The sequence below is a fragment of the Triticum urartu genome, chromosome 2 (assembly GCF_003073215.2).
Source record: "Triticum urartu cultivar G1812 chromosome 2, Tu2.1, whole genome shotgun sequence".
NCBI lineage: Eukaryota > Viridiplantae > Streptophyta > Magnoliopsida > Poales > Poaceae > Triticum > Triticum urartu.
The window spans coordinates 395,363,298-395,435,386 of record NC_053023.1 but is presented as its reverse complement, the minus strand read 5'-3'; positions in this window follow the sequence as shown (position 1 = coordinate 395,435,386).

The window sequence follows — 72,089 nt, the reverse complement described above, 5'->3', positions numbered from 1 at the left end:
CTGTGTTGTGAGTTCGTCGAGTTCGTCCGCGAGATCTTAGCGAGCTAGAGCATAGATCGGTAGGGGGAAAGACTTCGCGCGCACCCCAGTGTTCGAACCTTAAGGGTTAGCCGGAGCCCCACATCCAACAGGTCTATTGAGTGCGAGTGAAATATGCCTGTGTATGTGTGACCCAGGTAGATGGAGAGTTTGAGAGAGAGACGAAAGATCTCCACGACGACAGAGTGGTGCGTGAGAGAGTTACGGGCAACGAGCCAAGGAATTTGTGTGCGTACGATGAGTGCACCCAAGATATTTAGCTTGGACTAGAGAATCATACATAGTGTGCGAGAGAGACCTATAGATGGAGTATATATGCATGCGAACTAGAAAGACCCCCTCCACATACACACAAAGAGAGAGAGAGAGAGACGGAGAGAGAGGGATAGGGACCAAAAAGGTTTGTGTGTTGGGTGTGTGCAAAAGAATTGAAGATTGTCGGAAAGAGAGAGAGAGAGAGAGAGAGAGAGAGAGAGAGAGAGAGAAGGAGTCCGGAAGAGGGGGAGGTCGCATTTTATGCATCAAAGACTGATATAAACCATGTTTCGGTATATACTTGCATTCAAATATTTAAATTGGAGAACATGTTGTCTGCAATCCACACATGAACGGAGATATGCGTATATCAAACAAGTTCATTAATTTGACTTTCAACATGTTCATGGAGTACTATAATATTGTACAACATGCTACTCGATTGAGGTGTTCAATTTTGGATTTAGTTCATTATTTTGACCTGGTGAACGAGCTATTTCATTGAATCGAGATATTTCATTTTGGGTTTGATTCCTGATTTTGAGTGGGTCAACTATTTGTCATATAGTAAATCGCTAGCAATGAGCATGTAAAAACACATTACTCCCGAGCATCATCTCTCCATCTAAAAAAGAAGTGGCAAGCTAATATTTCAAAATTTGATTCGAATCGACTTGGTAAGGTAGACGTGGATGCTCGTTCTCCCAAAATTTGAACGAACCGTTAAATACCCTCTGCTCGGTGGAATTCACCCGAGCAAATAAATGGGAGATGCGAAATTACCGGCCTATGTGGGACACGCATCAATTGGCCCGTTGTACATTGAGGGTAGGTTCATAATTTCATCCAAGCGTGCCTTCTCCTCGGCCGAAATGACATGTGCCGAATAATTCATAAACCATGGTCGGCAAAACACCCTCTCCTCGCCCGAAATAGCTCACGCCCACTATTTCAAAACATGCTCTCCTCGCCCGAAATCGCTCACGCCCACTATATTTGAAAACACGCCCTCCTCGCCCGAAATCGCTCGCGCCCACTATATTTCAAAACATGCCCTCCTCGCTCAAAATCGCTCGCGCCCACTATTTGGGAGAAGCAAAGTTACTCTACTATCCCCAACCCTCAGTACACATACCCAAGCCGACAAGCCTAAAGGCAGGGGTAGAACTATAACTCCACCCCCCCCACACACACACATTTCAGACAAATGCGTCTGTAAGACATGGTTCCCCCTCCCAATTCCCCATTCATACCTCGTGGGCGCCAAATCACCTTCTCCCCAGAAGCTCCCTTCTCCTAAGCCGCGAAACCTTAGCCCCTCCTCCATGGCGCCCCCCATCGCAGCAAATTCACAGTCGCCCTCCTCTCTAATCCCAGAGACGCTGCCCATTTGTCGTCGTGCACTGGGTTGTGTGCCTCTTACTCTGTGTTACCGGAGCTGCCTCGACGACGGCCGCATGAACTGTACCGGAGCTGATTCACGCCTGCCGTTATTCACAGCGCTGAAGCGGCTCCAACTTTGGACTCGTCCAGAGCCCCGGTGTTGCTTCCCCGTAGCCGTCGACCATCACGACATCTTTGCTTCCCTGCCACCGGTAGCCACCGCAACCGCACCGGCCTCACCGACTAGGCAGCTGGAGCTGCCTACTTCATCGGGCCGCCAGATAGGTTGCACCCTCATCTCAAATCACTTTATTTAGGCATCAGTTGTTTGAATTTTATTCTGGGCCAATCGATTCCCAATGGGAAGCAGCACCCCTTGAGCCGATGGAGCTCCTAGGCTGTCGGTTGGCTAGTGTCTAATGTAAGGGTGCGGGGGCGCAAGTTCGCCGTGGAAGCAGCACTTAGATGGCTATCTTAGAGTTGCGTGGGTTGAAGGTACTTCCACCGTCGGATCTGGATGACGACGAGTCTTTGTGGATTGGCCCGGGGGTGGCACAACCACGGCAGTGCGGTGGGGCGGGGAGCGGGGATTTGGTCGGGGCCACGGACGGCGGAGGCAGACTGCTCTGCCGGTGCTCGCTGGCTCTTCGGGGAAGATTCCAAACAGTGTCAGCCGGGAGGCACAAGACGGCCATCAAGCCATCCGGCATAGATCGGACAGTACCAAAATAAAATAAAATCGTGTGACCCCAATTTAGTCTTCAGTCAACAGACGTGTGACCACTCTCGACCTTGTTGTTGATCTCTTAGGGTATTTCTTCATATCAGAGATATGTGACGTTCTTAACATTATGCGTTTTCTGCATCTTCAGCCACACCGTCTTCCGACTCACCGCAGTTGCTCCAACAAGGGGAGCATACACCAGAAGGGAGCTATAGTCCCCACTCAACAGTTCCTTGCATCGAATGTGCGTGCCCGACATGGACAGCCACAACAACTGTAGGGGCATCGACAATTCAGCACATGATGCTCACTCCTATGGATGGCGGCCAGATAGGTTGACCATCATATTAAGACGTCTATGTTAGAATCTGAAGGGTTACAAACCAGGTCTTTGCAAAAGATCCAAACGCAAAGAGATAATAAACCAACTCCAGTTTTCATAGATACTGCTCCAGCACAGAGAAACCCAACTCCCACTGATAATAAGCAGATTCCAGTGGCCAAAGAACTAGTCCGCTCCAGTCCAGCAAAAATATGTCAACTCCATTCTAAGAAGTGTGTGCGTATCCTCGCATCATGAATTTTTATAGCATTCTGATCATATTTTCTACATGTTTCTTACACATCTCTCTTCTAGAAAATAAGGTTAAATGATAGAAGACTTCCTCCATTGAGATCATATTCGAGGAAAATATCTTGCGGGAATTCTCTGTGCTCCAATGATGTAAGTACCTATTGTATATCACTATATTTGTACATCAGCATGTATTTTGTTAATCTGCATGAACCCAACCTTTATCTGATCTAAAATCAGTTGTAGCAAAATGTTAAAGGTGCCAATGTTTATTTTTGTAAGGAAAACTGCCTGGTAGTTTTGCATACTGAGCTGCATGAGTGTACTATCTCATATCATGCACATTACTGAATTGTAGTGCTGCTCTGGTTGCCCATTCATTCATTTTGTCAATGTTGCTTTCGTATTACCTTACCTGGCTGATGATAGTTCTGCCATATTGTGTTAATTTGGTGTAGGCTAGTTGCCCGAATGTTCGTTGTGTCAATGTTGCTTTCCTATTATCTGACCTGGCCAATGATAGCAATGCTAGTGTGTTAATTTGGTGCATGTTGCTAAAGATAAGAAGACAAACTCTGAAAATAGCAAGGCAACCCCATTGTTTCTTTCCAATAAATCTAGGCTAGGTAATATGGCAATAACTCATGATTAATCTATTCGGTCCCCCTCCTAATTTATGTTATGATGCAGTGGTCGAGACACTCTCCACTATCAATAATACAAGCCTGCCAAAATCGTCATCTGAATTTGTTCAGTTTCTTCTGTCTCGAATGCAATGGAAAATTGTATGTTTGTGAACCAATTAATGGCTGAAGCAATGATGGAAATGGTGGAGGAATCAGAGGTGCACATTTGTGTGCAACAACAACTAGAGACAGTGTAGCAAAGCAGCTAGAACTTGCCCACATGCTTATGGGCGTCATCCGCGCTGAGTTGCAGATTGTGACGTTGTAGATCGTTAGGTTCTGTTCATTTATTTACACTAGCATCAATCTTTGATTGCCAGTGGATGTAATTTCCTGTAATATATGCTGGATGTGCAACATTTTTTCCTATATGATGTAACTTTGCTTGATCGGTTTTGGTCCTACGCATAATTGCTCATTGTAATGGGCTCAAATTATCTAATTGGGCCAAAAGACATGTACGAACTTTAGTGGGCCCATTAAATTAATGGGCCGTTACCAGGCTGAAAGTTAACGGTCGGCCCTCTTACCTCCCGAGTCGTTAACAGGCCGACATCGAAGCGGGCAACAAGTGGGCCCATTTGATTTCACGGGCCATTAACAGGCCGTTACTAAGGTCGGGCTACATATGGCCCAACTATACTGTGGGCCTTTAGCAGGCCAAAAGAGACAGCGGGCTCGTACTGGACCATGAAGAGCATGGGCCGCTAAGAGGCCGAAAATTAGGTCGTACAGTAAATGGCCCAATAGTGTTGTGTGCCTTTAGCGGGCCAAAAGAGAAACCGGGCTGGTATTGGACCATGAAGAGCATGGGCCGTTAATAGGCCAAAACTCAGGTCCGACTACAAACAGCCCAACTCATTTATGGGTCGTCAACAGGCTGAAAGACACACCAGGCCGGGAATTGGCCCAACACTTAAATGGGTCACTAAAAGGCCGAAACTAAGGTCCGACTACAAATGGACCAACTCATTTATGGGCCGTCAACAGGCTAAAAGACACACCGGGACGGAAGTTGGCCCAACACTTAAATGGGTCGCTAAAAGGCCGAAAGATGTACATCCTGAAAATTGGCTGAGGGAGTCCTGGACTAAGGGGTCCTCGGGCGTCCGGCCTGTTAGCCATGGGCCAGACTGATGGGATGTGAAGATACGATGACCGAAGACTGCACCCGTGTCCGGAGGGGACTCTCGTTGGCGTGGAAGGCAACCTTGGCGACCAAATATGTAGATTCCTTTCTTTGTAACCGACCTTGTGTAACCCTAGATCCTCCTGGTGTCTATATAAACCGGAGGACTTAGTCTGGAGGGATATATTCATTACCATAGCCATACAAGCTAGACCTCTAGGGTTTAGGCATTACGATCTCGAGGCGGATCAACTCTTGTAATACTCGTATTCATCAATATCAATCAAGCAGGACGTAGGGTATTACCACCATAGAGAGAGCTCGAACCTGGGTAAACATCGTGTCCCCTGTCTCCTGTTACCATTGACCATAGACGCACAGTTCAGGACCCCCCTACCCGAGATCCACCAGTTTTGACACCGACATTGGTGCTTTCATTGAGAGTTCCACTATGCCGTTGACGAAAGGTTCGATGGCCCCTTCAATCGTCAACAATGACGCTGGCCAGGGAGAAACCTTCCTCCCCGGACAGATCTTCGTGTTCGGTGGCTTCGCACTGTGGGCCAACTCATTTGGCCACCTGGAGCAGATCGAGAGCTACGCCCCTGGCCATCAGGTTAGGTTTGGGAGCTTGAATTATGTTGTGGACACCCCTGGAGATTTGATCTTTGCCGGATTCGAGACCGCGGCGACCGCTCCTGGCCACCTTGACGAACATGACTTAAATCTGTTGTCAGACTGTATCCAGGAGATAGCTCCGGTAACCACTCTGGCCTTAGATCCAGAGCACACTGCGGCATCCAAGGATCGAAGGCTCGACCCCACCACGGAGGCCACAGATTCCCCGGCGTTGGAGCCGCACATGGGCTTAACCCCACACCATATTTGTGTCATCGGAACTCCGGACTCATCTATGGTTATAAGTTTCGAACCATTGAGCCTGTGGATGCCGAACTCGATCGCTTATCGATCTTCGAATTCAGCACCGCAGACATCTTCCAGCACTCGCCTTTGGGCGATATGCTAAACTCATTAAAAAGCTTGTCCTTGGTGGGGGACTCACAGTCGAACTCTGTCCGGTTCGGACTGGGGTCTGATGATCGAGAATTTTTCTTCCCACCCGCCACCCACTTCATAGCCACTATCAAGGACCTAACCGACATGCTTGATTACAACTCCGAAGACATCGACGGTATGGACGGCGATGCTGATGAGGAGCAAGACCAAAATCCGCCATTTACCTGACGCTGGACGGACACTTCTTCGTACGATGTGTACATGGTGGATGCACCAAAGGAGAATAGCGGCGATGACAAAGAAGACCCAGTTGAGGATAAACCACCTGAGATACAATCGAAACGCCGGCGTCAGCGGCGCCGCTCTAAGTCACGCTACAGTAAAGATAGCAACACCGACACAGGAGAAGATAACACTCTGAAAGGTGCCGAAGACAACGAAGACCCCGTTGACGTAGCTACCGAACGGGATGAACGGGAAGATGGGCAGGTTAGCCCTGGTAGACAGGCCACGCACGAGGACTCGGAGGACAGTAATTATCTTCCGCTCTCCGAAGATGAGGCGAGCCTCGGCACCGAGGATTTCATCGTGCCTGAGGAACCTCTTGAGCAGGAGCGCTTCAAGCGCCAGCTAATAGCCACTGCAATGAGCCTGAAAAAGAAGCAACAGCAGCTTCAAGCTGACCAAGATCTGCTCAACGCTAAATGGACCGACGTCCTAGCAGCCGAAGAATATGGCCTCAAGAGACCGGCCAAAAGCTACCCGAAATGCAAATTACTACCTCAGTTCGACGATGAGGCGCCGGAACACATACCACCATCGCGCAATGCGGTTGACCGACCACCACGTGGACAGGACAAAGCGGCAACTCAAGCCGAACACCAGCCCATCCCGCCTCATCGCAAAGGCAGAGGTAAATCGGCTCACGGTCATACATATGACCTTCGACATGACCTAAACAATAAAGCAGGATATACCCGATCGACTTACGGATCGCGAGGACGTTCCTCGACATGTGATGATGGCTACCTATTCAGACGTGACAAACCTAGTCACACCCGAGCCGACAACCGTAGATGGACTCCATCGGAGCTACGTCGCGACGCGGCCCGATATAGAGGCGCTGCACACCCCCTTTGCTTCACCGATGAAGTAATGGATCACGAATTCCCCGAAGGGTTCAAACCCGTTAACATTGAATCATATGACGGAACAACCGACCCCGCGGTATGGATCGAGGATTTTATTCTCCATATCCACATGGCCCGCGGAGATGACCTCCACGCTATCAAATACCTCCCACTAAAGCTCAAAGGGCCAGCTCGGCACTGGTTAAATAGCATGCCTGAAAAGTCTATCGGCAGCTGGGAGGACTTGGAAGAAGCTTTCCTTGACAACTTCCAAGGTACATATGTCCGGCCACCAGACGCCGATGACTTAAGCCACATAGTCCAACAACCTGGAGAGTCAGCCAGGAAATTTTGGACTAGGTTCCTAACCAAAAAGAATCAGATCGTCGACTGTTCGGATGCCGAAGCTCTAGCGGCCTTTAAATGTAGCATCCGTGATGAATGGCTCGCCCGCCACCTCGGCCAAGAAAAGCCGAAATCTATGGAAGCCCGCACGGCACTTATGACCCGCTTTTGTGCGGGTGAGGACAGCTGGCTGGCTCATAGTAAAAATACGGCCAGCGACGCAAACCCCTCTGAGGCCAAAAACAGCAACAGAAAGCTCTGACGTAACAGACACAAGCACCGAAGCAATGGTAATAATACCAACGACACTACAATCAACGCCGGATTCAGCGGCTCCAAGTCCAGCTAGCAGAAGAAACCGTACAAGAGAAACAATCAGGGACCATCCAGCCTAGACCGCATACTCGACCGTCCGTGCCAAATCCATGGCACCCCAAACAAACCAGCCAACCATACCAACAGAGATTGCTGGGTTTTTAAGCAAGCCGGCAAGTTAAATGCCGAGAACAAGGAAAAGGGATAGCAGAGCGAGGACGATGACGAGGAGCCCCTACAGCCAAACACAAGGGGACAAAGGAAGTTTCCCCCTCAGGTCAAAACGGTGAACATGATATATGCTAAACACATCCCCAAGAGGGAGCGCAAGAGCGCACTCAGGGACGTCTACACGATAGAGCCAGTCGCCCCAAAATTCAATCCATGGTCGTCATGCCCGATCACTTTTGATCGCCGGGATCATCCGACCAGCATCCGTCACGGCGATTCAGCCGCACTGGTCCTGGACCCAATAATTGATGGGTTCCACCTAACGCGAGTCCTGATGGACTATGGCAGCAGCCACAACTTGCTCTATCAGGATATAGTGTGCAAAATGGGCATTCATCCATCACGGATCAAACCCACAAAGACTACCTTCAAAGGAGTCATACCGGGCGTAGAGGCCCGCTACATGGGCTCAATCACACTAGAGGTTGTCTTTGGATCTCCGAACAACTTCCGAAGCGAGGAGTTAATCTTCGATATCGCCCCCTTTCGCTGCGGCTATCATGCGTTGGTCGGACGAACCGCATTCGGCCGATTTACACAGTACCACACTATGCTTATCTCAAGCTCAAGGTGCCCGGCCCACGTGGCGTCATAACAGTCAATGGAAATACGGAACACTCCCTCCATACAGAAGAGCACACAGCTGCCTTAGCAGCAGAAGTACAGAGCGGCCTTCTCAAGCAGAACCTTCATTCGGCTGCCGATCCCACGGACACCGTCAAGAGGATCCGGACTACCCTATAGCAGGACAGCTCGGCTCGTCAGGAGCTCTACTAGCAATCCGGCCTCCGTCTCAGTCCCGATCAAGTGGTGGCATTCACACCGCGCGTACATAACTACGCACTCAAAATTCCATGGGCATCGATTGAGGCATAGCTAGCTTGTGATCCACAGTACCGCTTAACCAACACCGGATACAGACATACTTTCACTTTTATTCGTTTCCTTTTCAGGTTTCAATCTCGCAGACCCCATCTGATGGCCTGATCATCGGTACTCTTGAAGGACAAAGACACCAAGGCGGCAAGAAGCACAGGCATATGGGGGACTTCTCTAGGTGGTTTCGTTAACGATCACTCTACCTGTTTTCAGGACCCACGTGCATATCTCCCTTGGTTAAGGCACAGTAACTAGCCTCCTGCTTATTGTATTACTTGTATAAACGCGCTTTAACGCACCAATGAAATTATAATAAGAACAGTTTGCGGCTCAAATTTTACGGCCCTAGCTTATCACTTGTTCTTCTTTTTCTTCCTGTTTTGTCTTTTCTGGTAACTTTATCAGGTAGCACCCGTACACTTTGGTACATTTGATGTTTGCCAGGGGCTTCATAGCACCCCACACAACGGCAACAAAAGTCCGAACACTTTTTATAAGTATAGTTCGGCACCCCGAATTTAGCATTATATGCATTGGCTCCGAATCATATCTTTGGTCAATAGTTGGGTTGCCCGGCTCCTGTGCTTGCTACCTTACGTTCCGCTATATCGGCTAAGGTAGTAAAGGGAGAACTACTGCGATTTTGCCTTGGTTTATCCAAAGGAGCACCTCGGTAGAGAAAGCCGAAAACTGACTGTCATGATGCGGCGAGAGCCAGTCAGCTGTTCGGAGGTTGCAAATCGTTGGAGAGTTCTTCCGCATTACGCGAAGGATCGATACTTCCCGATCAGACGCTTATAGCACTCTAGTTTGGATACTAGGGGCTGCGCCCATGTTTTTATTGTCGAACTCCTATGGCTAAGTGAGGGCGTTAAAGCCGCATAGTCTAGTTGCCTGATTCGTTGCGCTAAACAACTCCTTCAAGGACCATAAAATTGGATCAAGATTGTTTAGATTCCATCCCGAACGCCTCCATACTACCTACGTGGGGGGCAGAAGCCGACGACTGGTTAACCCTCAGATTTCATACAACAAGGCCGCACAAGAGGTAAAATTCAAAAACATAACAAGCATTATATTACAAACCCACTTTGTTCTATCATACAAGGCAGAAGGAACTCGAATATATTCATTCAAAGATCGTGTCTTTCACACATTGATCCGCAACAATGCGGGACCCCTCCAAGACATCGCCAAAGTATCACTCCGGTGTGTGGTGCTCCTTGCCCTCGGGCGGCCCCTCGGTCGCCAACTTGACGGCGTCCATCTTCACCCACCAAACCTTAACATAGGAGAAGGCCAGACGCGCGCCTTCAATGCAGACGGACCTCTTGATGACGCCCAGCCGAGGACAAGCATCAACCAGCCTCTTCACGAGGCCGAAGTAACTGCTGGGTATAGCTTCGGCTGGCCACAGCCAGATTGTTAAATCCTTCATGGCCAGTTCGGCCACCCTATGCAGCTCGACCAGTTGTTTTAGCTGATCGCTGAAGGGCACCGGATGTTCCGGCGCAAGATATTGTGACCAGAACAGCTTCTCCGTGGAGCCCCCTTCTTCGGCTCGGAAGAACTCCGCGGCGTCGGTCACACTGCGTGGCAGATCAACAAAAGCCCCTAGAGAACTCTGAATCCGGGTCGGTAAAAGATATTTCCTCTTCACATCCTTGCTTTGCATATTGAATGCCTTACCCGTTGTGATCTTCCTGGCCTCCTGGATCTCCTGGAGGGCGCCCTGGGCTTCACTCCGGGCCGTCTCCGCACTCTTATGAGCCTTGGCGAGTTCAGCCTCTTGAGCTGACGCATTGTGCTCCAAGGTCTCGCACTTCCTCACCGCGTCCTGGAGCTCCTGTTGGACTTCGTTGACCCAGACCTTGAGCCTCTTACGGGCGGCCTGCTCCTTGACAGCCTTCCCCTCGGCTTCAACCAGCGCCTCGACCTCGGTCGTCGCTTCTGTACATATCATGGCACTTCGGTCAAATGCATGTCATTTTACTTTTTTCGAATACATAACGGGTTATCACATACCTTCTTTTTCTTGGAGCCGCCTCCTCACCTGGTCGAGCTCCTCCTCGGCCTGCTCCAGTCTCCGCTTTAGTTCAGAGACCTCGGCAGTATGTGAGGCTGCGGCCAATAGCGACACCTGCGTATTCATTTCAAACAATTTAGTTAGTTTCCTGCAATAAAGGATTGATCCTCTATCCGGCTTTTCTTTTCAAACACCGGACAGTGTCTCAGGGGCTACTGTCTATATTGGGATTTTCTCTTCTTGCACCGCTTACCTCAAAACCTGTCAGCAAGCTACTGCAGGCTTCGATTAGTCTACTCTTGGTGGACTGAACCTTTCAATTACCATGCCCATAAGAACACGGTGCTCGTCCATATGGAAGCGCCTCGTAGCGCTTCCAGCAGATTATCCGGTGCCCCTGGTTGGACAGGGATCACTGGCGGAATAGACATACCCCCTTCTTTTGAAGGAGGTTGCGTGCCGGATTCTGGAGCCATACCGGTCTCCGGAATGGAGTTCAGCTGAGGGCCGAACTGAATACGGCCCTCCTCACCAGCAGTCTCCGTGGGGATGGGCTCCCGCTGGTGTCCGGTGACGGAGGCATCACCTTCTGGCGCCTCCTGAGCCTCTTCCCAGCCCGGGAAAGTCCTTTGGGACAGCACCTCCGTGTCGTCCTTGGCCTTGGGGGAGTGAGCGGCCGGTGGTGACTCGCTGGCCATCGCCTGTGAATCCAATGAACCTCCTGGCGAGGATCGTTGGGGGCAGTCATGGGCCGGACTGTAATAACGTAACCAATCATGTCAATACAACAAGGAGGAGAGACTTGGTTTATGGGCAGATATGAGTCTTAGCACTTACGATGCAGCCCGAGGCTTAGTGCGGGGGCGTTGCTCCGGACTGCTTTCGACGTCCCATGCGGAGCTGCCCACGAGTGGGCCTTTCGCCTTCTTGGGCACCTCCGCCTCCAGAATTGTGGAGGCCGCCCTCTTCTTCCTCCCCCCATCAGGGGGAGAATCGCTTTCCTCCTCCTCACCGTCGTTGTCTTTGGCGGCGGAGGAGCGGGTCTTGTTTTCGGGCGTCACGTCCGAAGCGCCCTTGTGGCGGGGGCCACTCCGGACCCCCTTGGCCTTCCCCTGGGCCTTCTTCTCTGGTGCCTTATAGGGCGCCGGTTCCAGCATCTTCGCTAAATACGGGATGACTGGTTCTTCAGGCAGCGAAGCTAGACACCGGATCTTCTTCGCCCTCTTCATCCAGTTCTGAAGAAGCAATGATAATAATTGCTTAGATATCATCCTCGAAACAAGCAAGTAGGGGATGTGTTAAAGATAACATACCTCGTTGGGGAGGTGGTTAATGTCGTGCCCGCGGTCCGAATATGTGGCCGGCGGTATCTCGTTTCCCTTGAAGAGCAACTTCCAGGCATCTTCATGAGTTGTTTCGAAGAGCCTCTCCAGGGTATGGTGCTTCTTTGGATTGAACTCCCATAGAGGGCAGCTCCGGCTCTGGCAGGGGAGGATCCGGTGCACCAGCATCACTTGGATTATATCGACGAGCTTGATGTGTTTGTCCACCATGCTTTGGATGCACGTTTGCAGTGCTATCAGCTCGTCTGACGAACACTAGTTCGGGCTCTTCTCGACCGAGGAGGTGAGTCGCATGGGAGCGCCGGAGTTGAATTCGGCAGCCGCGGTCCAGGTGGCATCGCGGGGTTCTGTGATGTAGAACCATTGTTTCTGCCATTCCTTGACAGTCTCCACGAAAGTGCCTTTTGGCCAGGAGACATTGGTCAGCTTGCTCACCATGGCGCCTCCGCACTCCGCGTGCTGGCCATCCACTACCTTTGGATTCACATTGAAGATTTTGAGCCACAGCCCGAAGTGGCGTTGGATGCGGAGGAAGGCCTCACACACGACGATGAACGCCGAGATATTGAGGAAGGAGTTCGGGGATAGGTCGTGGAAGTCTATCCCGTAGTAGAACATCAGCCCTCGGACGAAAGGGTGGAGTGGAAACCCTAGCCCGCGGAGGAAATGGGGGATGAATACTACCCTCTCGCTGGGCTTCGGTGTGGGACGATTTGTCCCTTGGCTGGAAGGCGGTGGGCGATTTCCTTCGCCAGGTACCCGGCCGCCCGAAGCTCGGCAATGTCCTTCTCCCCGACAGAGGAGGCCATCCACTTGCCTTGACCTCCGGATCCGGACATGGTTGAGTGCTTGCTCGAGTGGGAAAAAGATGAGAACTTGGGCACTGGAGCTCAAGAGTGGAAGGGCAGAGGAAGAGAGAAGGCGTGGCAGAAGGAAGGGGATTCTTATCTCCTTATAAGGGCAGTGAATATTGAACGCCTCCCCACTCACCCTAAAGTTCGCCTACTCCCAAGGGCTGTGTAAATGGCACGGTTGGGTTACCCAAGCCCGTATTGATGAGAATCCCGCAATAAGGGGACACGATCTCTGCTTCGACAAGACGTGCCAAGGGAAACCGCGTCTCGAAATGTTGAGCGGCAGGCGAAGACTGGTTCGAAATTATGACCGGGCAGACGTGATGTCATGTTGTAAAAAGTTGTCAGTAGATTGTACTCTAGGATTATTATATTCTCTCTACGGTTGTGTGTGTTGTGTGTGTTATAGGTCCGGACACGTTCAATACGTCCGAAGACTATCTTGGAATTCAGAAGGAGGAACCCGCCTTGCAATGCCGAATACAGATCTACGCGTCGGATATGTTGTCATTGAAGCCAGGTTCAAGGGCTATTGAGGGAGTCCTGGACTAAGGGGTCCTTGGGCGTCCGACCTGTTAGCCATGGGCCGGACTGATGGGCTGTGAAGATACGAAGACCAAAGACTACACCCGTGTCCGGACGGGACTCTCCTTGGCGTGGAAGGCAATCTTGGCGACCAAATATGTAGATTATTTCTTTGTAACCGACCTTGTGTAACCCTAGATCCTCTCGGTGTCTATATAAACTGGAGGACTTAGTCCGGAGGGATATATTCATTACCATAGCCATACAAGCTAGACCTCTAGGGTTTAGCCATTACGATCTCGAGGTAGATCAACTCTTGTAATACTCGTATTCATTAATATCAATCAAGCAGGACGTAGGGTATTACCTCCATAGAGAGGGCCCGAACCTGGGTAAACATCGTGTCCCCTGTCTCCTGTTACCATCGACCTTAGACGCACAGTTCGGGACCCCCTACCCGAGATCGGACGGTTTTGACACCGACATTGGGCCATCCCTTCAATGGGTCGTTAACAGGCCGAAATCACATCGGGCCGATATTGAGCCCAAATATATAGCGGGCTGTTAATGGGCTCGAACTAACAATGGGCTGCAATGGTGTCAAATCTTTAACGGGCCATTGACGGGCCGAATTGGCACATCTCGTATGGGCCGTGGGCTTAAATGGACCTGACACAAGTAGGCCTTATATGGGTCGGCTGGCTAATTTTTACTAGGGCAGCCTTTTTCACCGGAATGGGCCATTGTTGGGCCGTTCCATGTGTCGACCTATCATAGGTGCCTCGTGTCCAATGAGTGGATGACATCTGTCCCAACGGTGAGCCAACACATGTTTCCTCCGGCCAATGAGAATTTTACATGTGAAAAATCCCCATTGGTCCGGGCTGTTAACGGGTTATCGGATCCGAAACCGGACCCGATAGCTTAACGGTGACCCGTTACGGTGGATGCCACGTGTCGGTCACCCTTGACGAAAGCACTTTGATGACGCGCCATTTATCATCATGGAAGTGGACACTTCCGTGATGATAATTTTGGTAATGTCATGAAACACTTCTATGATAGCACAGGTATGACTATCTTGATTCTGTCATAAATTTGTCATGGATGTACATGCATGACAGAAAACGTGACCTACTATGACAAACACGTATCATCACAAAAGTGTATTTTTTTGTAGTGATTCCTGCTCGTCCTCGAGTAGGTAAATGATAAAAAAGATTTTTTTTTGATGTGGAATGCTACCTAGCATAAACTTGATCATATGTCTAGTCATGGCATGTATATTAATACATAAGTGATTCAAAGCAATAGTCTATAATTTGACATAAAGACATCAATACTCAGCCATCCCGACAAACAATCATGTCTTTCAGAATATCAATGCTAAAGAAAGCTATCCCTACAAAATCATATAGTGTTGTCAAGCTCTGTCTTCTTAGCACAAAGTATTTATCATGCACAACCCCGATGACAAGTCGAGCAATTGATTCATACTTTTTAACGCGCTTTAGCTTTTTCAACCCTCACGCAATACATGAGCACAAGCCTGGGATATAGCACTACGGATGGAATAGATTATGATGATGGGGGTGAATATAGAGAGGACAAAAAAGTAAGAAAGCCTCACATCGACGCGGCTAACCAACTGGCTATGGAGATGCCCGTCAATTGATATCAACGTGAGGAGTAGGGATTGTCATGCAACGAATGCACTAAGAGCTATAAGTGTATGAAAGCTCAATATGAAAACTAAGTGGGTGTGCATCTAATCCTATAATGAAAAATTCCCACTAGTATATGAAAGTGACAACATAGGAGACTCTCCATATGAAAAACATGTTGCTACTTTGAAGCACAAGTGTGGAACTAGCATGCCCCATCTCTCTTTATTTTATTTTTATTTCTTTTTTCATATTTTTCTCTCATTGTCTGGAGTCTCATCCCGAATTTTGGGGGAATCATAGTTCTCATCATCCTTTCCTCACTGGGGCAATGCTCTAATAATGAAAATTGATGATCATCACACTTCTATTTACTTACAACTCAATATTACAACTCGATACCTATAACAAAATATGACTCTATATGAATGCCTCTGGCAGTGTACCAGGATGTGCAATGATCTAGCATAACAATGATATCAAAAAACAGACAAGCCATGGAAATATCATGCTAGCTATCTTACGATCATGCAAATCAATATGAAAATGAATGCTCAAGTCATCAAAACGGAAGCGGTGGAAGTTGCATGGCAATATATCTCAGAATGGCTATGGAAAGGCCATAATAGGTAGGTCTGGTGGTTGTTTTGAGGAAGATATAATAAGGCTTATGTGTGATAGAGCGTATCATATCACGGGGTTTGGATGCACCTGCGAAGTTTGCCCCGACTCTTGATGTGAGAAAGGGAAATGCACGGTACCGTAGAGGCTAGAAAATTGCGGAAATGTAAGAGTGCGTATAATCCATGGACTCACATTTGTCATAAAGAAATCATATACTTATTGCAAAATTTTATTAGCCCTTGAAGCAAAGTACTACTACGCATGCCCCTAGGGGGATAGATTAGTAGGAAAAGACCATCGCTCGTCCCCGACCGCCGCTCATAAGGAAGACAATCAATAATAAATCATGCTCCAACATCATAGCATAACGAGAGACTATACGTGCATCCTTCGGGAATCACAAACCTTAACACCAATATTCTTACTAACCACAATCGTTTACTAGTACCTCCCACATATTCCATCTCTATATCGCAAAACTATTGCAATGAATCAAACATATTATATTCGGTGATCCATAAGTTTTATGTAGGATTTTATGACTAACCATGCAATTGACTAATTCCTTTTGACTCTCTAAATAGATATAAGTGAAGCATGAGAGTTTAATTATTTCTACAAAAGACCATGCTCTAATAAATATAAGTGAATCAAAAGATCATTCTTCAAACAACGGTTTTCTATGTGAAGAGAAACAGGCAATCCACACTTCAAATGATATAAGTAAAGCACATGAAGCATTCTATAAAGCCATACTCAAAAGATATAGGCGAAGTGCAATGAGCATTCTACAAATCCACCATGGACTATCTCATACCAGCATGGTTCATAAAATAAAAATCAAAACTAAACACAAAAGACGCTCCAATATTTACACATACCACGTGAATGAAACAAAGAGAAAACATACAGATACTTGTTGAAGAAAGATGGGATGCCTTCTAGGGCATCCCCAAGCTTAGACGTTTGAGTCTACTTGAATATTTACTTGGGGTGCCTTGGTCATCCCCAAGTTTGAGCTCTTGCCTCTCCTCCTTCTCCTCATATCGAGACCTCCTCGATCTTTGATCACTTCTGAAGGAAATATGCCCATAAAGTTAATATTTATATTTCCTTATATCATGATAAATGTTTATTATTCATGCTAGAATTGTATTAACCAGAAACTTAGTACATGTGTGAATACATAGACGACAGAGTGTCCCTAGTATGCCTCTACTTGACTAGCTCGTTAATCAAAGATGGTTAAGTTTCCTGACCATAGACATGTGTTGTCATTTGATGAACGAGATCACATCATTAGAGAATGATGTAATGGACAAGACCCATCCGTTAGCTTAGCACTATGATCGTTTAGTTTATTGCTATTGCTTTCTTCATGACTTATACATGTTCATATGACTATGAGATTATGCAACTCCCGAATACTGGAGGAACACTTAGTGTGCTATCAAACGTCACAACGTAACTGGGTGATTATAAAGATGCTCTATAGGTGTCTCCGATGGTGTTTGTTGAGTTGGCATAGATCGAGATTAGGATTTGTCACTCCGATTGTCGGAGAGGTATCTTTGGGCCCTCTCGGTAATGCACATCACTATAAGCCTTGAAAGCAATGTGACTAATGAGTTAGTTACGGGATGATGCATTACGGAACGAGTAAAGACACTTGCCGATAACGAGATTGAACTAGGTATGATGATACCGATGATCGAATCTCGGGTAAATAACATACCGATGACAAAGGGAATAACGTATGTTGTTATGCGGTTTGACCGATAAAGATCTTCGTACAATATGTAGGAGCCAATATGAGCGTCCAAGTTCCGCTATTGTTTATTGACCGGAGATATGTCTCGGTCATGTCTACATAGTTCTTGAACCCGTAGGGTCCGCACGCTTAATGTTCGATGACGATATGTATTGTGAGTTATGTGATTTGATGACTGAAGTTTGTTCGGAGTCCCAGATGAGATCACGGACATGACGAGGAGTCTCGAAATGGTCGAGACGTAAAGGTTGATATAGTGGAAGGCTATATTCTGACATCGGAAAGGTTCTGAGTGGTTTAGGTATTTTTCGGAGTACCGGAGAGTTACGGGAATTCACCGGGGGGAAGTATTGGGCCTTCATGGGCCTCAGTGGAAAGGAGAGAAGGGCCACAAGGGGAGGCCACGCGCGCCCCCATGGGCTGGTCTGAATTGGACTAGGGAGGGGGCGGCGCCCCCCTGTTTCCTTCGCCCTCTCCTCTCCTCTCCTTCCTTCTTCTCCTACTTGGACTAGGAAAGGGGGAAACCTACTCCTACTAGGAGTAGGAATACCCCCTTTGGGCGCGCCCCTTGTGGCCGGCCCTCCTCCTCCCCTCCTTTATATACGGGGGAGGGGCACCCCATAGACACACAAGTTTATCTTTAGCCGTGTGCGGTGCCCCCCTCCACAGTTTTCCACCTCGGTCATATTGTCGTAGTGCTTAGGCGAAGCCCTGCATCGGTAACTTCATCATCACTGTCACCATGCCGTCGTGCTGACGAAACTCTCCCTCGGCCTCAGCTGGATCTAGAGCTCGAGGGACGTCACCGAGCTGAACATGTGCAGATCACGGAGGTGACGTGCGTTTGGTACTTGATCAGTTGGATCGCGAAGACGTTCAACTACATCAACCGCGTTACTTAACGCTTCCGCTTTCGGTCTACGAGGGTACGTAGACACACTCTCCCCTCTTGTTGCTATGCATCTCCTAGATAGATCTTGCGTGATCGTAGGAACTTTTTTGAAATACTGCATTCCCCAACAGTGGCATCTGAGCCGGTCTATGCGTAGATGTTATATGCCCGAGTAGAACACAAAGGAGTTGTGGGTGTGGGTATATACATATTGCTTGTCGTCACGAGTTGATTCTTGATTCAGCGGTATTGTTGGATGAAGCGGCTCAGACTGACATTACGTGTACGCTTACGCGAGACTGGTTCTACCAACGTGATTCGCACACAGGTGGCTAGTGGGTTTCTGTTTCTCCAACTTTAGTTGAATCGGTTTCAATGAACAGGGTTCTTTCTGAAGATCAAAAAGCAATCACTATACTACGTTGTGGTTTTGATGCGTAGGTAAGAACGGTTCTTGCTAGAAGCCCGTAGCAGCCATGTAAAACTTGCAACAACAAAGTAGAGGACGTCTAACTTGTTTTTGCAGGGCATGTTGTGATGTGATATGGTCAAGATGACTTGACGAGCCTAGCATATGCAGATATGGCCTCGGAACATTGAGACCGAAAGGTCGAGCGTGAATCATATAGTAGGTATGATCAACATAGTGATGTTCACCATTGAAAACTACTCCATCTCACATGATGATCGGACATGGTTTAGTTGATATGGATCACGTGATCACTTAGATGATTAGAGGGATGTCTATCTAAGTGGGAGTTATTAAGTAATATGATTAATTGAACTTTAATTTATCATGAACTTAGTCCTGGTAGTTTTTGCATATCTATGTTGTAGATCAATAGCTCGCGTATAGCTCCCCTATTTTATTTTTGATATGTTCCTAGAGAAAACTATGTTGAAAGATGATAGTAGAAATGATGTGGACTAGGTCCGTAATCTAAGGATTATCCTCATTGCTGCACAGAAGAATTATGTCCTTGATGCACCGCTAGGTGATGGACCTATTGCAGGAGCAGATACAAATGTTATGAATGTTTGTCAAGCTCGGTATGATAACTACTTGATAGTTTAGTACGCCATGCTTTACAACTTAGAACCGGGACTTCAAAAATGTTTTGAACTCCATGGAGCATATAAGATGTTCCAAGAGCTGAAATTGGTATTTCAGACTCATGCCCGAGTCGAGAGGTATGAGACCTCTGACAAGTAACTTTGCCTAAAATATGGAGGAGAATAGCTCAACTAGTGAGCATGTGCTCAGATTGTCTGAGTACTACAATCGCTTGAATCAAGTGGGAGTTAATCTTCTAGATAAAATAGTGATTGACAGAGTTCTCTAGTCACTATCACCAAGTTACTGGAACTTCGTGATGAACTATAATATGCAAGGGATGAAGAAAACGATTCCCAAGCTCTTCGTGATGCTGAAATCGACGAAGGTAGAAATCAAGAAAAGCTCAAATGTTGATGGTTGACAAGACCAGTAGTTTCAAGTAAAAGGGCAAGGAAAAGAAAGGGAACTTCAAGAGGAATGACAAGCAAGTTGCCACTCCCATGAAGAAGCCCAAAGCTAGACCCAAACCTGAAACTGAGTGCTTCTACTGTGAAGGATATGGTCACTAGAAGCGGAACTGCCCCAAATACTTGGCGGATAAGAAGGATGGCAAAGTGAACAAAAGTATATATGATATACATGTTATTGATGTGTGCTTTACTAGTGTTCATAGTAGCCCCTGGATATTTGATACTGGTTCAGTTGCTATGATTAGTAACTCGAAATAGGAGTTACAAAATGAACAAAGACTAGTTGAGGGCAAGGTGACGATGTGTGTTGGAAGTGATTCCAAGGTTGATAAGATCATCATCGCACACTCCCTTTACCTTTGGGATTAGTGTTGAACCTAAAATAAATGTTATTTGGTGTTTGTGTTGAGCATAATATGATTGGATCATGTTTATTGCAAAATGGTTATTCATTTAAGTCAAAGAATAATTGTTATTCTGTTTACATGAATAATACCTTCTAAGGTCATACACCCAAGGTGAATGGTTTGCTTAATCTTGATCGTAGTGATACACATATTCATAATATTGATGCCTAAAAGATGAAAAGTTGATAATGATAGTGCAACATATTTGTGGCACTGCCATTTACGTCATATTGGTGTAAAGCGGATGAAGAAACTCCATGTTGATGGCCTTTTGGAATCACTTGATGCTTGCGAACCATGCTTCATGGGCAAGATGACTAAGACTCCGTTCTCCGGAACAATGGATCGAGCCACTAACTTATTGGAAATAATACATACTGATGTATGCAGTCCGATGAGTGTTGATGCTCGCGGCGGGTATCGTTATTTCCTGACCTTCACAGATGATTTGAGCAGATATAGGTATATCTACTTGATGAAACATAAGTCTAAAACATTTGAAAAGTTCAAAGAATTTCATAGTGAAGTGGAAAATCATCGTAATAAGAAAATAAAGTTTCTATGATCTGATCGTGGAGGTGAATATTCGAGTTATGAGTTTGGTCTTCATTTGAAATAATGCGGAATAGTTTCACAACTCACGCCACCCGGAACACCACAGCGTAATGGTGTGTCCGAATGTCGTAACCGTACTTTATTAGATATGGTGCGATTTATGATGTCTCTTACCGATTTATGATACGTCTCCAACGTATCTATAATTTCTGATTGTTCCATGCTATATTATATCCTGCTTTGGACATTATTGGGCTTTACTATACACTTTTATATTATTTTTGGGACAAACCTATTAACCGGAGGCCCAGCGCAGAATTGTTGTTTTTTGCCTATTTCAGATTTTCGCAGAAAAAGAATATCAAATGGAGTCCAAACGTAATGAAACCATCGGGAACATGATTTCTGAAACGAACATGGTCCATAGGACTTGGACCCTACGTCAAGACATCAACCAGGAAGGCATGAGGTAGGGGGCGCGCCTACCCCCCCCCCAGGCGCGCCCTTGATACGTCCATTTTGCATCATGCTTTTATATCAATATTTATTGCATTATGGGCTGTTATTACACATTATGTCACAATACTTATGCCTATTCTCTCTTATTTTACAAGGTTTACATAAAGAGGGAGAATGCCGGCAGCTGGGATTCTGGCTGGAAAAGGAGCAAATATTAGAGACCTATTCTGCACAGCTCCAGAAGTCCTGAAACTTCACGGATGATGTTTTCCAAATATATAAAAAACATTGAGCGCAAGAACTTCACTAGGGGGCCACACCCTGCCCACGAGGGTGGGGGGCGCGCCCTACCCCCTGGGTGCGCCCCCTACCTCGTGGGCCCCCTGGTGGCCCTCCGGTGACCATCTTCTGCTATATGGACTCTTTCGATGGGAAAAATCATAAGCCATCTTCTCGGACGAAACTCCGCTGCCACGAGGCGGAACCTTGGCGGAACCAATCTAGGGTTCTGGCGGGGCTGTTCTGCCGGGGAAACTTCCCTCCCGGAGGGGGAAATCATCGCCATCGTCATCACCAACGCTCCTCTCATTGGGAGAGGGAAATCTCCATCAGCACCATCTCATCTCAAAACCCTAGTTCATCTCTTGTATCCAGTTCTTGTCTCCAAGTCCGGGATTGGTGCTAGTAGGTTGCTAGTAGTGTTAATTACTCCTTATAGTTGATGCTAGTTGGTTTAATTGGTGGAAGATCATATGTTCAGATCCTATATGCATATTAATACCCCTCTGATTATGAACATGTTTATGCTTTGTGAGTAGTTATTTTTGTTCCTGAGGACATGGGAGAAGTCTTGCTATTAGTAGTCATGTGAATTTGGTATTCGTTCGATATTTTGATGATACGTATGTTGTCTCTCCTCTAGTGGTGTTATGTGAACGTCGACTATATGACACTTCACCATTGTTTAGGCCTAGAGGAAGGCATTGGGAAGTAATAAGTAGATGATGGGTTGCTAGAGTGACAGAAGCTTAAACCCTAGTTTATGCGTTGCTTCGTAAGGGGCTGATTTGGATCCATATGTTTCATGCTATGGTTAGGTTTACCTTAATACTTTTGTTGTATTTGCGGATTCTTGCAATAGAGGTTAATCATAAGTGGGATGTTTGTCCAAGTAAGGGCAGCACCCAAGCACCGGTCCACCCACATACCAAATTATCAAAGTACCGAACGCGAATCATTTGAGCGTGATGAAAACTAGCTTGACGATATTCCCATGTGTCCTCGGGAGCGCTTTACATCATATAAGAGTTTGTCCAGGCCTGTCCTTTGCTACAAAAAGGATTGGGCCACCTTGCTGTATCTTATTTACTTTTGTTACTTGTTGCTCGTTACAAATTATCTTATCACAAAACTATCTGTTACCACTTATTTTAGTACTTGCAGAGAATACCTTGCTGGAAACTGCTTATCATTTCCGTCTGCTCCTCGTTGGGTTCGACACTCTTACTTATCGAAAGGACTATGATAGATCCCCTATACTTGTGGGTCATCAAGACCCTTTTCTGGCGCCGTTGCCGGGGAGTGAAGCGCCTTTGGTAGGTGGAATTTGGTAAGGAAAAATTTATATAGTGTGCTAAAATTTACTGTCAGTTGTTACTATGGAAAGTAATCTTTGAGGGGCTTGTTCGGGGTATCTTCACCCCGACCAGTAGAGCAAAGAGTTGCTCCTCAACCTACTGAACCTACTGAAAATGAAAATGCTTGCTTTGAAATTCCTTTGGGTATGGTAGAAAAACTGCTAGCTAATCCTTTTTTGGGAGATGGAACAAAACATCCCGATGAGCATCTAATATATGTGGATGAAGTTTGTGGATTATTTAAGCTTGTAGGTGTACCCAGAGATGTTGTTAAGAAGAAGGTCTTTCCCTTATCTTTGAGGGGAGATGAATCGACATGGTATAGGCTATGTGATGATATGGAGTCTTGGAACTACAAACGATTGAAATTGGAACTTCATCAAAAGTTTTATCCTATGCATCTTGTTCATCATGATTGCAATTATATATATAATTTTTGGCCTCGTGAAGGAGAAAGCATCGCTCAAGCTTGGGGGAGGCTTAAATCAATGTTATATTCATGCCCCAATCATGAGCTCTCAAGAGAAATGATTATTCAAAAATTTTATGCTCGGCTTTCTGATAACAATCGCACCATGCTTGATACTTCTTGTGCTGGCTCTTTTATGATGAAGACTATTGAATTCAAATGGGATTTATCGGAAAGAATTAAACGCAACTCTGAAGATTGGGACCTCGACAATGGTAAGGAGTCAGGTATGACACCTAGTTTTGATTGTGTTAAATCTTTTATGGATACCGATATTTTCCATAAATTTAGCACTAAATATGGACTTGACTCTGAGATAGTAGCTTCTTTCTGTGAATCTTTTGCTGCTTATGTTGATCTCCCCAAGAGAAGTGGTTTAAATATCATCCTCCCATAGAAGTAAAAGTAGCTGCACCTATTAAAGTTGAAGAAAAGACTATTACTTATAATGATCCTATTGTTCCTACTTCTTATGTTGAGAAACCACCTTTCCCTGTTAGGATAAAGGATCATGCTAAAGCTTCAACTGTGGTTCGTAAAAGCAATATTAACACATATACACCTCCTGAGCAAGTTAAAGTTGAACCTAATATTGCTATTGTTAAAGATCTCTTGTCTGATAATATAGATGGGCATGTTATTTATTTCTATGATGAAACTGCTAGAATTGCTAAACCCCGTGATACAAATAAACCTAGACCTGTGGTAGGTATGCCTATTATTTCTGTTAAAATAGGAGATCATTGTTATCCTGGCTTATGTGATATGGGTGCTAGTGCTAGTGCAATACCTATTGACTTATACAACGAAATTATGCATGACATTGCACCTATTGAGTTAGAAGATATTGATGTCACAATTAAACATGCTAATAGAGGTACTATTTCACCAATTGGAATTGTTAGAGATGTTGAAGTCTTGTGTGGGAAAACTAAATATCCTGTTGATTTTCTTGTTCTTGGTTCCCCACAAGATAGCTTCTGTCCCATTATATTTGGTAGACCCTTCTTAAATACTGCTAATGCTACCATAGATTGCCAAAGAGATGTTGTTACTGTCAGTTTAGATGATATGACTCATGAATTTAATTTTTCTAAATTTAGTAGACAACATCGTGAAGAAGAATTACCTAGTAAAGATGAAATTATTGGTCTTGCCTCTATTGCCGTACCTCCTAGTGATCCTTTAGAACAATATTTACTAGACCATGAAAATGATATGTTTTTAAATGAAAGAAGGGAATTAGATGAAGTATTCTTTAAACAGGAACCTATTCCGAAACATAATTTACCTGTTGGAATCCTAGGTGATCCTCCTCCACCCAAGGCTGATCCCGTGTTTGAGCTTAAACCGTTACCGGATACTCTTAAATATGCTTATCTTGATGAGAAAAAGATATATCTTGTTATTATTAGTGATAACCTTTCAGAACATGAAGAAGAGAGATTATTGAAAATTCTGAAGAAGCATTGTGCTGCTATTAGGTATACTCTTGATGATCTTAAGGGCATTAGTCCCACTCTATGCCAACATAAAATTAATTTGGAAGAAGATGCTAAACCAGTTCGTGATCATCAACGCCGGTTGAATCCTAAAATGAAAGAAGTGGTAAGAAAGGAGATACTAAAGCTCCTTGAGGCAGGTATAATTTACCTCGTTGCTGATAGTCAGTGGGTAAGCCCTATCCATTGTGTCCCTAAGAAGGGAGGTATTACTGTTGTTCCTAATGATAAATATGAATTGATTCCTCAAAGAATTATTACTGGTTATAGGATGGTAATTGATTTCCGCAAATTAAATAAGGCTACTAAAAAGATCATTACCCCTTACCTTTTATCGATCAAATGCTAGAAAGATTATCCAAACATACACATTTTTGCTTCCTAGATGGGTATTCTGGTTTCTCTCAAATACCTGTGTCATCCAAAGATCAATCAAAGACTACTTTTACATGCCCTTTTGGTACTTTTGCTTATAGACGTATGCCTTTTGGTTTATGTAATGCACCTCCTACCTTTCAAAGATGCATGATGGCTATATTCTCTAACTTTTGTGAAAAGATTTGTGAGGTTTTCATGGACGACTTTTCCATCTATGGATCTTCTTTTGATGATTGCTTGAGCAACCTTGATCAAGTTTTGCAGAGATGTGAAGAAACTAATCTTGTCCTGAATTGGGAAAAGTGCCACTTTATGGTTAATGAAGGTATTGTCTTGGGGCATAAAGTTTCTGAAAGAGGTATTGAAGTTGATAAAGCCAAGGTTGATGCTATTGAAAAGATGCCATGTCCCAAGGACATCAAAGGTATAAGAAGTTTCCTTGGTCATGTCGGGTTTTATAAGAGGTTCATTAAGGACTTCTCAAAAATTTCTCGACCCCTGACTAATTTATTACAAAAACATATACCATTTGTCTTTGATGATGATTGTGTAGAAGCATTTGAAATACTTAAGAAAGCATTGATCTCTGCACCTATTGTTCAGCCACCTGATTGGAATTTACCCTTTGAAATTATGTGTGATGCTAGTGATTATGCTGTAGGTGCTGTTCTAGGACAAAGAGTTGATAAGAAACTAAATGCTATTCAATATGCTAGTAAAACTCTAGACAATGCTCAAAGAAATTATGCCACTACTGAAAAAGAATTCTTAGCAGTTGTATTTGCATGTGATAAGTTTAGACCTTATATTGTTGATTCTAAAGTAACTATTCACACTGATCATGCTGCTATTAAAAATCTTATGGAAAAGAAAGGTGCTAAACCTAGACTTATTAGATGGGTTCTCTTGCTACAAGAATTTGTTTACATATTGTTGATAGAGAAGGAGCTGAGAACCCCGTTGCAGACAACTTGTCTAGGTTAGAAAATGTGCTTGATGACCCACTACCTATTGATGATAGCTTTCCTGATGAGCAATTAAATGTCACAAATGCTTCTCATACTGCTCCATGGTATGCTAGTTATGCTAATTACATTATTGCTAAGTTTATACCATGAAGTTTCACATACCATCAAAAGAAAAAGTTCTTCTATGATTTGAGGCATTACTTTTGGGATGACCCACATCTTTATAAAGGAGTAGATGGTGTTATTAGATGTTGTGTACCTGAGCATGAACAGGAACAGATCCTACGCAAGTGTCACTCCGAAGCTTATGGAGGGCACCATGCTGGAGATAGAACTGCACATAAGGTACTACAATCTGGTTTTTATTGGCCTACTCTCTTCAAGGATGCCCGTAAGTTTGTCTTATCTTGTGATGAATGTCAAAGAATTGGTAATATTAGTAGACGTCAAGAAATGCCTATGAATTATTCACTTGTTATTGAACCATTTGATGTTTGGGTCTTTGACTATATGGGACCTTTCCCTTCCTCTAATGGTTATACACATATTTTAGTTACTGTTGATTACGTTACTAAGTGGGTAGAAGCTATTCCAACTAGTAGTGTTGATCATAACACTTCTATTAAAATGCTTAAAGAAGTTATCTTTCCAAGGTTGGGATTCCCTAGATATTTAATGACTGATGGTGGTTCACATTTTATTCATGGTGCTTTCCGTAAAATGCTTGCTAAATATGATGTTAATCATAGAATTGCATCCCCTTATCACCCTCAGTCTAGTGGTCAAGTAGAATTGAGTAATAGAGAACTCAAATTAATTTTGCAAAAGACTGTTAATAGGTCCAGAAAGAATTGGTCCAAGAAACTTGATGATGCATTATGGGCCTATAGAACTGAATATAAAAATCCTATGGATATGTCTCTGTATAAAATGGTCTATGGAAAAGCATGTCACTTACCTCTCGAACTAGAACACAAGGCTTATTGGGCTATTAAAGAACTAAATTATGATTTTAAACTTGCTGGTGAGAAAAGGTTATTTGATATTAACTCACTTGATGAATGGAGAACCCAAGCCTATGAAAATGCCAAGTTGTTTAAAGAAAAAGTTAAAAGGTGGCATGATAAAAGAATACAAAAGCGTGAGTTTAATGTAGGTGATTATGTATTGCTATACAACTCTCGTTTAAGATTTTTTGCAGGGAAACTTCTCTCTAAATGGGAAGGTCCCTACGTTATTGAGGAGGTCTGCCATTCCGGTGCCATAAAAATCAACAACTTCGAAGGCACAAATCCGAAGGTGGTAAATGGTCAAAGAATCAAACATTATATCTCAGGTAATCCCATAAATGTTGAAACCAATGTTATTGAAACCATAACCCTGGTGGAGTACATAAAGGACACTTTCCGGAACGTTTCAGACTCCGAAAAGGAATAGGTATGTGGTACGGTAAGTTAACCGACTCCAAAACAGTTTTAAGGCAATATTTCTCCGTTTTGGAATATTTAGAAAAATAGAAAAATAAGCCTTAGTACGGAAAGGACACGAGGGCTCCACGAGGGTGGAGGGCGCGCCCCCCTACATCGTGGGCACCTCGTGTGCTCTCCGGACTCCATTTTCTTACAGGACACGTATTTTGGTCGGTAAAAATTCATTATATAATCTCCCGGGGGTTTTGACTCCCGTATCATGCAAAAATCTCTTGTCTTTGTTTCGAGTTGTTTTTCTGACAGGTCTAGATTATCATGACGTCTCCAAGTGCACCCAAGGACAAGTTCTTCGAGAAGGTCATCAACCCTTACCTAGCGGAGATGCAGCGACACCCTCAAACCATTGAGATGCATGATGGGTTGCTGCACATCCGTGATGCTAAGGGACCGAAGGGGACCGGAAGTGTGGAGACGAGGCTCGAAGCAATGGAGCAAGAAGTTTTCAAGTGACAGGGGATGGTGGAGCGTGGACTCAACTCAAACTACATGATGATCGCAGAGTTCACCAACAAACACAAGCTGGATGCCGACAACATCGGGGAGACCATCTTCAAGCTTCACGAGAAAATTGAGCACCTCCAAGCTCAAATCTATGACCTGCAAAACCAAAACTGTGAGTATGAATATAGATTCAAAAGGATGAGTTTGGCTACAGATTTGAGGATCCCGGAGACTCGGTCATCCTTTTATGATGGTGAGCATGTGCCTTGGAAGAAGGACGACAAGCCTACGCCATCAGCAACATCACCACCATCTCCTCCAACAAAGAAGAATTGAGTATCTGGTATGGGCACTCCACTTGGCAACCGCCAAGCTTGGGGGAGTGTCCCGGTATCGTATCACCATCACTTTTATCTTTACCATTTTTCCTAGTTCGATCATTTTGGTAATATCTTGCTATAGTAGAATAAAAGTTCTTAGTATGATCTAGTTGTGAGCTTTGCTTTGTTATCCTTCTATGTAACCGAGTCCATGAGCTATATAACAAAGATTAGTGTTGAGTCAAGGGCTTGATTATTTTTGCCATGATCTCAAGTGAATAAAAGAAAAGATAAAGAAAAAAAGAAACAAAGAGATCATGTGACTCTTATGGAGAGTAATGAGCTCACATAGAAAGAGTAAGATGAATAAAAGTTATTGAGGGTTGACAAACATAGTTTTGGTCATCGTTGCAATTAAAGGAAGTAATAAAGAAAGAGAGGTCTTCACATATAAATATACTATCTTGGACATCTTTTATGATTGCGAGCACTCATTAAGATATGACATGCTAAAGAGTTGACATTGGACAAGGAAGACAACATAATGGGTTATGTTTTCTTACATCTGATATAAATTATATTGTCTTGGATCCTCCAACATGTTGAGCTTGCCTTTCTCCCTCATGCTAGCCAAATTCATTGCACCAAGTAGAGATACTACTTGTGCTTCCAAATACCCTTAAACCAGTTTTGCCATGAGAGTCCACAATACCTACCTATGGATTGAGTAAGATCCATCAAGTAAGTTTTCATCGGTGCAAGCAATAAAAATTCATCTCTAAATATGTATGATTGATTGGTGTGGAGGAAATAAGCTTTATACGATCGTGTGATATGGAAGTAATAAAAGCGACAGACTACATAATAAAGGTCCATATCACAAGTGGCAATAGAAAGTGATGTTCTTTCACATTAGGATTTTTTGCATCCAACCATAAAAGCGCATGACAAGCTCTGCTTCCCTCTGCGAAGGGCCTATCTTTTACTTTTATCTCCTACACTGCAAAAGAGTCATGGTGATCCTCACCTTCCTTTTCACATTTTATCCTTTGGCAAGAACAATATGTTGGAAAGATCCCGGTATATATGGCTAATTGGATGTGAGTTTTCATGAACTATTACTGTTGACATTACCCTTGAGATAAACGTTGGGAGGCAAAACTATAAGCCCCTATCTTTCTCTGTGTCCGATTAAAACTCCATACCCATAAGTATTGCGTGAGTGTCAGCAATTGTGAAAGACTATATGATAGTTGAGTATGTGGACTTGCTAAAAAGCTCCTATACATTGACTCTTTCCTATGTTATGATAAATTGCAATTGCTTCAATGACTGAGATTATAGTTTGTTAGTTTTCAATGAAGTTTACGATCCATACTTGATATTGTGATTGAATTATTACTCTAGCATAAGATATCATATGACAAGAATTATATAAGTTGCTGCTCTAAGAATGATCATGATGCCCTCATGTCAGTATTTTATTTTCATCGACACCTTCATCTCTAAACATGTGGACATATTTTTTGATTTCGGCTTTTCGCTTGAGGACAAGCGAGGTCTAAGCTTGGGGGAGTTGATACGTCCATTTTGCATCATGCTTTTATATCAATATTTATTGCATTATGGGCTATTATTACACATTATGTCACAATACTTATGCATATTCTCTCTTATTTTAGAAGGTTTACATAAAGAGGGAGAATGCCGGCAGCTGGGATTCTGGCTGGAAAAGGAGCAAATATTAGAGACCTATTATGCACAGCTCCAAAAGTCCTGAAACTTCACGGATGATGTTTTCCAAATATATAAAAAACATTGAGCGCAAGAACTTCACCAGGGGGCCACACCCTGCCCACGAGGGTGGGGGCGCGCCCTACCCCCCTGGGTGCGCCCCCCTACCTCGTGGGCCCCCTAGTGGCCCTCCGGTGACCATCTTCTTCTATATGGACTCTTTCGATGGAAAAAAATCATAAGCCATCTTCTCGGATGAAACTCCGCCGCCACGAGGTGGAACCTTGGCGGAACCAATCTAGGGTTCTGGCGGGGCTGTTCTGCCGGGGAAACTTCCCTCCCGGAGGGGGAAATCACCGTCATTGTCATCACCAACGCTCCTCTCATCGGGAGAGGGCAATCTCCATCAACATCTTCATCAGCACCATCTCATCTCAAAACCCTAGTTCATCTCTTGTATCCAATTCTTGTCTCCAAGTCCGGGATTGGTGCTAGTAGGTTGCTAGTAGTGTTAATTACTCCTTGTAGTTGATGCTAGTTGGTTTAATTGGTGGAAGATCATATGTTCAGATCCTATATGCATATTAATACCCCTCTGATTATGAACATGTTTATGCTTTGTGAGTAGTTAGTTTTGTTCCTGAGGACATGGGAGAAGTCTTGCTATTAGTAGTCATGTGAATTTGGTATTCGTTCGATATTTTGATGATACGTATGTTGTCTCTCCTCTAGTGGTGTTATGTGAACGTCGACTATATGACACTTCACCATTGTTTGGGCCTAGAGGAAGGCATTGGGAAGTAATAAGTAGATGATGGGTTGCTAGAGTGACAGAAGCTTAAACCCTAGTTTATGCGTTGCTTCGTAAGGGGCTGATTTGGATCCATATGTTTCATGCTATGGTTAGGTTTACCTTAATACTTTTGTTGTATTTGCGGATTCTTGCAATAGAGGTTAATCATAAGTGGGATGCTTGTCCAAGTAAGGGTAGCACCCAAGCACCGGTCCACCCACATACCAAATTATCAAAGTACCGAACGCGAATCATATGAGCGTGATGAAAACTAGCTTGACGATATTCCCATGTGTCCTCGGGAGTGCTTACATCATATAAGAGTTTGTCCAGGCTTGTCGTTTGCTACAAAAAGGATTGGGCCACCTTGCTGCATCTTATTTACTTTAGTTACTTGTTGCTCGTTACAAATTATCTTATCACAAACTATCTGTTACCACTTATTTCAGTACTTGCAGAGAATACCTTGCTGGAAACCGCTTATCATTTCCTTCTGCTCCTCGTTGGGTTTGACACTCTTACTTATCGAAAGGACTACGATAGATCCCCTATACTTGTGGGTCATCAGCCCTCCACCCTCATGGAGCCCTTTTGCTCCATCGACGTACTCCCTCCTCCTAAATATACCTACGTACCCCCAAACTACCAGATACGGAGCCAAAATCCTAATTCCACCGCCGTAACTTTCTGTATCCACGAGAACGCATCTTGGGGCCTTTTCCGGAGCTCTGCCGGAGGGGGCATCGATCACGGAGGGCTTCAATATCAACACCATAGCCCCTCCAATGAAGTGTGAGTAGTTTACTTCAGACCTTCGGGTCCATAGTTATTAGCTAGATGGCTTCTTCTCTCTTTTTTGATCTCAATACAAAGTTCTCCCCCTCTCTTGTGGAGATCTATTCGATGTAATCTTCTTTCGCGGTGTGTTTGTTGAGAGCGATGAATTGTGGGTTTATGATCAAGTTTATCTATGAACAATATTTGAATCTTCTCTGAATTATTTTATGTATGATTGGTTATCTTTGCAAGTGTCTTCGAATTATCAGTTTGGTTTGGCCTACTAGATTGGTCTTTCTTGCAATGGGAGAAGTCCTTAGCTTTGGGTTCAATCTTGCGGTGTCCTTTCCCAGTGACAGTAGGGGCCGCAAGACACATTTTGTATTGTTGCCATCGAGGATAACAATATGGGGTTTATATCATATTGCTTGAGTTTATCCCTCTACATTATGTCATCTTGCTTAAAGCGTTACTCTGTTCTCTTGAACTTAATACTCTAGATGCATGCTGGATAGCGGTCGATGTGTGGAGTAATAGTAGTAGATGCAGGCAGGAGTCGGTCTACTTGTCTTGGATGTGATGCCTATATACATGATCATACCTAGATATTCTCATAACTATGCTCAATTCTGTCAATTGCTCAACAGTAATTTGTTCACCCACCGTAATACTTATGCTCTCGAGAGAAGCCACTAGTGAAACCTATGGCCCCGGGGTCTATTTTCCATTATATTAATCTTCCAATACTTAGTTATTTCCTTTGCCATTTATTTTACTTGCATCTTTATTTCTCTTTATCATAAAAATACCAAAAATATTATCTTATCATATCTATCAGATCTCACTCTCGTAGGTGACCGTGAAGGGATTGACAACCCCTTTATCGCGTTGGTTGCGAGGAGTTTAGTTGCTTGTGTAGGTGCAAGGGACTCGTGCGTGGCCTCCTACTGGATTGATACCTTGGTTCTCAAAAACTAAGGGAAATACTTACGCTGCTCTGCTGCATCACCCTTTCCTCTTCAAGGGAAAACCAACGCAGTGCTCAAGAGGTAGCAATTTACCACTATCGTTTTGGGTTATGCATTAGAAACAGTTGCATTCACGTTAAATAGGGCACAGTCTAAAAATTCATTGAGATGACACCATATGAACTGTGGTTTAGCAAGAAACCTAAGCCGTCATTTCTTAAAGTTGGGGGCTATGATGCTTATGTGAAAAAGCTTCAACCTGGTAAGCTCGAACCCAAATCAGAGAAATGTGTCTTCATAGGATACCAAAAAGAATTGTTGGGTACACCTTCTATCACAGATCCGAAGGCAAGATCTTTGTTGCTAAGAGTGGATCCTTTCTAGAGAAGGAGTTTCTCTCGAAAGAAGTGAGTGGGAGGAAAGTAGAACTTGATGAGGTAATTTTACCTTCTCTCGAATTGAAAAGTAGCTCATCACTAAAATCAGTTCCAATGATGCCTACACCAATTAGTGAGGAAGTTAATGATGATGATCATGAAACTAAGGATCAAGTTACTACCGAACCTCGTAGGTCAACCAGAGTAAGATCCGCACCAGAGTGGTACGGTAATCCTGTTCTGGAGGTCATGTCACTTGACCATGATGAACCTGCGAACTATGAGGAAGCGATGATGAGCCCAGATTCTGACAGATGGCTTGAGGCCATGAAATCTGAGATAGAATCCATGTATGAGAACAAAGTGTGGACTTTGGTGAACTTGCCCGATGATCGGCAAGCCATTGAGAATAAATGGATCTTCAAGAGGAAGACGGACGTTGATAGTAGTGTTACTATCTACAAAGCTCGACTTGTCGAAAAGGGTTTTTAACAAATTCAAGATGTTGACTACGATGAGATTTTCTCACTCGTATCGATGCTTAAAGTATGTCCGAATCATGTTAGCAATTGCCACATTTTATGAAATCTGGCAAATGGATATCAAAACTACATTCCTTAATGGTTTTCTTAAAGAAGAATTGTATATGATGCAACAAGAAGGTTTTGTCAATCCTAAAGGTGCTAACAAAATGTGCAAGCTCCAGCGATCAATCTATGGACTGGTGCAAGCATCTCAGAGTTGGAATATACGCTTTGATAAGTTGATCAAAGCATATAGTTTTATACACACTTGCGGTGAAGCTTGTATTTACAAGAAAATGAGTGGGAGTGATAACCCACAAGTACAGGGGATCGCAACAGTTTTCGAGGGTAGAGTATTCAACCCAAATTTATTGATTCGACACAAGAGGAGCCAAAGAATATTCTCAAGTATTAGCAGCTGAGTTGTCAATTCAACCACACCTAGAAAACTTAATATCTGCAGCAAAGTATTTAGTAGCAAAGTAATATGATAGTAGTGGTAACGGTAGAAAAAGTAACAGTAGCAGTTTTGTAGTAATTGTAACAGTGGCAACAGTAAAGAAAATAAGCAGAGATCAATATGTGAAAAGCTCGTAGGCAATGGATCAGTGATGGATAATTATGTCGGATGTGATTCCTCATGCAATGGTTATAACATAGGGTGACACAGAACTAGCTCCAGTTCATCAATGTAATGTAGGCATGTATTCCAAACATAGTCATACGTGCTTATGGAAAAGAACTTGCATGAAATCTTTTGTCCTACCCTCCCGTGGTAGCGAGGTCCTATTGGAAACTAAGGGATATTAAGGCCTCCTTTTAATAGAGTACCGGACCAAAGCATTAACACATAGTGAATAAATGAACTCCTCATACTACGGTCATCACCGGTAAGTATCCCGATTATTGTCACTTCGGGGTTAACGGATCATAACACATAATAGGTGACTATAGACTTGCAAGATAGGATCAAGAACTCACATATATTCAGGAAAGCATAATAGGTTCAGATCTGAAATCATGGCACTCGGACCCTAGTGACAAGCATTAAGTATAGCAAAGTCATAGCAACATCAATCTCAGAACATAATGGATACTAGGGATCAAACCCTAACAAAACTAACTCGATTACATGATAAATCTCATCCAACCCATCACCGTCCAGCAAGCCTACGATGGAATTACTCACGCACGACGGTGAGCATCATGAAATTGGTGATGGAGGAAGGTTGATGATGACGATGGCGATGGATTCCCCTCTCCGGAGCCCCGAACGGACTCCAGATCAGCCCTCCCGAGAGAGATTAGGGCTTGGCGGCGGCTCCGTATCATAAAATGCGATGAATCCTTCTCTCTGATTTGTTTCTCCCCGAACGTGAAAATATAGAGTTGGAGTTGAGGTCGGTGGAGCACCAGGGGGCCCACGAGGCAGGGGGCGCACCCAGGGGGTAGGCACGCCCCCCCCCCCACCCTCATGGACAAGGTGTGGGCCCCCTGGCCTTGATTCTTTCGCCAATATTTTTTATATATTCCAAATATATTCTCCGTTGATTTTCAGGTCATTCCGAGAACTTTTATTTCTGCACAAAAATAACACCATGGCAATTCTGCTGAAAACAGCGTCAGTCCGGGTTAGTTCCATTCAAATCATGCAATTTAGAGTACAAAACAAGGGCAAAAGTGTTTGGAAAAGTAGTCAATTCAACCACACCTAGAAAACTTAATATCTGCAGCAAATTATTTAGTAGCAAAGTAATATGATAGTAGTGGTAACGGTAGAAAAAGTAACAGTAGCAGTTTTGTAGTAATTGTAACAGTGGCAACGGTAAAGTAAATAAGCAGAGATCAATATGTGAAAATCTCGTAGGCAATGGATCAGTGATGGATAATTATGTCGGATGCGATTCATCATGAAATGGTTATAACATAGGGTGACACAGAACTAGCTCCAGTTCATCAATGTAATGTAGGCATGTATTCCGAACATAGTCATACGTGCTTATGGAAAAGAACTTGCATGACATCTTTTGTCCTACCCTCCCATGGCAGCGGGGTCCTATTGGAAACTAAGGGATATTAAGGCCTCCTTTTAATAGAGTACCGGACCAAAGCATTAACACATAGTGAATAAATGAACTCCTCATACTACGGTCATCACCGGTAAATATCCCGATTATTGTCACTTCGGGGTTAACGGATCATAACACATAATAGGTGACTATAGACTTGCAAGATAGGATCAAGAACTCACATATATTCATGAAAACATAATAGGTTCAGATATGAAATCATGGCACTCGGGCCCTAGTGACAAGCATTAAGCATAGAGAAGTCATAGCAACATCAATCTCAGAACATAATGGATACTAGGGATCAAACCCTAACAAAACTAACTCGATTACATGATAAATCTCATCCAACCCATCATCGTCCAGCAAGCCTACGATGGAATTACTCACGCACGGCGGTGAGCATCATGAAATTGGTGATGGAGGAAGGTTGATGATGACGATGGCGATGGATTCCCCTCTCTGGAGCCCCGAACGGACTCCGGATCAGCCCTCCTGAGAGAGATTAGGGCTTGGCGGTGGCTCCATATCGTAAAACACGATGAATCCTTCTGCCTGGTCTGTTTCTCCTCGAACGTGAAAATATAGAGTTGGAGTTGAGGTCGGTGGAGCACCAGGGGGCCCACGAGGCAGGGGGCGCGATCAGGGGGGTAGGTGCGCCCCCCACCCTCGTGGACAGGGTGTGGGACCCCTGGCCTTGATTCTTTCACCAGTATTTTTTATATATTCCAAATATATTCTCCGTTGATTTTCAGGTCATTCCGAGAACTTTTATTTTGTGCACAAAAATAACACCATGGCAATTCTGCTGAAAACAGCGTCAGTCCGGGTTAGTTCCATTCAAATCATGCAAGTTAGAGTCCAAAACAAGGGCAAAAGTGTTTGGAAAAGTAGATACGTTGGAGATGTATCAACTCCCCCAAGCTTAAACATTTGCCTGTCCTGAAGCAATTCAGTTGACAAACTGAAAGTGATAAACAAAAACTTTTACAAACTCTGTTTGATCTTGTTGTTGTAAATATGTAAAGCCAGCATTCAATTTTTCAGCAAAGATTATGAACTAACCATATTCACAATAACATTTAGGTCTCATGTTTACTCATACCAATGGCATAATCAACTAGCGAGCAATAATAATAAATCTCGGATGACCACACTTTCTCAAAACAATCATAATATGATATAACAAGATGGTATCTCGCTAGCCCTTTCTGAGACCGCAAAACATAAATGCAGAGCACCTCTGAAGATCAAGGGCTGACTGGAAATTGTAAGTCATGGTAAAAGAGATCCAGTCATACTCAATGTAAACTAATAGTAATGCATAAAAATGAAAGCGGTGCTCCCCAACTGATGCTTTTTAATAAGAGGATGATGACTCAACATAAAAGTAAATAGATAGGCCCTTCGCAGAGGGAAGCAAGGATTTGTAGAGGTTCCAGAGCTCGATTTTGAAATAGAGATGAACAATATTTTGAGTGGTATACTTTCATTGTCAACATAACAACCGAGATATCTCGATATCTTCCATGCTACACACATTATAGGCTGTTCCCAAGCAGAATGGTAAAGTTTATACTCCCCCACCACGAACAAGCATCAATCCATGGCTTTCCCAAAACAATGGGTGCCTCCAACTAACAACAATCCTGGGGGAGTTTTTTTTTGCAATTATTTTGATTTGATTTGAGCATGGGACTGGGCATCCCAGTGACCAGCCATTTTCTCGTGAGTGAGGAGCGGAGTCCACTCCTCTTGAGAATAACCCTGCTAGCATGGAAGATACAGACAGAACTAGTTGATACATGAGTTATTTGAGCATACAAAATAGAATTTCATTTGAAGGTTTAGAGTTTGGCACATACAAATTTTTACTTGGAACGGCAGGTAGATACCACATATAGGAAGGTATGGTGGACTCATATGGAATAACTTTTGGGTTTTATGGAGTTGGATGCACAAGCAGTATTCCCGCTTAGTACAAGTGAAGGCTAGAAAGAGACTGGGAAGCGACCAGCTAGAGAGAGACAACAGTCATGAACATGCATTAAAATTAATCAACACTGAATGAAAGCATGAGTAGGATATAATTCACCATGAACGTAAATATCGTGGAGGCTATGTTGATTTTGTTTCAACTACATGCGTGAACATGTGTCAAGTCAAGCCACTCGTATCGTTCAAAGGAGGATACCACCCTATCATACCACATCGCAACCATTTTAATAGCATGTTGGCACGCAAGGTAAACCATTATAAACTCCTAGCTAATTAAGCATGGCGTGAGCAACTATAATCTCTAATTGTCATTGCAAACATGTTTCTTTCATAATAGGTTGAATCAGGAACGATGAACTAATCATATTTACAAAAACAAGAGGGGTCGAGTTCATACCAGCTTCTCTCATCTCAATCAGTCCATCATATATCGTCATTATTGCCTTTCACTTGCACAACCGAATTGTGTGGATAATGATAATAGTGCATGTGCATTGTACTAAGCTAGAATCTGCAAGCATTCAATTCAAGGGAGAAGACAAGGTAATATGGGCTCTTTGTTAGATCAACAATAATACATATGGGAGCCACTCAAAATTTTCATCATGGTCTTCTCCTCTCGACCCCCAAAGAAAAGAAACGAAACAAAACTATTTACATGGGAAAGCTCCCAACAAGCAAAAGAAGAACAAGAAATCTTTTGGGGTTTTCTTTTAATTACTACTACTACAGGCATGGAAAGTAAACTAGCTAAAAGCTACAACTAATTTTTTTTTGTTTTTCTTAAGGTTTTTCAAACACACAAGAAGAAAGCTTAAAAAGAAATTAAACTAGCATGGATGATACAATGAAAAAGTATGAGCACCGACAACTGGCATGAGTGTGTGAACATGAATGTAATGTCGGTGAGAGATACGTACTCCCCCAATCTTAGGCTTTTGGCCTAAGTTGGTTCGTGCCCATAGATCAAAGCTGCCCTCTCTGGTGTACCGAGGAGGGCCCTCGGGGTGCCACTGGTTGGCGATCTCCTTCGGATCCCGCTGATAAACAGACTGACGGTGAGGATCAAGTGGTGGCTCCGGCTCAGGCTCTGGAGCTGATGTCAGGCTCCGGTAGGCATGAATAGCCTCCGGCAGAACAAGGTACATGCCTGAAAATATGTTGAATAAAGAAGGAGCAGGCAAGGTAATAGTCACAAAGTAGTCTTTATCAAATATCAGTCTATAGTTAAGCATCTTCTTCTTATTTGCTACCATACTCTTATAATCTAGAAAAATAGGAGGCAGCAACTTTTACTCTTTCTTATAATGCCTAATAGGTATGTCAAAGTGTGCAGCAAGGTGCGAGGCAAAGATGCCTCCTAAGACGGGACCCTTTGTATGGTTCAGATTTAACCGTTTAGCAACAATAGCGCCTAAACTAAAAGTGGTATCACGAAACAAAGCGTGGCGCAAAATAACAATATCAGGGGCACTAAGATTTCCACAGTTCCCGCGACCAATTAAGCATCTACTAGAAATATTGCAAAGTAACATAGAACAAGAAAATGTATGCTAGTGATTCTTGCATCGGAAACTTTCCTCGTTTCCCCTACAGCAATCATATCAATGAATCCTTCCACATCATTACGATGTGGTTCATCTATGCTACCCTCAAAGGGTATCCTACAAACCCGACAAAAATCATAAAGTGACATCTCCTTATGCTCATCATATAAATAAAATTCCATCGAAGGTGGCGATCTCCTAGCAGGGAAATGAAAATTTTGCACAAAAATATTGGTGAGTAGGAGATACTGTTCACGCTGGTCGTGGAGGAAGTCGGTGAGGCCTGCATTCTCAGCCAGATAATAAAAACCTTCATAAATCCCGGCTTCTCTCAAGAACTCATCACAAGGCCATTCGCACGGCCGAACCTCCGCAGTACGAGGGAGATTATATTTGGGCTTCTTATTTTCTTCGCTTTGCTTATCCTTCATGCTTCGGCTCGAAGAGCCCCTTAAAAATCACTTCATCTTATTCTGAAAATTTCTGAAATTTTTAGTAACTCAAAAATAAAAGTGAACCAAACTCAGCAAGATTGATAGCAACAACTCCTACAAGTGCCTAGAGGCTATATCATGCATTAAAACTACTTTTGACCACATAAAATTGACATGCAAGCTGATACATCCATTTTGCATCATGCTTTTATATCGATATTTATTGTATTATGGGCTGTTATTACACAATATGTCACAATACTTATGCCTATTCTCTCTTATTTTGCAAGGTTTACATGAAGAGGGGGAATGCCGGCAGCTGGAATTCTGGGCTGGAAAAGGAGCAAATATTAGAGAACTATTTTGCAAAACTTCAAAAGTCCTGAAACTTCACGGGAGCACATTTCAGAATATATATAAAATACTGGGCGAAAGAAGTACCAGAGGTGGGCCACCCACCATCCACGAGGGTGGGGGCGCGCCCTATCCCTGGGAACGCCCCCTGCCTCCTGGGCCCCCTCAGCCCTCTAATGCCCATCTTTGGCTATATGGAGCCTTTCGAGGAGAAAAAATCATAAGCAAGCTCACGGGACGAAACTCCACCGCCACGAGGCGGAACCAATCTAGGGCTCCGGCGGAGCTGTTCTACCGGGAAACTTCCCTCCGGGAGGGGGAAATCATCACCAACATCATCACCATCTATCCTCTCATCGGGAGGGGGTCAATCTCCATCAACATCTTCACTAGCACCATCTCATCTCAAACCCTAGTTCATCTCTTGTATCCAATCTTTGTCCCAAAGCCTCAGATTGGTACCTATGGGGTGCTAGTAGTGTTGATTACTCCTTGTAGTTGATGCTAGTTGGTTTATTCGGTGGAAGATCATATGTTCAGATCCTTTGTGCATATTAATACCCCTCTGATTGTGAACATGAATATGATTTGTGAGTAGTTACGTTTGTTCCTGAGGACATGGGAGAAGTCTTGCTATAAGTAGTCATGTGAATTTGGTATTTGTTCAATATTTTGATGAGATGTATGTTGTCTCTCCTCTAGTGGTGTCATGTGAACGTCGACTACATGACACTTCACCATTGTTTGGGCCTAGGGGAAGGCATTGGGGAGTAATAAGTAGATGATGGGTTGCTAGAGTGGTAGAAGCTTAAACCCTAGTTTATGAGTTGCTTCGTAAGGGGCTGATTTGGATCCATATGTTTCATGCTATGGTTAGGTTTACCTTAATACTTCTTTTGTAGTTGTGGATGCTTGCAATAGGGGTTAATCATAGGTGAGATGCTTGTCCAAGGAAGGACAGTACCCAAGCACCAATCCACCCACATATCAAATTATCAAAGTACCGAACGCGAATCATATGAACGTGATGAAAACTAGCTTGATGATAATTCCCATGTGTCCTCGGGAGCGCTTTCCTTTATATAAGAGTTTTTCCAGGCTTGTCCTTTGCTACAAAAGGATTGGGCCATCTTGCTGCACCTTATTTACTTTCAGTACTTGTTACCCGTTACAAATTACTTTATCACAAAACTATATGTAACTGATAATTTCAGTGTTTGCAGAGAATACCTTAGTGAAAACTTCTTATCATTTCCTTCTGCTCCTCGTTGGGTTCGACACTCTTACTTATCTAAAGGACTACGATAGATCCCCTATACTTGTGGGTCATCAAGACTCTTTTCTGGTTCCGTTGCCGGGGAGTGAAGCGCCTTTGGTAGGTGGAATTTGGTAAGGAAAAATTTATATAGTGTGCTGAAATTTACTGTCACTTGTTACTATGGAACATAATCCTTTGAGGGGCTTGTTCGGGGTATCTTCGCCCCAACCAGTAGAGCAAAGAGTTGCTCCTCAACCTACTGAACCTACTGAAATTTTTTATTTTGAAATTCCTTTGGGTATGATAGAGAAACTGCTAGCTAATCCTTTCACAGCTGATGGAACATTACATCCCGATTTGCACCTAATCTATGTGGATGAAGTTTGTGGATTATTTAAGCTTGTAGGTATGCCCGAGGATGTTATCAAGAAGAAGGTATTCCATTTATCTTTGAAGGGAAAGGCATTGACATGGTTTAGGCTATGTGATGATATGGGATCATGGAACTACAACCGATTGAAATGGGAATTTCATCAGAAGTTTGTTCCTATGCATCTTGTTCATCGTGATCATAACTATATATATAATTTTTGGCCTCGCGAAGGAGAAAGCATTGCTCAAGCTTGGGGAGGCTTAATTCAATGTTATATTAATGCCCCAATCATGAGCTATCAAGAGAAATTATTATTCAAAAAAATTATGCTCGGCTTTCTCTCGATAATCGCTCCATGCTCGATACTCCTTGTACTGGCTCTTTTATGACGAAGACTATTGAATTCAAATGGGATTTATTGGAAAGAATTGAATGCAACTCTGAAGATTGGGATCTCGGTGAAGGTAAGGAGTCAGGTATAACACCTAAGTTTGATTGTGTTAAATCCTTTATGGATACCGATGCTTTCCGTAATTTAGCACTAAATATGGACTTGACTCTGAGATAGTAGCTTCTTTCTATGATTCCTTTGCTACTCATGTTGATCTCCCTAAGGAGAAGTGGTTTAAATATAATCCTCCCATGGAAGTAAAAGTAGTTTCACCTATTAAAGTTGAAGAAAAGACTATCACATATAATGATCCTGTTGTTCCTACTGCTTATATTGAGAAACCACCTTTCCCTGTTAGAATAAAGGATCATGCTAAAGCTTCAACTGTGGTTCATAAGAGTAATACTAGAACACCTACTCCCTCTGAGCAAATTAATGTTGAACCTAGTGTTGCTATGGTTAAAGATCTCTTGGTCGATAATATTGATGGGCATGTTATTTACTTTTGTGATGAAGCTACTAGAATTGCTAAACCTGGTACTAAAAATAAACATATTCCTGTTGTAGGCATGCTTGTTATTTCTGTTAAAATAGGAGATCATTGCTATCATGAATTATGTGATATGGGTGCTAGTGCAAGTGCAATACCTCATTCCTTATACAAAGAAATTATGCATGATATTGCACCTGCTGAGATAGAAGAGATAGATGTTACAATTAAGCTTGCCAATAGAGATACTATTTCACCAGTTGGGATTGTTAGAGATGTTGAAGTCTTGTGTGGGAAAGTTAAATATCATGCTGATTTTCTTGTTCTTGGTTCCCCACAAGATAATTTTTGTCCCATTATATTTGGTAGACCCTTCTTGAATACTGTTAATGCTAAGATAGACTACAAAAAGGATGTAGTTACTATTGGTTTGGGGGATATGTCTCATGAGTTTAATTTTGCTAAATTTCGTAGACAACCCCATGATAAAGAATTGCCTAGTAAATATGAAATTATTGGTGTTGCTTCTATTGTCGTGCCTCCTAATGATCCTTTAGAACAATATTTGCTTGACCATGAAAATGATATGTTTATGAATGAAAGAAGGGAAATAGATGAAGTATTCTTTAAACAGGGACCTATTTTGAAACACAACTTGCCTGTTGAAATTCTAGGGGATCCTCCTCCACCCAAGGGTGACCCCGTGTTTGAGCTTAAACCTCTACCTGATACTCTTAAATATGCTTATCTTGATGAGAAAGAGATATATCATGTTATTATTAGTGCTAACCTTTCAGAGCATGAAGAAAAGAAATTATCAAAAACTCTGAAGAAGCATAGTGTGCTATTGGATATACTATTGATGATCTTAAGGGCATTAGTCCCACTCTATGCCAGCACAAAATAAAGTTGGAGAAAGACGCAAAACCGGTTGTTGATCACCAACGATGGTTAAATCCTATGATTGAAGAAGTGGTAAGAAAAGAAATACTAAAGCTTCTGGAGGCAGGTATAATTTATCCCATTGCTGATAGTCAATGGGTAAGTCATGTCCATTGTGTCCCTACGAAGGGAGGTATTACTGTTGTTCCTAATGATAAAGATGAATTGATCCCACAAAGAGTTGTTACAGGTTATAGAATGGTAATTGATTTCTGTAAATTAAATAAAGCTACTAAAAAGGATCATTACCCTTTACCTTTTATTGATCAAATGCTAGATAGATTATCCAAACATACACATTTTTGCTTTCTAGATGGTTATTATGGTTTCTCTCAAATACCTGTGTCAAAAGAGGATCAAGAAAAGACAACTTTTACTTGCCCTTTTGGTACCTTTGCTTATAGACGTATGCCTTTTGGTTTATGCAATGCACCTGCTACCCTTCAAAGATGTATGACTGCTATATTCTCTAACTTTTGTGAAAATATTGTTGAGGTATTCATGGATGATTTTTCTGTATATGGAACTTCTTTTGATGATTGCTTAAGCAACCTTGATCGAGTTTTGCAGAGATGTGAAGAAACTAATCTTGTCTTGAATTGGGAGAAGTGCCACTTTATGGTTAATGAAGGTATTGTCTTGGGACATAAAATTTCTGAAAGAGGTATTGAAGTTGATAAAGCTAAGGTTGATTCTATTGAAAAGATGAGGTGTCCTAAGGACATTAAAGGTATAAGAAGTTTCCTTGGTCATGCCGGTTTTATAGGAGGTTCATTAAGGACTTCTCTAAAATTTCTAGGCCTTTGACTAATCTCTTACAAACATATGTTCCTTTTGTCTTCGATGACGATTGTGTAGAAGCATTTGAAATACTTAAGAAAGCTTTGATTTCTGCACCTATTATTCAGCCCCCTGTTTGGAATTTACCATTTGAAATTATGTGTGATGCTAGTGATTATGTTGTAGGGGCTGTTCTAGGACAAAGAGTTGATAAGAAATTAAATGTTATCCAATATGCTAGTAAGACTCTGGACAATGCCCAGAGAAATTATGCTACTACTGAAAAAGAATTTTTAGCAGTTATATTTGCTTGTGATAAGTTCAGACCTTATATTGTAGATTCTAAAGTAACTGTTCACACTGATCATGCTGCTATTAAATATCTTATGGAAAACAAAGATGCCAAACCTAGACTTATTAGATGGTTTCTCTTGCTACAAGAATTTGATTTGCATATTATTGATAGAAAGGGAGCTGAGAACCCCGTTGCAGACAACTTTTCTAGGTTAGAAAATGTTCTTGATGACCCACTACCTATTGATGATAGCTTTCCTAATGAACAACTAGCTGTCATAAATGCTTCTCGTACTCCTCCATGGTATGCTGATTATGCTAATTATATTATTGCTAAATTTATACCACCTAGTTTCACATACCAGCAAAAGAAAAAGTTCTTCTATGATTTAAGACATTACTTTTGGGATGACCCACACCTTTATAAAGAAGGAGTAGATGGTTTTATTAGACGTTGTGTACCTGAGCATGAACAGGAACAGATCCTACACAAGTGTCACTCTGAGGCTTATGGAGGACACCACACTGGAGATAGAACTGCACATAAGGTATTGCAATCCGGTTTTTATTGGCGTCTTGTCTTGTGATGAATGTCAAAGAATTGGTAATATTAGTAGACATCAAGAAATGCCTATGAATTATTCACTTGTTATTGAACCATTTGATGTTTGGGGCTTTGATTATATGGGACCGTTTCCTTCCTCTAATGGGTATACACATATTTTAGTTGTTGTTGATTACGTTACTAAGTGGGTAGAAGCTATTCCAACTAGTAGTGCCGATCATAACACCTCTATTAAGATGCTTAAAGAAGTTATTTTCTGAGGTTTGGAGTCCCTAGATACTTAATGACTGATGGTGGCTCACATTTTATTCATGGTGCCTTTTGTAAAATGCTTGCTAAGTATGATGTTAATCATAGAATTGCATCTCTGTATCACCCACAGTCTAGTGGTCAAGTAGAATTGAGTAATAGAGAGCTTAAATTAATTTTGCAAAAGACTATTAATAGATCTAGAAAGAATTGGTCTAAGAAACTTGATGATGCATTATGGTCTTATAGAACTGGATACAAAAATCCTATGGGTATGTCTCCGTATAAAATGGTTTATGGAAAAGCTTGTCACTTACCTCTTGAACTGGAACATAAGGCATATTGGGCCATCAAAGAGCTCAACTATGATTTCAAACTTGCCGATGAGAAGAGGCTTTTTGACATTAGCTCACTTGATGAATGGAGAACCCAGGCTTATGAGAATGCCAAACTGTTTAAAGAAAAGGTTAAAAGATGGCATGACAAAAGGATACAAAACGTGAGTTTAATATAGGTGATTATGTATTGTTATACAACTCTTGTTTAAGATTTTTTGCAGGAAAACTCCTCTCTAAATGGGAAGGTCCTTACGTCATCGAGGAGGTTTATCGCTCTGGTGCCATAAAAATCAACAACTTCGAAGGCACGAATCCGAGGGTGGTGAACGGTCAAAGAATCAAACATTATATCTCAGGTAATCCTATAAATGTTGAAACTAATGTTATTCAAACCGTAACCCCGAAGGAATACATAAAGGACACTTTCCAGAATGTTTCAGACTCCGAAAAGGAATAGGTATGAGGTAAGGTAAGTAAACCGACTCCAAAACAGTTCTAATAGCAATTTTTCTCTGTTTTGGAATATTTTAAAAAATAGGAAAATAAGAAGCAGGACACGAGGCGTCCACGAGGGTGGAGAGCGCGCCCTACCCCCCTGGGCGCGCCCCCTGCCTCGTGGGCACCTCGTGTGCTCTCCGGACTTTGTTTTCTTGCATGATACTTCTTTTGGTCGGTAAAAATTCATTATATAATCTCCCGAAGGTTTTGATCACCGTACCACGCAAATATCTCCTGTTTTTGTTTCGAGTTGTTTTCTACCAGGGTTGTCAAGGCCAGGCATCATGTCATCTCCCTCCTCCTCCAACAATGAGGGCAACGATGCTTGGCTAATGAAGATAGAGCTGAAGAGAGAAGAGCCCGGAGAGATCAACAAGGATGATGGGATCAAGAAGGCCATGGGGGATCAAGTTCCGGCAGTAGTAGAAGAAGACATCCTTCAACCTCATCACAATCTCTTTACCCCAATGGAGATTGAAGCTTTCAAGATGATTGAGTTAGCTCGCATTCAAAACAAGTATCTCACAAGTGAAAATATTTTGTTGAAGGAGCATATCATCGCACTCAAGGGCATTATCTGCAAATTGGAGGATCTCCTACACTCGATGTGCGACTATCCATCATCACCAACACCTTCTTCACAAACAAAGAACAACTGAGTATCGGGTATGGGCACTCCCCTTGGCAACTGCCAAGCTTGGGGGAGTGCCCCGGTATCGTATCACCATCACACTTTTATCTTTACCGTTTTTCTTAGTTCGATCCTTTTGGTAATATCTTGATCTAGTAGAATAAAGTTTTAGTATGATCTATTTTGAGTTTTGCATTATGATCCTTCTATGTGATCGAGTTCATGAGCTATATATAATAAAGATTAGTGTTGAGTCAAGGGCTTGATTATCTTACTATGATCTTGAGGGAATAAAATAAAAGAGAAAGAATAAAAAGAATTAAAGAGATCATATGGATCTTATGGAGAGTAATGACTTCACAAATAAAGAGTATGATGAATAGAAGTTGTTGAGAGTTGACAAACATAGTTTTGGTCATCGTTGCAATTAATGGGAAGTAATAAAGAAAGAGAGGTTTTCACATATAAATATACTATCCTGGACATCTTTTATGATTGTCAGCACTCATTAAAATATGACATGCTAAAGAGTTGACGTTGGACAAGGAAGACAACGTAATGGGTTATGTTTTCTTACATCTAAAATAAATTATATTTTCATGGATCATCCAACATGTTGAGCTTGCCTTTCCCTCTCATGCTAGCCAAACTCTTTGCAACAAGTAGAGATACTACTTGTGCTTCCAAATATCCTTAAACCTAGTTTTGCCATGAGATTCCACCATATCTACCTATGGATTGAGTAAGATCCTTCAAGTAAGTTGTAATCGTTGCACGCAATAAAAATTGCTCTCTAAATATGTATGATTTATTAGTGTGGAGAAAATAAGCTTTATACGATCTTGTGATGTGGAAGAAATAAAAGCGACGGACTGCATAATAAAGGTCCATATCACAAGTGGCAATATAAAGTGACGTTCTTTCGCATTAAGATTTTGTGCATCCAACCATAATAGCACATGACAACCTCTGCTTCCCTTTGCGAAGGGCCTATCTTTTATTCTTGTCTTATACTTCATACAAGAGTCATGGTGATCTTCACCTTTCATTTTTTACATTTTATCCTTTGGCAAGCACAATGTGTTGGAAAGATCCTGATATATATGGCTAATTGGATGTGAGTTTTCATGAACTATTATTGTTGACATTACCCTTGAGGTAAAAGGTTGGGAGGCAAAACTATACGCCCCTATCTTTCTCTATGTCCGACTAAAACTTCATAACCATAAATACTGCGTGAGTGTTAGCAATTGTGAAAGACTAAATGATGGTTGAGTATGTGGACTTGCTGAAAATCTCTTATATTGACTCTTTCTGATGTTATGATAAATTGCAATTGCTTCAATGACTGAGATTATAGTTTGTTGGTTCTCAATGAAGTTTCTGATCCATAATTAAAATTGTGAATGAATTGTTACTTTAGCATAAGAAATCATATGACAATATTTATATATGTTGCTGTTATAAGAATGATCATGATGCCCTCGTGTCCGTATTTTATTTTATCAACACCTCTATCTCTAAACATGTGGACATATTTTTCCATACCGGCTTTCGCTTGAGGACAAGCGATGTCTAAGCTTGGGGGAGTTGATACGTCAATTTTGCATAATGCTTCTATATCGATATTTATTGCATTATGGGCTGTTATTACACAATATGTCACAATACTTATGCCTACTCTCTCTTATTTTACAAGGTTTACATGAAGAGGGGGAATGCCAGCAGTTGGAATTCTGGGCTGGAAAAGGAGCAAATATTAGAGACCTATCATGCACAACTCCAAAAGTCCTGAAACTTCATGGGAGCATGTTTTGGAATATATAAAAAATATTGGGCGAAAGAAGTACCAGAGGGGGCCACCCACCATCCGCGAGGGTGGCGGCGCGCCCTACCCCCTGGGAGCGCCCCCTGCCTCGTGGGCCCCCTGGCAGCCCTCTGATGCCCATCTTTGGCTATATAGAGTATTTCGAGGAGAAAAAAATCGTAAGCAAGCTCACGGGACGGAACTCCGCCGCCACGAGGCGGAACCAATCTAGGGCTCTAGCAGAGTTGTTCTGCCAGGGAAACTTCCCTTCGGGAGGGGGAAATCATCACCAATGTCATCACCATCGATCCTCTCATCGTTAGGGGGTCAATCTCCATCAACATCTTCACCAGCACCATCTGATCTCAAACCCTAGTTCATCTCTTGTATCCAATCTTTGTCCCAAAGCCTCAGATTGGTACCTGTGGGTTGCTAGTAGTGTTGATTACCCCTTGTAGTTGATGCTAGTTGGTTTATTCGGTGGAAGATCATATGTTCAGATCCTTTATGCATATTAATACCCCTCTGATTATGAACATGAATATTATTTGTGAGTAGTTACGTTTGTTCCTGAGGACATGGGAGAAGTCTTGCTATAAGTAGTCATGTGAATTTGGTATTCGTTCGATATTTTGATGAGATGTATGTTGTCTCTCCTCTAGTGGTGTCATGTGAACGTCGACTACATGACACTTCACCATTGTTTGGGCCTAGGGGGAGGCATTGGGGAGTAATAAGTAGATGATGGGTTGCTGGAGTGACAGAAGCTTAAACCCCTAGTTTATGAGTTGCTTCGTAAGGGGCTGATTTGGATCCATATGTTTCATGCTATAGTTAGGTTTACCTTAATACTTCTTTTGTAGTTGTGGATGCTTGCAATAGGGGTTAATCATAAGTGGATGCTTGTCCAAGGAAGGACAATACCCAAGCACCGGTCAACCCACATATCAAATTATCAAAGTACCGAACGCGAATCATATGAACGTGATGAAAACTAGCTTGACGATAATTCCCATGTGTCCTCGGGAGCACTTTCCTTTATATAAGAGTTTGTCCAGGATTGTCCTTTGCTACAAAAGGATTGGGCCATCTTGCTGCACCTTATTTACTTCCATTACTTGCTACCCGTTACAAATTACTTTATCACAAAACTATCTGTTACCGATAATTTCAGTGCTTGCAGAGAGTACCTTACTGAAAACTATTTATCATTTCCTTCTGCTCCATGTTGGGTTCGACACTCTTACTTATTGAAAGGACTAGGATAGATCCCCTATACTTGAGGGTCATGACAAGCTCAAGAACAAGGTCATCTAAGCAGCAAAAATTTGCAATAAATAAAGCACTAGAACAAAAACTAATTGGACCATTGGAGGAGTCACATACCGAAGAACAATCCCCCCAAGGAGTTTTGTGAATGGAGCTTTGAGCAAGGAGATCAAAAATGGCAGCAAGATGACCTAGAACTCGGGTTTGAGCTGGTGAATGATTTTTTTCTTGAGGAAGACGAAGTGTGTGGGTGCAAGAATAAGTGGAGGGGACACACGTGGGCTCCACAAGGCAGGGGGCGCACCCAGGGGGTAGGGCGTGCCCTCCACCCTCGTCGGCACATGGTGGCCCCCCTGGTGTGTTCTCAGTTCCAATAATTCTTAAATATTCTGGAAAAAAATCATATTTCATTTTTAGGGCATTTGGAGAACTTTTATTTTTCGGGGTATTTTTTATTGCAAGGATAATTCAGAAAACAGACAAAAAATAATATTTTTGCTTTATTTAATCTAAATAACAGAAAGTAAAAGGAGGGTACAGAGAGTTGTGCTTTCTAACTTCATCCATCTCATGCTCATCAAAAGGAATCCACTAACAAGGCTGATCAAGTCTTGTTAACAAACTCATTCCGATTTGCATGAAACCGGAGAAATTTCGAATAACACTAGGTTACCTCAACGGGGATATGCACACCCCCAAAAATAAGAATATCATATTTCTTCTTGGCAGTAGGAAGAGAAAATTCAAAACCTCTAATAATAATTGTTGAAATGTTTCCAATAGAATTGATATTGTGGACTTGAGGTTGTTTCCTCGTAAAGTGTACCGTGTGCTCATTAGCATTAACATGAAAAGTGACATTTCCTTTGTTGCAATCTATAACAGCCCCTGCAGTATTCAAAAAGGGTCTACCAAGGATAATCGACATACTATCGTCCTCGGGAATATCAAGAATAACAAAGTCTGTTAAAATAGTAACGTTTGCAACCACAGTAGGCACATCCTCACAAATACCAACAGGTATAGCAGTTGATTTATCAGCCATTTGCAAAGATATTTCAGTAGGTGTCAACTTATTCAAATCAAGCCTATGATATAAAGAGAGAGAGGCATAACACTAACACCGGCTCCAAGATCACATAAAGCAGTTTTAACATAGTTTCTTTTAGTGGAGCATGGTATAGTTGGTACTCCTAGATCTACAAGTTTATTTGGTATTCCACCCTTAAAAGTGTAATTAGCAAGCATGGTGGAAATTTCAGCTTCCGGTATCTTTCTTTTATTAGTAACAATATCGTTCATGTACTTAGCATAAGGATTCATTTTAAGCATATCAGTCAAACGCATACGCAAAAATATAGGTCTAATCATTTCAACAAAGCGCTCAAAATCCTCATCATCCTTTTTCTTGGATGGTTTAGGAGGAAAAGGCATGGGTTTCTGAACCCATGGTTCTCTTTCTTTATCGTGCTTCCTAGCAACGAAGTCTCTCTTATCATAACGTTGATTCTTTGATTGTGGGTTATCAAGAACAACAACAGGTTCAATCTCTACATCATTATCATTGCTAGGTTGAGCATCAACATGAACATCATCATTAACATTATCACTAGGTTCATGTTCATTACCAGATTGTGTTTCAGCATCAGAAATAGAAATATCATTGGGATTCTCAGGTGTGTCAACAGCAGGTTCACTAGAAGCATGCAAAGTCCTATCATTTTTCTTTTTCTTCTTCTTAGAAGAACTAGGTGCATCAATATTAGTTCTCTGAGAATCTTGCTCAATTCTCTTAAGGTGGCCCTCAAGATACAAAGGTTCCTGAGTCATTTTACCCCCTCTAGTCATAACTCTAACAGCATTATCATTTTTCTTATTATTTAATTCATTGAGCAAATCATTCTGAGCCTTAAGCACTTGTTCTACTTGAGTGGTAACCATAGAAGCATGTTTACTAATGAGTTTAAGTTCACCTTTAACTCTAGACATATAATCACTCAAGTGTTCAATCATATAAGAATTATATTTCAGTTGTCTACCAACATAATCATTGAAGTTTTCTTGTTTAACAATAAAATTATCAAACTCATCTAAGCATTGGCTAGCAGACTTATAACGAGGAATATCACCTTCATTAAATCTATAGAGAGAATTTACCTTTACTACCTGTGTCGGGTTATCAAGACCATGTATTTCTTCAATACGTGGTAAATTCTTAACATCTTCAGCTTTAATACCTTTTTCTTTCATAGATTTCTTTGCCTCTTGCATATCTTCAGGACTGAGAAATAGAATACCCCTTTTCTTCGGAGTTGGCTTAGGAGTTGGTTCGGGAAGTGTCCAATAATTTTCATTACTCAACATATTATTCAATAGCAATTCTGCTTGATCAATAGTTCTTTCCCTGAAAACACAACCAACACAACTATCCAGGTGGTCTCTGGAAGCATCGGTTAGTCCATTATAAAAGATATCAAGTATTTCAATTTTCTTGAGAGGATGATCAGGCAAAGCATTAAGTAATTGGAGAAGCCTCCCCCAAGCTTGTGGGAGACTCTCTTCTTCAATTTGCACAAAATTATATATTTCCCTTAGAGCGGCTTGTTTCTTATGAGTGGGGAAATATTTAGCAGAGAAGTAATAAATCATATCCTGGGGATTACACACACAACCAGGATCGGGATAATTAAACCAAGTTTTAGCATCACCCTTTAATGAGAACGGAAATAACTTAAGGATAAAGTAATAGCGAGTTTTCTCATCATTAGTGAACAGTGTGGCTATATCATTTAATTTAGTAAGATGTGCCACAATAGTTTCAGATTCATAGCCATAAAAAGGATCAGATTCAACCAAAGTAATTAACTCAGGGTCGATAGATAAATCATAATCCTTATCGGAAATAAAGATAGGTGAAGTAGCAAAAGCAGGGTCATATTTCATTCTAGCATTCAAAGACTTTTCTTTAAGCTTAGCTAATAATTTCTTAAGGTCATATCTATCATTGCAAGATAAAAAGTCTCTAGCAGTTTCTTCATCCATAACATAACCCTCAGGAACAACAGGCAATTCATATCTAGGGGGAGAATCTTCATCATCACTTTCATCAGTATTATGAGTTTCAATAATTTCATTCTCTCTAACCCTAGCAAGTTGTTCATCAAGAAATTCACCTAGTGGCACAGTATTATCAAGCATAGAAGTAGTTTCAACATAAGTATCGTGCAAAGCAGAAGTGGCATCATCAATAACATGCGACATATCAGAATGAATAGCAGGTGTAGGTGTCGCAAGTTTACTCAAAACAGAAGGTGAATCAAGTGCAAAGCTAGATGGCAGTTCCTTACCTCCCCTCGTAGTTGAGGGAAAAATCTTGGTTTTTTCATCTTTCAAGTTCTTCATAGTGATCAATAGATATAAATCCCAAGTGACTCAAAGAATAGAGCTATGTTCCCTGGCAACAGCGCCAGAAAATAGTCTTGATAACCCACAAGTATAGGGGATCGCAACAGTTTTCGAGGGTAGAGTATTCAACCCAAATTTATTGATTCGACACAAGGGGAGCCAAAGAATATTCTCAAGTATTAGCAGTTGAATTGTCAATTCAACCACACCTGGAAAACTTAATATCTGTAGCAAAGTATTTAGTAGCAAAGTAATATGATAGTAGTGGTAACGGTAGCAAAAGTAACAGTAGCAGTTTTGTAGCAATTGTAACAGTGGCAACAATAAAGTAAATAAGCTTAGATCAATATGTGAAAAGCTCGTAGGTAATGGATCAGTGATGGATAATTATGTCGGATGCGATTCCTCATTCAATGGTTATAAAATAGGGTGACACAGAACTAGCTCCAGTTCATCAATGTAATGTAGGCATGTATTCCGAATATAGTCATATGTGCTTATGGAAAAGAACTTGCATGACATCTTTTGTCCTACCCTCCCGTGGCAGCGGGGTCCTATTGGAAAATAAGGGATATTAAGGCCTCCTTTTAATAGAGTACCGGACCAAAGCATTAACACATAGTGAATACATGAACTCCTCGTACTACGGTCATCACCGGTAAGTATCCCGATTATTGTCACTTCGGGGTTAACGGATCATAACACATAATAGGTGACTATAGACTTGCAATATAGGATCCAGAACTCACATATATTCATGAAAACATAATAGGTTCAGATCTGAAATCATGGCACTCGGACCCTAGTGACAAGCATTAAGTATAGCAAAGTCATAGCAACATCAATCTTAGAACATAATGGATACTAGGGATCAAACCCTAACAAAACTAACTCGATTACATGATAAATCTCATCCAACCCATCACCGTCCAGCAAGCCTATGATGGAATTACTCACGCACGGCGGTGAGCATCATAAAATTGGTGATGGAGGAAGGTTGATGATGACGATGGCGATGGATTCCCCTCTCCAGAGCCCCGAACGGACTCGATATCAGCCCTCCCGAGAGAGATTAGGGCTTGGCGGCGGCTCTGTATCGTAAAACATGATGAATCCTTCTCTCTGATTTTTTCTCCCCGAACATGAATATATAGAGTTGGAGTTGAGGTCGCTGGAGCACCAGGGGGCCGCGCTAGAGGGGTACGCGCGCCCCCCACCCTCGTGGACAGGGTGTGGGCCCCTGGCCTTGATCTTCTTCAAGCATTTTTTATATATTCCAAAATAATTCTCCGTTGATTTTTAGGTCATTCCGAGAACTTTTATTTCTGCACAAAAATAACACCATGGCAATTCTGCTGAAAACAGCGTCAGTCCGGGTTAGTTCCATTCAAATCATGCAAGTTAGAGTCCAAAACAAGGACAAAAGTGTTTGGAAAAGTAGATACGTTGGAGACGTATCAGGGAGCACTATAGCCTTTCTGATAAGTATATGTGAATGACATATTGTTGATCGGAAATTATGTAGAATTTTGTGGAAAGCATAAAGGAGTGTTTGAAAGGAGTTTTTCAAAGAAAAACCTCAGTGAAGCGGCTTACATATTGGGCATCAAGATCAATAGAGATAGATCAACATGCTTGATAAATATTTTTGAATGAGTACATACCTTGACAAGATTTTGAAGTAGTTCAAAATGGAACAGTCAAAGTAGGAGTTCTTGCCTGTGTTGCAAGGCGTGAAGTTGAGTAAGACTCAAAATCCGACCACAACAGAAAATAGAAAGAGAATGAAAGTCATTCCCTATGCCTCAGTCATAGGTTCTATAGAGTATGCTATGTTGTGTACCAGACCTATTGTGTACCTCACCATGAGTTTGGCAGGAGGGTACAATAGTGATCCAGGAGTGGATCACTGGACAACGGTCAAAATTATCCTTAGTGAAATAAGGATATGTTTCTCGGTTATGGAGGTGACAAAGAGTTCGCCATAAAGGGTGACATCGGTGCAAGCTTTGACACTGATCCGGATAACTCTAAATGTCAATCTGGATACATATTGAAAGTGGGAGCAATTAGCTAGAGTAGCTCCATACAGAGCATTTTAGACATAGAAATTTGCAAAATACATACGGATCTGAATGTGACAGACTCATTGACTATACTTCTCTCACAACTAAAACATGATCACACTTTAGTACTCTTTGGGTGTTAATCACATGGCGGTGTGAACTAGATTATTGACTCTAGTAAACCATTTGGGTATTGGTCACATGGCGATGTGAACTATGGGTGTTAATCACATGGTGATGTGAACTATTGGAATTAAATCACATGGCGATGTGAACTAGATTATTGACTCTAGTGCAAGTGGGAGACTGAAGGAAATATGCCCTAGAGGCAATAATAAAGTTGTTATTTATATTTCCTTATATCATGATAAATGTTTATTATTAATGCTAGAATTGTATTAACCGGAAACTTAGTACATGTGTGAATACATAGACAAACAGAGTGTCCCTAGTATGCATCTACTTGACTAGCTCGAGATGGTTAAGTTTCCTGACCATAAACATGTGTTGTCATTTGATGAACGAGATCACATCATTAGAGAATGATGTGATGGACTAGACCCATCCGTTAGCTTAGCACTATGATCGTTTAGTTTATTGCTATTGCTTTCTTCATGACTTATACATGTTCCTATGACTATGAGATTATGCAACTCCCGAATACCGGAGGAACACTTAGTGTGCTATCAAACATCACAACGTAACTGGGTGATTATAAAGATGCTCTACAGGTGTCTCCGATGGTGTTTGTTGAGTTGGCATAGATCGAGATTAGGATTTGTCACTCCGATTGTTGGAGAGGTATCTCTGGGCCCTCTCGGTAATGCACATCACTATAAGCCTTCCAAGCAATGTGACTAATGAGTTAGTTACGGGATGCTGCATTACAACGAGTAAAGAGACTTTTCAGTAATGAGATTGAACTAGGTATGATGATACCGACGATCGAATCTCGGGCAAGTAACATACCGATGACAAAGGGAACAATGTATGTTGTTATGCGGTTTGACCGATAAAGATCTTCGTAGAATATGTAGGAGCCCGCTATTGGTTATTGATCGGAGATATGTCTCGGTCATGTCTACATAGTTCTCGAACCCGTAGGGCCCGCACGCTTAATGTTCGATGACGATTTGTAGTATGAGTTATGTGATTTGATGACCAAAGTTTGTTCGTAGTCCCGGATGAGATCACGGACATGACAAGGAGTCTTGAAATAGTCGAGACGTAAATATCGATATATTGGAAGGCTATATTCGGACATCGGAAAGGTTCTGAGTGGTTCGGGTATTTTTCGGAGTACTGGAGGGTTACGGGAATTCGCCGGGGGAAGTATTGGGCCTTCATGGGCCTTAGTGGAAAGGAGAGAAGGGCCACAAGGGGAGGGTGCGTGCCCCCCCCCATGGGCTGGTCTGAATTGGACTAGGGAGGGGGCGACGCCCCCCCTCTTTCCTTCTCCCTCTCCTCTCCTTCCTTCTTCTCCTACTTGGACTAGGAAAGGGGGAAACCTACTCCTACTAGGAGTAGGAATCCCCCCTTTGGGCGTGCCCCTTGTGGCCGTCCCTCCTCCTACTCCCCTCGTTTATATATGGGGGAGGGGCACCCCATAGACACACAAGTTGATCTTTAGCCGTGTGTGGTGCCCCCTCCACAGTTTTCCACCTCGGTCATATTGTCGTAGTGCTTAGGCGAAGCCCTGTGTTGGTAACTTCATCATCACCGTCACACGCCGTCATGCTGATGAAACTCTCCCTCGGCCTCAGCTAGATCTAGAGTTCGAGGGACGTCACTGAGTTGAACGTGTGCAGATCATGGAGGTGTCGTGCGTTTGGTACTTGATTAGTTGGATCGCGAAGACGTTCGACTACATCAACCGTGTTACTAAATGCTTCCGCTTTCGGTCTACGAGGGTACGTAGACACACTCTCCCCTCTCGTTGCTATGCATCTCTGATGACCCACAAGTATAGGGGATCTATCGTAGTCCTTTCGATAAGTAAGAGTGTCGAACCCAACGAGGAGCAGAAGGAAATGATAAGCTGTTTTCAGCAAGGTATTCTCTGCAAGCACTGAAATAATAGGTAACAGATAGTTTTATGATAGGATAATTTGTAACGAGTAATAAGTAACAAAAGTAAATAAAGTACAGCAAGGTGGCCCAATCCTTTTTGTAGCAAAGGACAAGCCTGGACAAACTCTTATATAGAGAAAAGCGCTCCCGAGGACACATGGGAATATCGTCAAGCTAGTTTTCATCATGTTCATATGATTCACGTTCGGTACTTTGATAATTTGGTATGTGGGTGGACCGGTGCTTGGGTGCTTTCCTTACTTGGACAAGCATCCCACTTATGATTAACCTCTATTGCAAGCATCTGCAACTACAACAAAAGTATTAAGGTAAACCTAACCATAGCATGAAACATGTGGATCCAAATCAGCCCCTTACAAAGCAACGCATAAACTAGGGTTTAAGCTTCTATCACTCTAGCAACCCATCATCTACTTATTACTTCCCAATGCCTTCCTCTAGGCCCAAATAATGGTGAAGTGTCACGTAGTCGACGTTCACATAACACCACTAGAGGAGAGACAACATACATCTCATCAAAATATCAAGACTTCTAATAGCAAGACTACTAATAGCAAGACTTCTCCCATGTCCTCAGGAACAAACGTAACTACTCACAAAGCATATTCATGTTCATAATCAAAGGGGTATTAATATGCATAAAGCATCTGAACATATGATCTTCCACCAAATAAACCAACTAGCATCAACTACAAGGAGTAATTAACTCTACTAGCAACCCACAGGTACCAATCCCGGACTTGGAGACAAGAATTGGATACAAGAGACGAACTCGAGTTTTGAGAGGAGATGGTGCTAGTGAAGACGTTGATGGAGATTGACCCCCTCCCGATGAGAGGATCGTTAGCGATGACGATGGCGATGATTTCCCCCTCCCGGAGGGAAGTTTCCCTGGCAGAACAGCTCTGCCGGAGCCCTAGATTGGTTCCGCCAAGGTTCTGCCTCGTGGCGGCGGAGTCTCATTCGGAAAGATGGCTTATGGTTTTTTTTCCTCATTGAAAGACTCCATATAGCAGAAGATGGGCATCGGAGGGCCACCAGGGGACCCACGAGGCAGGGAGGCGCGCCCAGGGGGTAGGGCGCGCCCCCCACCCTCGTGGGCAGGGTGTGGCCCCCCTCTGGAACTTCTTGCGCTCATTATTTTTTATATATTCTGAAAATGACTTTCGTGAAGTTTCAGGACTTTTGGAGTTGTGCAGAATAGGTCTCTAATATTTGCTCCTTTTCCAGCCCAAAATCCCAGCTGCCGGCATTCTCCCTCTTTATGTAAACCTTGTAAAATAAGAGAGAATAGCCATAAGTATTGTGACATAATGTGTAATAACAGCCCATAATGCAATAAATATCGATATAAAAGCATGATGCAAAATGGACGTATCAATCTCCTAGATAGATCGTGCGTGATCGTAGGAATTTTTTTGAAATACTGCGTTCCCCAACAACTTAATCCACACAAAACTCAACAGAAAGCTCGAAAAGATCCGTTAGTATAATAAAACAAATCACTACTCTAAGTATTGTTGCAAACCAATTCATATTTTTTTGCATCGTAGCTACTGTAATATAACTTTTCCATGGCTTATACCACCGATAAAAATTGATAGTTTCATCAAAACAAGCAAAACAATGCATCAAGACAGAATTTGTCTTAAATAGGACAGTCAGTAGAAATCTGAAGCTCTACCATACTTCTGGTACTCCAAAAATTCTGAATAATTAGGACAAAATAAAAAATTATAGCAATACTATGCAAAAAGTTTCAGAAACTTTCGACGTTCCGGTAAAAAATGTAAAATCACGCACTACAGCTAAAGTTTCTGTTTTTGCACCGCACATACCAACAAGCAATCTACTCATCCTAAAGGCAAATCTTGGCACATTATTTTTATAATACAATGGAATTGTACAAGGGAATAATTATTTTTTGAGAATCTTCATGAAAAATTCTACATTGTTTCCATGAGCATGAACACAAGTGTTCAAAGTCGACCCTCACTTCTCCAATGCATAACTTCCAATCGCTTCTCTTTTGTGAAAAAGTTTTTTAAGTTCCCCTCTATATTTTTTGTTTTTAACCTTTATAAAAGCACTCAACAGAAAGAAATGACTCTCTAAAACTTCTGGGTTGTCTCCCTAGCAGCGCTTTCTTTAAAGCCTTTAAGCTAGGCATAAAGTGCTCAAGTAATGAATCCACCCGGATCCCAAGGTATATCAAAGCCAATTTTAATTAACAATGGTTTGGCATTTAGTAAAGAGCACAAAGCAACATATATCATGAAATGACGAAGTCTAACTCTCTTCCTATGCATCGGCATGTCATACAAGAACAATTCATGCACATCAAGTAAGGGCCAATACATAGCATAATCAGTTTCTTGCAATTTTATCGTGTTGGAAACATAGAGAGGCGGAGATGTAGTTCCTCTCTCATAATAATTGCAAGTAGGAGCAACAAGCACATGCATATTATATTCATAAAAATCATCATGTGTAGGGGTAGAATGCAATCCATCATTGTAATCCTTAATAAGTGCAAAGTTCTCCGATATAGTGTAGTTGGGAGAATTCAAAAAGATAATAGGACTATCATGTGTGGGTGTAATAGCAACAATTTCATTCTTAACATAAGGAACTATAGCAAGTTCATCTCCATAAGCATAATTCATATTGGCATCTTGACCACAAGAATAGCAATCATGAACTTCATCAAAAAGGGATATTTCAAAAGAACCAACGGGATCATAGCAATTATCATAGCATTCATCCTTCGGTAAGCATGAAGAGACATTAAACAATGTATGAGTTGAAGAGTTACTCTCATTAGAAGGTGGGCACGGGTATCTAATCCGCTCTTCCTCGTTTTGTTCTTCGCTCCCCTCATCATCTTTTTCATCCAATGAGCTCACAGTTTCATCAGTTTCTTCTTCCATAGACTCCTGCAAAATATTAGTCTCTTCTTGGACAGCGGAGATTTTCTCAGTACATTCATCAATATCAGAATTATATTTATAATTATCATAGCAATATTTAAGGATAGCAAAAAAATTAGGTCTATAAACTGAATCATGAATATCTTCAGACTCTTCAAACAAAGATTCAATTTCATAAGCACCCTTAAAAGCAACAAAATATTCTATTTGTTCCGCATCATAGTAATCATATATACCATTAGCATAAGAAGCTAAGGTTTCATTATCATTAAATTTGCATGAAAAGGGAAGATGTGGAGCATTCATCCTAGAGAAACAAGTATAATCATATCTCAAGCATAGCTCCTGAGCATATCAATGCAACATATGAATTTGATCCCATAAAAGTTTTCCCTTTTGAGTCAAGCGATAATCCCTAGAGTATTCACGTTGATCCAACGTTACTCCCATTATCAAGTTGAATGGGGTTTTCTCAGGATTATCAAACTAGTGCATAATATATTTCACGTAACGAGCATCGAGGGTTTTAGGAGGTTCCCCATCTCCATGAGTAGAAAGTACAATTAATTTTTCTGGTGTTTTGTGTTCCATATCCATAACTAAAGATAGAGAACAACTTAGAATAGGAAATAAAACTACTTAGTGATAAAGCAAATAAGCACACACAAGAATATTCACCCCACACTATTGCTCCCCAGCAACGGCGCCAGAAAAAGGTCTTGATAACCCACAAGTATAGGGGATCGTTTGTAGCCTTCTTCGATAAATAAGAGTGTCAAACCCAAGGAGGAGCTAAAGGTAGAACAAATATTCCCTCAAGTTCTATCGACCACTGATACAACTCTACGCACACTTGATGTTTGCTTTACCTAAAACAAGTATGAAACTATTTTGCAAGAATAAAATTACAAGTACTTTGCGAGAATAAAACTATGAATAAATTGCAAGATAATAAAAGTGGATAGATTTTGTCAACAAGATAGTCATTTGTCCCTAGGCAATCGATAACAAGTACCGGTAATCATTCTTGCAATTCTATATGAGGGAGAGGCATGAGCTAACATAGTTCCTCTACTTGGATCATATGCACTTATGATTGGAACTCTAGCGAGGATTCACAACTACTAAAGATCATTAAGGCTGTGAATCCCAACCATAGCATTAAGTATTGAGTCCTATATACTCCCATACGTCATAACCCACTTATCCACGTTTAGGCTGTTGTCACCCCCGCAACACCAACAATAAGAAAACCATGGACATATTGCAACACCCTACAGCGGGGGGCCCTCATGTTTGCGCAAGACGGAGGGCACCGTAGGACAGCACCATAAATAAAATATACAATCATACCAACCAAGATCACGATTAACCCATAGGACAAAACGGATCTACTCAAACATCATAGGATAACCATAGATCATTGGGAAATAATATATGGAGTTGAGCACCATGTTTAAGTAGAGATTACAGCGGGGAGAAGAGGTGTTACACTGGTACATATAAAGGGGGAAAGTTGGTGTTGACGGTAGCAAGATTGTTGATGTAGATCGCTCAGGTCTACTACGCAATTTTATTCTTGTAGACACAAGTTGGGCCTCCAAGCACAGAGTTTTGTAGGACAGTAGTAGTTTTTCCTCAAGTGGATGACCTAAGGTTTATCAATCCGTGGGAGGCATAGGATGAAGATGGTCTCTCTCAAATGACCCTCCAACCAAATACAAGAAATCTCTTGTGTCCCCAACACACCTAATACAATGGCAAATTGTATAGGTGCACTAGTTCCGCGAAGAGATGGTGATAAAAGTGTAATATTGATGGTAGAAATATATTTGTATAATCTGAATAAATAAAAACAGCAAGGTAGCAAATAGTAAACGAGCACAAAAACGGTATTGCAATGCTTGAAAATGAGGCCTAGGGTCCGTACTTTCGCTAGTCCAATCTCTCAACAGTGCCAATATAATTGGATCATATAACGACCCCTCAAAGTGTGATGAAGAATCACTCCAAAGTTCCTATCTAGCGGAGAACATAAGAAGAAATTGTTTGTAAGGTACGAAACCACCTCGAAGCTATTCTTTCCGATTGATCTATCCAAGAGTTCATACTAAAATAACACCAAATAATTTCAGATTCATAATACTCAATCCAACACAAAGAAGTTCAAAGAGTGCCCCAAGATTTCTATAGGAGAAACAAAGACAAGAACGTGCATCAACCCCTATGCGTAGATTACCCGAATGTCACCTCGGGAATTCGCGAGTTGAGTGCCAAAACATATATCAAGTGAACCAAAATAATACCCCATTGTCACCACGAGTATTCATTTGCAAGACATATATCAAGTGCTCTCAAATCCATAAAAGTATTTAATCCGATAAAACGAAATCTCAAAGGGAAAACTCAATTCATCACAAGATAGAGAGAGGAAAACACCATATGATCCGACTATATTAACAAAGCCCACGATACATTAAGATCGTGACATCTCAAGAACACGAGAGAGAGAAATTAAACACATAACTACTGGTACAAACCCTCAGCCCCGAGGGTGGACTACTCCCTCCTCATCATGGTGGTCGCGGGGATGATGAAGATGGCCACCGAAGATGATTCCCCCTCCGGCAGGGTGCCAGAACGGGGTCTAGATTGGTTTTCAGTGGCTACAGAGGCCTGCGGCGGTGAAACTTCTAATCTAGGGTTACCCCCGAGGGTTTTGGAATATTTGGAAATTTATAGGGTGAAGAGGGGGTGCGGGAGGCCACCGAGGTGGGCACAAGCCACCTGGGCACGCCTGGGCCCCCAGGCGCGACCTGGTGGGTTGTGCCTGTTGGGGAACGTAGTATTTCAAAATTTTGCCTACGATCACGCAAGATCTATCTAGGAGAAGCATAGCAACGAGCGGGGAGAGTGTGTCCATGTACCCTCGTAGACCGAAAGCGGAAGCATTAAGTAACGCGGTTGATGTAGTCGAACATCTTCGCGATCCAACCGATCAGGTACCAAATGCACGGCACCTCCGCGATCTGCACACGTTCAGCTCGGTGACATCCCTCGAACTCTAGATCCAGCTAAGGCCGAGGGAGAGTTTCGTCAGCATGACGGCATGGTGACGGTGACGATGAAGTTACCGACGCAGGGCTTCGCCTAAGCACACGGCTAAGAAATCAACTTGTGTGTCTATGGGGTGCCCCCCTCCCCCGTATATAAAGGAGGGGAGGAGGGGGCCAGCCGGCCTCATGGGGCGCGCCCCAAGGGGGGAATCCTACTCCTACTAGGAGTAGGTTCCCTCCTTTCTTAGTCCAACTAGGAGGGGAAGGAAAGAGGAAGAGGGAGAGAAGGAAAGCCCCCCCCCAATTCGGATTGGGCTTGGGGGCGCGTGCCTCCACCTGGCCGCCTCATCCTCTCTTCCACTAAGGCCCAATAACCCCCCGGGGGGTTCCGGTAACCCACAGTACTCCGTAAAATGCCCGAACCTATCCGAAACCTTTCTGGTGTCCAAAAATAACCTTCCAATATATCAATCTTTATGTCTCAACCATTTCGAGGCTCCCCTTCATGTCCGTGATCACATCCGGGACTCCGAACAACCTTCGGTACATCAAATCACATAACTCACAATACATATCGTCATCGAACATTAAGCGTGCGGACCCTACGGGTTCGAGAACTATATAGACATGGTCGAGACTCATCTCCGGTAAATAACCAATAGCGGAACCTGGATGCTCATATTGGTTCCTACATATTCTACAAAGATCTTTATCGGTCAAACCGCATAACAATATACATTGTTCCCTTTGTCATCGGTATGTTACTTGCCCGAGATTCGATCGTTGGTATCATCATACCTAGTTCAATATCATTATCGGTAAGTCTCTTTACTTGTTCCGCATTGCATCATCCTGCAACTAACTCATTAGTTACATTGTTTGCAAGGCTTATAGTGATGTGCATTACCGAGAGGGCCCGGAGATACCTCTTCGACAATCGGAGTGACAAATCCTAATGTCGATCTATGCCAACTCAACAAACACCATCGGAGACACCTGTAGAGCATCTTTATAATCACCCAATTACGTTATGACGTTTGATAGCACACTAAGTGTTCCTCTGGTATTTGGGAGTTGCATAATCTCATCACGAAGAAAACAATAGCAATAAACTAAACGATCATAGTGCTAAGCTAATGGATGGGTCATGTCAATCACATTATTCTATAATGATGTGAACCCGTTCATCAAATGACAACTTATGTCTATGGCTAGGAAACTCAACCATCTTTGATTAACGAGCTAGTCAAGTAGAGGCATACTAGTGACACTCTGTTTCTCTATGTATTCACACATGTACTAAGTTTCCGGTTAATACAATTCTAGCATGAATAATAAACAGTTATCATGATATAAGGAAATATAAATAACAACTTTATTATTACCTCTAGGGCATATTTCCTTCAGTCTCCCACTTGCACTAGAGTCAATAATCTAGATTACATTGTAATGATTCTAACACCCATGGAGTCTTGGTGCTATTGCTTTCTTCATGACTTATACATGTTCCTATGACTATGAGATTATGCAACTCCCGTTTGCCGGAGGAACACTTTGGGTGCTACCAAACATCACAACGTAACTGGGTGATTATAAAGGAGCATTACAGGTGTCTCCAAAGGTAGATGTTGGGTTGGCGTATTTCGAGATTAGGATTTGTCACTCCGATTGTCGGAGGGGTATCTCCGGGCCTTCTCGGTAATGCACATCACATAAGCCTTGCAAGCATTGCAACTAATGAGTTAGTTGCGAGATGATGTATTACGGAACGAGTAAAGAGACTTGCCGGCAACGAGATTGAACTAGGTATGGGATACCGACGATCGAATCTCGGGCAAGTAACATACCGATGACAAAGGGAACAACGTATGTTGTTATGCGGTCTGACCGATAAAGATCTTCGTAGAATATGTAGGAGCCAATATGGGCATCCAGGTCCCGCTATTGGTTATTGACCGGAGACGTGTCTCGGTCATGTCTACATTGTTCTTGAACCCGTAGGGTCCGCACGCTTAAGGTTACGATGACAGTTATATTATGAGTTTAGGCATTTTGATGTACCGAAGGTTGTTCGGAGTCCCGGATGTGATCACGGACATGACGAGGAGTCTTGAAATGGTCAAGATGTAAAGATTGATATATTGGAAGCCTATGTTTGAATATCGGAAGTGTTCCGGGTGAAATCGGGATTTTACCGGAGTACCGGGAGGTTATCGGAACCCCCCGGGAGCTATATGGGCCTTAGTGGGCTTTAGTGGAAAGGAGAAAGGGGCAGCCCAAGGTGGCTGTGCGCCTCCCCCCTTCCCCTAGTCCTATTAGGACTAGGAGAGGTGGCCGGCCCCCTCTCTCTTTCCCCCCTCAAGGAGTCCTATTCCAACTAGGATTGGGGGGGGGGAATCCTACTCCCAGAGGGAGTAGGACTCTCCTGGCGCGCCTCCTGTGGCCGGCCAGCCTCCCCCTCTAAATCCTTTATATACTGAGGCAGAGGCACCCCAGAAACACACAAGTTGATCCACGTGATCTATTCCTTAGCCGTGTGCGGTGCCCCCAGCCACCATAGTCCTCGATAATACTGTAGCGGAGTTTAGGCGAAGCCCTGCTGCTGTAGTACATCAGGATCGTCACCACGCCGTTGTGATGACGGAACTCTTCCCCGACACTTTGCTGGATCGGAGTCCGGGGATCGTCATCGAGCTGAACGTGTGCTCGAACTCGGAGGTGCCGTAGTTTCGGTGCTTGATCGGTTGGATCGTGAAGACGTACGACTACTTCCTCTACGTTGTGTCAACGCTTTCGCAGTCGGTCTGCGTGGGTACGTAGACAACACTCTCCCCTCTCATTGCTATGCATCACCATGATCTTGCGTGTGCGTAGGAAAAATTTTGAAATTACTACGAAACCCAACAGTGGCATCCGAGCCTAGGGTATTTATGTTGATGTTATATGCACGAGTACAACACAAGTGAGTTATGGGCGATATAAGTCATACTGCCTACCAGCATGTCATACTTTGGTTCGGCGGCATTGTTGGACGAGACGACCTGGACCAACCTTACGCGTACGCTTACGCGAGACCGGTTCCCCCGACGTGCTTTGCACACAGGTGGCTTGCGGGCGACTGTCTCTCCAACTTTAGTTGAACCAAGTATGGCTATGCCCGGTCCTTGCGAAGGTTAAAACGGAGTCTATTTGACAAACTATCGTTGTGGTTTTGATGCGTAGGTGAGATTGGTTCTTGCTTAAGCCCGTAGCAGCCACGTAAAACTTGCAACAACAAAGTAGAGGACGTCTAACTTGTTTTTGCAGGGCATGTTGTGATGTGATATGGTCAAGACATGATGCTGAATTTTATTGTATGAGATGATCATGTTTTGTAACTGAGTTATCGGCAACTGGCAGGAGCCTTATGGTTGTCGCTTTATTGTATGCAATGCAATCGTGATGTAATGCTTTACTTTATTACTAAGCGGTAGTGATAGTCATGGAAGCATAAGCTTGGCGAGACGACAACGATGCTACGATGGAGATCAAGGTGTCACGCCGGTGACGATGGTGATCACGATGGTGCTTCGGAGATGAAGATCACAAGCACAAGATGATGATGGCCATATCATATCACTTATATTGATTGCATGTGATGTTTATCCTTTTACGCATCTTATCTTGCTTTGGTTGACGGTAGCATTATAAGATGATCTCTCACTAAATTTCAAGAAGTGTTCTCCCTGAGTATGCACCATTGCGAAAGTTCTTCGTGCTGAGACACCACGTGATGATCGGGTGTGATAGGTTCTACGTTCAAATACAACGGGTGCAAAACAGTTGCACACGCGGAATACTCAGGTTATACTTGACGAGCCAAGCATATACAGATATGGCCTCGGAACACGGAGACCGAAAGGTCGAGTGTGAATCATATAGTAGATATGATCAACATAACGATGTTCACCATTGAAAACTACTCCATCTCACGTGATGATCGGTTATGGTTTAGTTGATTTGGATCACGTGATCACTTAGAAGATTAGAGGGATGTCTTTCTAAGTGGGAGTTCTTAAGTAATATGATTAATTGAACTTTAATTTATCATGAACTTAGTCCTGGTAGTATTAGCATATCTATGTTGTAGATCAATAGCTCGCGTTGTTGCTTTCATATGTTTATTTTGATATGTTCCTAGAGAAAATTGTGTTGAAATATGTTAGTAGCAATAATACGGATTGGATCCGTGATCTGAGGTTTATCCTCATTGCTGCACAGAAGAATTATGTCCTTGATGCACCGCTAGGTGACAGACCTATTGCAGGAGCAGATGCAGACGTTATGAACGTTTGGCTAGCTCAATATGATGACTACTTGATAGTTTAAGTGCACCATGCTTAACGGCTTAGAATCGGGACTTCAAAGACGTTTTGAATGTCATGGACCATATGAGATGTTCCAGGAATTGAAGTTAATATTTCAAGCAAATACCCGAGTTGAGAGATATGAAGTCTCCAACAAGTTCTATAGCTAAAAGATGGAGGAGAATCGCTCAACTAGTGAGCATGTGCTCAGATTGTCTGGGTACTACAATCGCTTGAATCAAGTGGGAGTTAATCTTCCAGATAAAATAGTGATTGACAGAATTCTCTAGTCACCATCACCAAGTTAGTAGAACTTCGTGATGAACTATAATATGCAAGGGATAACAGAAACAACTCCAAAGCTCTTCGTGATGCTGAAATCAACGAAGGTAGAAATCAAGAAAAACATCAAGTGTTGATGGTTGACAAGATCACTAGTTTCAAGAAAAGGGCAGAGGGAAGAAGGGGAACTTCAAGAAGAACAGCAAGCAAGTTGCTGCTCAAGTGAAGAAGCCCAAGTCCGGTCCTAAGCCTGAGACTAAGTGTTTCTACTGCAAAGGGACTGGTCACTGGAAGCGGAACTACCCCAAGTGATTGGCAGATAAGAAGGATGGCAAAGTGAACATAAGTATTTTTGATATACATGTCATTGATGTGTACTTTACTAGTGTTTATAGCGACCCCTCAGTATTTGATACTAGTTCAGTTGCTAAGATTAGTAACTCGAAACGGGAGTTGCAGAATAAACAGAGACTAGTTAAGGGTAAAGTGGCGATGTGTGTTGGAAGTGGTTCCAAGATTGATATGATCATCATCGCACACTCCCTATACTTTCGGGATTAGTGTTGAATCTGAATAAGTGTTATTTGGTGTTTGCGTTAAGCATGAATATGATTTGATCATGTTTATTGTGATACGGTTATTCATTTAAGTAAGAGAATAAATTGTTGTTCTGTTTACATGAATAAAACCTTATATGGTTACACACCCAATGAAAATAGTTCGTTGGATCTCGATCGTAGTGATACACATAATCATAATATTGAAACCAAAAGATGCAAAGTTAATAATGATAGTGCAACTTATTTGTAGCACTGCCATTTAGGTCATATTGGTGTAAAGCGCATGAAGAAACTCCATGCTGATGGGATTTTGGAATCACTTGATGCTTGCGAACCATGCCTCATGGGCAAGATGACTAAGACTCCGTTCTCCGGAGCGAGCAACTGACTTATTGGAAATAATACATACTGATGTATGCGGGCCGATCAGTGTTAAAGCTCACGGCAAGTATCGTTATTTTTTGAACTTCACAGATGATTTGAGCAGATATGGGTATATCTAATTGATGAAACATAAGTCTGAAACATTTGAAAAGTTCAAAGAATTTCAGAGTGAAGTGGAAAATCATCGTGACAAGAAAATAAAAGTTTCTACGATCTGATCGTAGAAAAGAGTATTTGAGTTACGAGTTTGGCCAAAAACAATGTGAAATAGTTTCACTACTCATGCCACCTGGAACACCACAATGTAATGGTGTGTCCGAACGCCATAACCGTACTTTATTGGATATAGTGCAATCTATGATGTCTCTTACCAATCTACCACTATCGTTTTGGGATTATGCATTAGAGACAGCTGCATTCACGTTAAATAGGGCACCATCTAAATCCGTTGAGACGACACCATGTGAACTATGGTTTGGCAAGAAACCTAAGCTGTCGTTTCTTAAAGTTTGGGACTGCGATGCTTATGTGAAAAAGGTTTCAACATGATAAGCTCGAACCCAAATCGGAGAAGTAAATCTTCATAGGATATCCAAAGGAAACTATTGGATACACCTTCTATCACAGATCCGAAGGCAAGACTTTTGTTGCTAAATTCGGAAACTTTCTAGAGAAGGAGTTTCTCTCGAAAGAAGTGAGTGGGAGGAAAGTAGAAAACTTGATAAGGTAATTGTACCTTCTCCCTTATTGGAAAGTAGTTCATCACAGAAATTCTGTTCTTGTGACTACTACACCAATTAGTGAGGAAGCTAATGATGATGATCATGTAACTTCAGATCAAGTTACTACTGAATCTCGTAGGTAAACCAGAGTGAAATCCGCGCCAGAGTGGTACGGTAATCCTGTTTCTGGAAGTCATGTTACTAGACCATGACGAACTTGCGAACTATGAGGAAGCGATGATGAGCCCAGATTCCGTGAAATGGTTTGAGGCCATAAAATCTGAGATGGGATCCATGTATGAGAACAAAGTATGGACTTTGGTTGACTTGCCCGATGATCGGCAAGCCATCGAAAATAAATGGATCTTCAAGAGGAAGACGGACGTTGATAGTAGTGTTACTATCTAACAAAGCTAGAATTGTCGCAAAAAGGTTTTCGACAAGTTCAAGGTGTTGACTATGATGAGAGTTTCTCACTCGTATCTATGCTTGAGTCTGTCCGAATCATGTTAGTAATTGCCGCATTTTATGAAATCTGGCAAATAGATAAACAAAACTGCATTCCTTAATGGATTTATTAAAGAAGAGTTGTATATGATACAACCAGAAGGTTTTGTCAATCCGAAAGGTGGTAACAAATTGTGCAAGCTCCAGCGATCCATCTGTGGACTGGTGCAAGCATCTCAGAGTTGGAATATACGCTTTAATGAGTTGATCAAAGCATATAGTTTTATACAGACTTGCGGTGAAGCCTGTATTTATAAGAAAGTGAGTGGGAGCACTACAACATTTCTGATAAGTATATGTGAATGACATATTGTTGATCGGAAATAATGTAGAATTATTCTGTAAAGCATAAAGGAGTGTTTGAAAGGAGTTTTTCAAAGAAAGACTTCGGTGAAGCTGCTTACATATTGAGCTTCAAGATCTATAGAGATAGATCAAGACGCTTGATAAGTTTTTTCAATGAGTACATACCTTGACAAGATTTTGAAGTAGTTCAAAATGGAGCAGTCAAAGAAAGAGTTCTTGCCTGTATTACAAGGTGTGAAGTTGAGTAAGACTCAAAGCCCGACCACGGCAGAAGATAGAAAGAGAATGAAAGTCATTCCCTATGCCTTGGCCATAGGTTCTATAAAGTATGTCATGCTGTATACCAGATCTATTGTGAACCCTGCACTGATTTGGCAAGGGAGTACAATAGTGATCTAGGAGTAGATCACTGGACAGCGGTCAGAATTATCCTTAGTGAAATAAGGATATGTTTCTCGGTTATGGACGTGACAAAAAGGTTCGCCGTAAAGGGTTACGTCGATGCAAGTTTTGACACTGATCTGGATGACTCTAAGTCTCGATCTAGATACATATTGAAAGTGGGAGCAATTAGCTAGAGTAGCTCCGTGCAGAGCATTGTAGACATAGAAAATTGCAAAATACATAACGGATCTGAATGTGAAAGACCGTTGACTAAGATTCTCTCACAAGCAAAACATGATCACACCTTAGTACTCTTTGGGTGTTAATCGCATAGCAATGTGAACTAGATTACCGAATCTAGTAAACCCTTTGGGTGTTGGTCACATGGCGATGTGAACTATGGGTGTTAATCACATGATGATGTGAACTATCGATGTTAATCACATAGTGATGTGATCTAGATTATTGACTCTAGTGCAAGTGGGAGACTGAAGGAAATATGCCCTAGAGGCAATAATAAAGTTATTATTTATTTCCTTATATCATGATAAATGTTTATTATTCATGCTAGAATTGTATTAACCGGAAACATAATACATGTGTGAATACATGGACAAACTTAGTGTCACTAGTATGCCTCTACTTGACTAGCTCGTTAATCAATGATGGTTATGTTTCCTGACCATGAACAAAGTGTTGTTATTTGATTAACGAGGTCACATCATTAGTTGAATGATCTGATTGACATGACCCATTCCATTAGCTTAGCACCCGATCGTTTAGTATGTTGCTATTGCTTTCTTCATGACTTATACATGTTCCTATGACTATGAGATTATGCAACTCCCGTTTGCCGGAGGAACACTTTGGGTGCTACCAAACGTCACAACGTAACTAGGTGATTATAAAGGAGCATTACAGGTGTCTCCAAAGGTAGATGTTGGGTTGGCGTATTTCGAGATTAGGATTTGTCACTCCGATTGTCGGAGAGGTATCTCTGGGCCTTCTCGGTAATGCACATCACATAAGCC